This window comes from Oryza sativa, chromosome 5, assembly GCF_034140825.1.
Source record: "Oryza sativa Japonica Group chromosome 5, ASM3414082v1".
In the NCBI taxonomy this organism is placed as follows: domain Eukaryota; kingdom Viridiplantae; phylum Streptophyta; class Magnoliopsida; order Poales; family Poaceae; genus Oryza; species Oryza sativa.
In genome coordinates this window covers 7059996-7131508 of record NC_089039.1, presented here as the reverse complement: position 1 = coordinate 7131508, position 71513 = coordinate 7059996, and the positions used below count along the sequence as shown (strand labels likewise).

General features: G+C 43.2%; 4 protein-coding genes, 2 long non-coding RNA genes and 1 other non-coding gene across 13 annotated transcripts in view; 2 read left to right on the top strand and 5 right to left on the bottom strand.

Annotated features, from left to right (window-relative positions):
* Positions 1–19552: 19552 nt before the first annotated feature.
* LOC4338108 (uncharacterized) lies at positions 19553–21241 on the top strand. The gene is made up of 6 exons (XM_015783450.3): positions 19553–19809; positions 19988–20049; positions 20171–20306; positions 20406–20478; positions 20715–20780; positions 20865–21241. Exons 1-6 carry the CDS (start codon positions 19655–19657, stop codon positions 21078–21080), a joined length of 708 nt encoding a protein of 235 aa, XP_015638936.1. The 5' UTR covers positions 19553–19654; the 3' UTR covers positions 21081–21241.
* Positions 21242–22824: 1583 nt separating this feature from the next.
* On the bottom strand, positions 22825–25348 carry LOC4338107 (bidirectional sugar transporter SWEET3a). Its single transcript, NM_001420282.1, has 6 exons — positions 25196–25348; positions 25090–25126; positions 24774–24996; positions 23783–23944; positions 23362–23481; positions 22825–23289 (listed from the first exon to the last, which is right to left on the bottom strand). Exons 1-6 carry the CDS (start codon positions 25230–25232, stop codon positions 23128–23130), a joined length of 741 nt encoding a protein of 246 aa, NP_001407211.1. The 5' UTR covers positions 25233–25348; the 3' UTR covers positions 22825–23127.
* Positions 25349–42030: 16682 nt separating this feature from the next.
* Positions 42031–46151, bottom strand: LOC4338106 (uncharacterized). 4 transcript variants are annotated; one of them, XR_010741599.1, is made up of 8 exons: positions 45307–46151; positions 44742–44824; positions 44550–44637; positions 44231–44339; positions 44068–44118; positions 43528–43964; positions 43295–43426; positions 42031–42521 (listed from the first exon to the last, which is right to left on the bottom strand). It is a non-coding gene; the product is annotated as an uncharacterized lncRNA (long non-coding RNA). The 4 variants fall into 4 exon arrangements; XR_010741600.1 differs by lacking the exon at positions 44068–44118 and having other exon boundaries at positions 42165–42521; positions 43528–43692; XR_010741598.1 differs by lacking the exons at positions 43528–43964; positions 44068–44118 and having other exon boundaries at positions 42165–42521.
* Positions 46152–51795: 5644 nt separating this feature from the next.
* Positions 51796–51934, bottom strand: LOC112939160 (small nucleolar RNA Z247). The gene has a single exon (XR_003242702.1). It is a non-coding gene; the product is annotated as a small nucleolar RNA Z247 (small nucleolar RNA).
* Positions 51935–57267: 5333 nt separating this feature from the next.
* Positions 57268–58280, top strand: LOC4338105 (uncharacterized). Its single transcript, XM_015782801.3, has one exon. The coding sequence runs from the start codon at positions 57361–57363 to the stop codon at positions 57940–57942; it is 582 nt and encodes a 193-aa protein (XP_015638287.1). The 5' UTR covers positions 57268–57360; the 3' UTR covers positions 57943–58280.
* Positions 58281–59275: 995 nt separating this feature from the next.
* Positions 59276–63089, bottom strand: LOC107280862 (uncharacterized). 4 transcript variants are annotated; one of them, XR_010741741.1, is made up of 5 exons: positions 62624–63089; positions 62242–62438; positions 61291–61393; positions 59590–60851; positions 59276–59478 (listed from the first exon to the last, which is right to left on the bottom strand). It is a non-coding gene; the product is annotated as an uncharacterized lncRNA (long non-coding RNA). The 4 variants fall into 4 exon arrangements; XR_010741742.1 differs by having other exon boundaries at positions 59276–59473; XR_010741740.1 differs by lacking the exon at positions 61291–61393.
* Positions 63090–71406: 8317 nt separating this feature from the next.
* The window catches only part of LOC4338104 (abscisic acid receptor PYL5-like), a 2433-nt gene continuing 2326 nt past the window's right edge, over positions 71407–71513 (bottom strand). Inside the window, exon 3 of the mRNA NM_001420276.1 lies at positions 71407–71513. This exon is cut by the window's right edge and continues 631 nt beyond it. The gene's annotated coding sequence lies outside the window, so the exon portion shown is untranslated.

Below are 71513 nucleotides of genomic sequence, written 5' to 3'. Positions count from 1 at the left end.
TCAAGCTCCCAAAGACGCTGAGAATCACGGCGGCGAGGGCCAGTACCAACCAGGAGACCCGTGCGATGATCCTGGACACAACAAGAGTCAGAATCAAGAATTACACGACAGCCATGATCCGTAAGTTGGCCGGCTGACATGAGTTGCATGGCCAATTTGGGAACGTAAGAAACAGCAGGGACACTAAAGGAAGAAATAGAAAGAGTCCCACGACCAACAATAGCAAGAGGAGTACCATCGGCAGTATGAACAGTAGTAGGAACTAAAGGAGAACATATAGATGAAAGACTAGATCTATCATGAGTCATATGGAAGGAAGCACCAGAATCTAGAATCCATGGAATAGTACCTGAAGCAGAAGATGATCCCTCAGTAGAAGATGAAGAACCAAGAACAGCAGAACCAGACTGTGCAGAAGGTAGAGCCACAGAACCAACAGAACCTGTCGCAGCAGAAGCAGTAAGGCGACGAAGTAACATAAGAATTTCCTGTGAATCTGAACCTCCAGAACTCTTCTGAGAAGAACCACTAGTACCCTTCGAAGAATTGCCACGACGTAAATCCTTCTTCTTCCTGAAGCAAAATGACTCCACATGTCCATCTTTATCACAATAGGTGCAGTGAAGGTGACCCCTAGTAGATGGTACAACTGTGGTAGGAGGACGCGCCGATGAAGAAGAGGAAGAAACTGTAGAATGAACAGCCGGTGTCGAAGAAGCCGAAGAAGCCACAGTACGAACAGCTAACACTGAAGAAGGAAGTGGTAGAATACCCGCCTCTCGAAGACGAATCTCCTCAGAACGAATCTCCGTAAGAGCTTCCATGATAGTAACACGCGGATGCCGAGAAAGTAACTGTGCACGAGTGGACTCATACTCGGATCGGAGACGTGTGAGAAAATCGTAGATCCGACGAAGATCCATGTGAGAACGCTGACGCTGACAACACGGATAGGTATGACAAATAGTCGGTCCCAAAGAATCAAGCTGACGCCAAATAGAGGATAACTGTGTATAGAACTCATCTACCGTACTATCCCCCTGCTGCAAAGACTGCTCCTGACGCACCATAGCAAGATAAAGAGCATCACTAGTAGGAGCATAACGATCATGTAGGTGTGTCCACATGAGATGGGCTGAAGTAAGAGTAACCACCTCACCAGTAAGATGAATCTCCATACTAGCTACAAGAATAGCAGAAGCTCGAGCATCCTCATCCAACCAAGCCTTGTATAAAGCAAACTGACTCTGATAATTTTCCATGGCATCATCAAACTGCTCTTTAGCCTTTTCTCTATCGTCATCAGTAGCTTGACTTGCAAGTGAAGGCATAGTTGGAGCAATAGGGCAAGGAGGACAGGGTAGCTCACTAGATAAAACATCCCAAAGACGCTGACCACGCATATGAAGACGCATGTGCTGAGCCCAATGGCTGTAGTTGCAACCATCAAAAAGAACTGGGCAATGAGGAACAGACACAGTGCCGGATAAAGACGACATCATCAAGAAGGAAGAAGCGACGGCGAGAGAGCAAACAGAACAAGCGGCAGCAAGTTTTTTTTTCTAATGCCTCAGCCCAAAATATAGAGCCACCACGTGCGATCAGAGCACAACAGTAGCAGAGCCAGAGAAGCCTTTTTCTTTCTTTCTTTCTTTTTTTTCTTTTTCTTTTTTTTAAACCTCCCGATCCAGATCCGGATCGGGGAAACAGACGCCAAGCGACGGCGCCCTACAACCCAGGCGGAGGCGCCCGCGACGAGGGGCGACGGCGGCCGCGACGAGCGGCGACGACCGGAGGCCGGTGACGAGGGGCGGCGGCTGGAGGCCCGCGACGAGGGGCGACGGCGGCCGGAGTCCCGCCACCAGAGGCCGGCGACGAGGGGCGACGGCGGCCGGGGGCCCGCGACGAGCGACGGCGGCCGGCGATGAGAAGCGACGATAGCCGGTGATGAGGACAACCACCAACCCTCTACACTGTTCTGAAGAAATTGATGATGTTGGGGAGCAGAGATGGATGATTCTCAGCGACACCATACTAGATCAAGAGGAACATCATGGCTTCAAGATGAAGAGGCCGATAATCCTCAAATCAAATCATGGAGAAGCCGAGAGAGAAAAATCTAAGAAGATGAGAAGTCTAAACCATGCTCTGATACCATGTTATGAATACGACTTGTATACATCAGAGGGCAATAGCCCAAATATATATACAGATACAGGGAAAACCAAAAGACAGGAACATGGAAAGCCAAAAGACATAAAACAATAAATACAACCTATCTAATACACATCTAACACACGACAATGGTGGAAGGCTGACAGTGAAAGGGAGAAACATGCTAGAGGAAGAGCCTGAGGGATCAATACTTAATCACACATCCACACCGACTCGACAAATCCTTTTATCCACTCACAAATAAAACCGGCAGCAATATCACTGCTAGTTTTTATTACAAACTGGCAGTAATGCTATAAATAAAATTGATAAGTGAATGCCCTGCCGGCCATGGTGCAAGCTGTGTCCATTTCCACCAAGTATCTCCGTGATGAGGAGGTATAATATGATGAGCAGGAGGTGCTCGGGACTCAAGTGAAGGATGAGGTTCTACTACCTTATGTCCATGATCTAGTCATTATTGCAGCAATATTTTTCTGCAATAATAATACTTCAAGATATCTAGCTTTGCTCGTATGCATGTTTAATTTTCGATTGTTAATTGTTTGATGGTTCTGATGGGTTTATGATTAATTCTCTATATCGGTTTATCTGTGTGAGTGTAAGAGGACATCAGATGCGAGATTTCATCCCATATATAAAAATTAGTCTAGATCTAAATAGCTCCATGGATACATATGGCTAGCTAGCTAGCTTATGATTTTGTGCAGTGTGCCGATGTGCAGAATTAGTACTTACGAGGTACGTGCGACTGCTATTTTTGTTTGTTGATATAAGAAATTGGGATTGTATTTTTCTGATTTGGGCAAGAACTATGCTTCAGTAGTCTAATTTTGAGCATGTAACCAAGATCAAAAATTATTGTTGCCTTCAATAGAATGGAAACAGCATAATGGAAATTTCTAGAAGGTTCCATATGGATCGGGGATTGGACAAGATGATCGTCATATTCTCTCCACTACATATTGTCATGCATCAAGGATCAATGGAAGGACAATTCTTCATTTTGAGACACTTACCTAACATTCGCAAAGATAGACACTTATGATAAGCACACAAGCACCCAAAAATGGAAGACACATTTTTTTGTTTGGTGTTGAGGACCATTTTGTTCTCTCCTATACAACCTCAACCATTGTCCCAATGGTAGACATAAGCAGCGAGGGCGTCATGATAAGCTTACAGTTACTACTCTAGATGAGATCGTATTTGATCTAACAAGCAAAGGATGCCACATTTTGCAAACTCTACTACTGGTAGACTTTTTGATGGAGGTGTAACAATTTTCATCAAGTTCACTACACAATTTGGATATGATTGAGCGCTCTCTTCTCAATGATCATAGCATATGTACTCCTAGTTTGGTTTTGTTGCGCATCAAGTACAACGGAAGGCAATTCTTTAATTTTGAAACTCTTACGTAATATTCACAAACATAGGTTCTTACTTATGATATACACACAAACACCCGGGAAGTGGAAGACACTTATTTTTTGGTGCTGAGCACCATTATTTGGTCTCTCCTACTCAACCTCAATTATTGTCCAAATAGTAAATGTAAGAAGTGAGGGTGTCATGATACCTTCTAGCTACTTTCCCAGTTGGCAAGGGATGAAGATTTGTTAGGATTGCTGAGTGGTGCATCATGTGGATGAAGGTTCCTGAGTTAATCCCAAATTAAACGGTGCTAAAGATAAGCAGTTGCTTACTATAAACACATAAGCACTTACCTAATACAAACACAAACACATGCCAGGTGGAACACACATTTATTTTTGTGATGCAGAGCATCATTTTGCAGTACCATACATGTACACTTTCAGATCAACATACATACACAGTAGGATTACAGTTTGCAGTCCTACACACTTCCAAACATTCATACACAACAATTATCTAGAGCATAATACAGAGTGAAAAGTATCTGAATTTATGCCAATTATTGTGGAATTCCCAAGGTTTTGGACGGAATTGAAGTTGATATTCTCTCTAGTTCTTGAGGAGATAATGACAGATCGAGCTGCTAGATTAGACTGAATTGGAGAAGTCTTATGTGTTATACTATAATTTCCCCATTCTATATATATAGAGAGGTAATTACGCTATAACACCCAAATTCTATCTTAAAATTATTGTTTTCAACTTTTCATTTGAACATAAAATAGAAAATTAGGAGAAAGAGTATGATGGGGAAAGGAAAAATAGGAGAGAAAAGAAACGAGTGAAGCAAATATTACTTTCCATTGTTCAGTTGTAGAAGCCCTATCTAACATAATGTTCCGTACATGCCTAGAGAATGACACCATCACTCTAGGCTATATTTCAGGTAAGATTTGGTCTTTCTCTGAAATCATGGCAAAAATTATTAAACAAGCCGCACATTATGGAAAAGCACACATGAAATAAAGACTGACCTTGTGCATGTATCTTGTTGGTGATTAGGTGGTGGTCCCAGCGGCACTACTCCTCGCAAACTACAGCTTGTGCTAGTGATGAGGTGCTCAGCGGCGTGGTCCAGGCTCCTAGGTGGTGCAGGGGCTTTGAACTGGCAATGAAGTGCTTGGCAACATGCTGTAGCGCCCCTGTGCCCCTCCTTCTCCGCTCAACCCCCCCACCCCCCCACCCCCCACCCAAAAAAAAGCTTCCATTGTCGCCCACCACCCTCCCCTTCCCTTCCTCCCCCCCCCCCCCTCACCTCACCATTGCCGAGTCACCACACTCCCCTCCTTCCTCCTACCATGACCACGTTGCTGTTGTGATGGATGAGGTGGCACATGCAACATCTGGATCTGGTGGCGTTGCTCCAGATCTGATGACCCCCATATAGGATCTGATGGACCCTTTAACTGTAACTAGTTCCCCAATAGGGAAGGGGTGAAGATCTCTCGGGATGATGTCACCCGTGCTTTGCATGGTGGTTCCTGATTCAAGCTGATGATAAACTGGAGCTAACAAAGATACATACCAACTTGCACTATTTTGTTCCCTCCTTTTCAGCCTTATCTTTATCTTTATAAAACTGAATATGCTACTGAAATAGGCATTCTAACTAACGAGGAATGACTAACTAATCCTATCTCAATACCTGCACGCACACACATCTAATTTACATAAGAGTATTTCATATACTACACTAATGACAGTGTCTATACTTGCCACATTAAATGGGTGCTCTAGATAGAAGCAAGTATTATTGTCATCTTTAATAACCAACATAGATATTGTCAATGGAAGATTATCCTTCATCAGGTCTGAAGAAACATCTTCAAGAACTCAACTTTTGGAAGTTGACTAACAGGATGAGCCACAACATCTTCCCAGTACACACCTGCAATTGTATCATCCTGATCAAATACAGAACAAATTGCTTCACCATGTCTACCACTGATGCCGTCACTTGGAAATCAGATTGGGTTGATATCACCCTAAGCCCATCTTACAGAATCTTTCCTCTGAGTAACCAATATGCCTTCAAATTTGCCCTCTGTCATACCCAAGCATTGCTTGAAAATCATCTATCTAAATAGCATACCAGCTCTTTGCATCACAGTGATTGAACTAATTGACCTTTTCATCTATATATGCCCTGCTGCTACCATAAGAAACAAAAGAACCACCATGGTATATCTCATCAGTGAATTTGCCATCAGTATGAGCTGCATTGCACGTTACGGCATCCTAATTAGCAATGTTGAACCCTAGATAATGAACTACATACTTAAATCGACAAATAACTCAACCAAACAGACCATATTGAAAGAATAAAAATTTCATCAACCAAATTTACCTACGTATGAATCTAACTACAATAGGCACAAGATACATGGAGATTTCAATGTCTCTTCCAAAGGCGGTTCCCCTTCAACCCAGAACAACGTCCTCCACATGACTACCATTGGGCGAAGGCCAAGCCAGAGAATCCACTCCCTTTCCATGAGCACGGAAACCCTATCTCATCAGTGATCACCTCCTTCACACTCTCCGACGGTCACCTCTACTAAGGCAAAGAAGACGAAGTGGTGGCAGAATTGAAAATAGAGAGAAATAGAGGGGACTAGAGAAAAAAAGGCAGGGCACAGGCAGCGCCACACATGTCGCAAGAGAGCGCGTTGGCTACCGGGCTTCGAGGCTTCATCGAGCCAGCAATCGATGGGCCACGGCATCGAGGAAGTCGAAGCGACGGGTAGTATGCACAAAGTTGAGGGTGGCAGAGCTCAACATGGTTGGTGTGTGCAATCACACAAGGAAGAATTGAACACCATGCAATAGCCGATGGATGGGTCGACCTAGGAAATATGGGAATAGAATTAGAATTATACTAGGTGATTCCCCGTGTTTTGCTGCGGGAATTACTAACTAATATTTATTGTCTTTTTGTAATATTAGTTATTAACTACAAATAAAATTGGTTTATCCAACCATGTTTGGAGAGAAATAAATTTAGTACACTCGGTAAGAGATTGTAGATGAAATATTAGTTGGTCAAGATTTGCATTGTAGGAAGCGGGAGGTAGGAAAAATTGATAAAAAGTTTTTGTTTATTAGTATAAATCACAAAAGAAACTAAATTATATCCCGCACTTTGAAAATATATGGACAAATATATGTGAAGTATTACAAAATAATGGATAGATATGTTTAAGAACTGTAGAAATGATGAGAGGTATAGATATATTTGATGCTGATGGTCCTTTCATGTGATGGGCCGTATATTTTCAGGGCCCTATAGTGAGATTTATCCCCCACCCCGGTCCTATGTGACGTCTGGGCCATGACTCGATGGCACCGTAGGGCAAGCTGGCCAGCATCAGGGTTTATCGGAGGCTGCAAGCTGGCGCGTGCGCGCCAGCAGCGAGTACTCCTCCCCTCACTTAGTCTTAACTAACTATATTAGTTAATATATTTAACACTAATGATAGTAATTAGGAAAGATTTTAAAGATTTTTTTGAGATATTTTTACTAACAGATTGAAAATTTTTGAAGTTAGATTTGAAAACTTTCGATTTAAGTTTCAAATTTTAAAGTCAAATTTTAAAAACTTTCAACTCAGATTTGAAAACTTTTAACTTGAGATTTGAAAACTTTCAACTCAGATTCGAAAACTTTCAACTCGAGAATCGAGATTCGAAAACTTTCAAGTCCAAATTTGAAAAATTTGAAAACTTTCAACTCGAGATTTGAAAACTTTCAACTCGAGATTCGAAAACTTCCAGATTTAAAATTTTGAAAATTTTCAAATCGAGATTTGAAAACTTTCAACTCGAGATTTGAAAACTTTCAAGTTCAGATTTAAAAATTTTCAACTCAAAAATTAAAAACTTTCAAACTCAAAACATGCTAAACATAAAAACAAACAAGAAAAAAGTGGAAAAAGAAAAAGAAAAAAAGTTAAAACAAAAGGAAAAAAAAACCTAAGCGCTCCGCGTGCGTGCCTGCAACGCGTACGCGCTATTTAGCTTTCTCGCGGTTTATCAATGGTAGACGTAAAATCTAAAGATATTTCTTGTCTGCGGTTTTGATCTGGTATCGAGATTGTCAACCCTGCCTAGAGGTTTCCTACTTTCCTGGTCCATATGGGGAATTTGCCACCCAATACAATGTCTGTTCTTCGCCATGAATAAAAAGTTATCATTACATGTTAAAAAGTCCATTAAAAATACATAATACATAGTATATATACTTTTGTTTAATGACCGTACTAAACAAAATCTTCTATGGAACTTAACAGTTAACAATGATTATGGGGATCCGTACCCCTGCCAAGTGCCAACAGAAAGGAAAACATTGGGTATTCTCTTGCAAGCAGAAACTACGATCCCCATCCTACCTGTGTATGTGCAAGAAAGTACAACTTATGCAAATATCTGAGATATGTATACTTCAAAGATACTTGACAAAATGGTACATGCATGCATTCATGCATATCGTGTTCAACATATCTACTGATAATGTGGCGCTGAAAAAAAAAAACTATTACTGCGGGACTCGACAGTTTATTTGTTTATCTGATGAATGCACAAACTGAACTAATGGACAGACGGAAATAAACGAGTACTATGTTTGAGCATTAAATTTGTTGTCGAAAGACAACTGCATACGTCGAAAAACGTGGTTACTCAACAGTGGTTGAAAGGAAACGAAGTGTATTGAATTTTGAATTGTTTTCTTTCTTTTTTCCCCTCCCCCCATTACATGGCCCTAGGGGACTATTTATAGCCCCATTACAGGTTCTTACTATTAGGGTTTAGGTTGTACAGGGGAATTTACATGATTACCCTTACGAAAAGGACATTTACAGGGGTACATAATATTATAGGGGCTCATGGGCCCCTGATGGGCCGTCTGGCGATCGCCGGCCCTATAGCCCCTAGGCTTGTTGGGCCGGAAAGGCTTCCTCGGCCCTCGCGGGGGCGAACTTGCCATAGTGAAGTCGTCTTCCTTCGGCAGATAGTCTTCGCCTTGCACCCTTCCCTGAGACGCCTCTGGCCTGGCAAGGCACTCGTACGACTCTTCGCCTCACGCCGTTCTTGCTCCATAGCCTTCGCCACGGGTTTCGGCAGATTTGGTCGAAGGGCCTCATGCCATCCGCCAACAAGCCCCTCACGGACAAGGGTGAGATTGGAGCTTCGGCCGAGACCGTGCAAACCATGTGGTATGGTATGCGGTGCCCCCTTTCGACCGATGCTCCTGCCGAAACCTACATTATTTCTGCGAATGAAGTTTGTTACTTGTGCGGCTGGTATTATTTTGCCGCGCTTCGCCTCCTGCGATTGGTGGTTATATATTTTCTTTTCCCGGGCCGAACGGAACAGTATTGGGCTTTCCCTTCGTGGGCTTTTTACTGTGCCGCTCGGACGGTGGGAATTTACCGTTTCGCCTACCCTTGCGACACGTGGCGCTTTATTACTGGTGGGTAGGCGAACGGTCGCCCGGGTGAGCTATATATTCCCACCGCTCTTTCCTTTTCACCGCCACACTTGCCATTTTACCGCGTGCGCTCTCTTCCTCCGTTTCTTTCTTCCACAGCATCTCTTGACCCCTCAAGCGTTTCGCCCGTTCTCTTTCTTCGCCATCGCAAACGCACCGTTCGCCATGACCCCTCGCAAGCCAAACCCTGCTTCGGCAAAAGAGCCAGATCCCGGCCGAGTCAATGACGACAGCACCACCTTTTTGGGGGTTTCTCTTATGGACGACGTCGAGCTGGCGAAGCTGGTCAGCTCTGGGGCGTTGGTTGAGGGGTAGGCTTTCGCCCCAGGGAAAGCCGTGGTGCCGAAACCAATCGACAATCGGACGGTGGTGTTCGCCGTCTTTTTTGATGCAGGGCTACGGTTTCCCTGCAACGTGTTGTTGCCGGAGATCCTTCGCCTCTTCAAGGTGGAGCTTCCACAGCTGAGCCCGTCGGCGCTTGTTCGGATCGCTATTTTCGACTGGGCATGCCGGACTTCCGGGTTTGAGCCTAACGCCGAGCTTTTCGGCGCCATATTCTTCGCCACCGTGAACTCGAAGACGGTGATTACCCCAACTGGGACAAAGAAGACCGAGTTCAGGAGTGTGAACTTCAACGTTCATCCTGAGCGGTCCGATCTCTGGCCGGTGAACGCTGCCATGTCGAAGTGGGACCGCCATTGGATGGCTAGGTGGTTCTATCACTCCATCCCCTTCGAGGCTGGTTCTGACTCGGCGAAAGCCCTCCGGTGCCGGCGCAGGGCGATCGCGCCGAACCGGAAACCCAAGATCACCGTGGACGGCGCTATGGAGGCGCGGTTCGTTCTGCTGCGCAAAGTTTGCTCCCGCCTTAGCTGCCGTGACTTGGTAGAGGAATTCTGTATGCTTCGCATCTTTCCCCTCTCCCAGGCATGGCAAGTCACGGTTGATCAAGGCGAAGAGGTTGACGGTTTGCCGAACCTGATTCTTCCTGAGGGGACGAACAGTAAGACTGTTCTTTTGCTATATACTGCTGTGCTTTGTTATTTTGCTTTGTCTGACTTTTAACATGGCTACACACTTTTACTTTTGCAGTGTTGACCCTCGACCAGGCTGAAACCGAAGCCCGCAGGATGATCGGCGACGTATCGGTCGTCGAGTATAGCCAACTGCTAACACGACAAGTAGGGATGAAAACGGAGCGGATAGTTTCCGTCCGCTCCGGATAAAAACGGATACGGATACCTTTCGGATCGGATAATTCTCGGATAGTTCGGATATGGATACGAATACAGATATTTTCTACCGGATACGAATACGAATATGGTACCAGGGTTTCCGTCGGATATGGATAATAATTCGGATATCCGGTGAATAGTGTTATTCGGATATCCGCAGGACCCATGAGACATACCCCATTTATTTCTAACTCTATAACCTTCAATATACCTTTATAGATTTTAATAGTAGTTTATCTCTTAACACTAGTCCATACTATTAATATTATTTAAATTTTAAAAAATATTTATAAATTATACCTCATTTTATATAAAATGAGCTAATTATATATGTTGATATTTGTTTCTATTAGAAGTTGAGTTGGTTTTCGTGTTCCGAGAAAAAATTGTTTCCGTATTCGTGTCCGATCATATTCGATTCTTATTCGTATTCGAGATAATCCGTATTTATTTCCGTATTCGAGCTATCAGTATTCGTTTTCGTATCCGGTAAAAAAATATGAAAACGAATATGGTATGAGCATTATCCGTCCGTATCCGCTCTGTTGTCATCCCTAACGACAAGCGTCTGGGCGGGCGAACCGGGTTTATAACAGCGAGTTGCCTCCTCGGGCAAACCCCCACAAAGCGGACGACGATGCAGGGCCTTCGCGAAAGCGAATGCGCGGGCAAGTGAAGCTTGCCCCTAGGAAGCGAAGGGTCCCTGCTTCGTCGGACTCCGACGCCGACAACGAGGACGATGCCGAAGAACGCGACGGCGAGAATGAAGGAGAGGAGGAGGCCGTGGCCGATAAGGCCGCGAAAGAGGCGATCGAAGATCGCGTCGATACCCCCGGCTACACTCCTACCCCAAGTCCAGGTCACAACGAGACCGGGGTGGAGTCGAACAGCTCCCTCCTTCGACGAAAGGATTTGGAAGGGGCGAAGGCTCTAGTTGCGTTCTCCTCGGGCACGGTGGCGAAGGGAGGTCCGGTGAAGAAGATCTCCAAAAAGAAAGGACTCGTCAACATCGCCCGCATTTTCAGCGACGACGAGTCTTCTGACGAGACTCCGACTTCGCCTGCTGGCCGTAGTTTGGACCTTTCGACTGCTCCCCTTGCTCCGCTCGGCGTTGCTGGGGCAGGCAGTAGCACCGCCGCCGGGGCTTCCGCCTCCGCCGAACGGATCGTGTCGGCTACGGCGAGGGTTTTCGGGAGCCCTGTGCATGAGCCAGCTATTTCGCCACTGGTCAAGGCGAAGGGGAAGTGTGCGGCCGCCGAAGCATCTGCCTCGGAGTATTCCCTTGCAGCGCCCCACTTTGCCCCTGGTGACTTCGAGACTCGGGCAGACCTTATTCCCTTTGTGGAGGGTGTGAGCAACCTTGTCTTGCCCGCCGGCACCCCGAGCCTGTTCACCGAACTTAACAAGTTCGACGAGGGGTGTTCCACCATTAAAAGTTTGGCGGTTCGGGTATGCCTTTTCTTCCTTCTTCGTTTTCCTCCTCTTCCCTCTTTTTTTTACGTCTCACAATTAGCCTTTTGTTCTTTTCGCCCGCTCCTATCTTTCATCTAGATTCTTGCGGCTCACTGTTCGACGGAGCGAACCGTGCGGGCCCGTTTTGACGGTTTTAAGAGCCGTCTTCGGGCCAAGGATGATGAAATAAGCCGCAAGAACTTGGAGGTGGAGGCCCTGGCCCACACCCTCAAGGAGGCGAAAACTGAAGTCAAACGCCTTCAGTCCGAATTGGATAAGGGGAAAGAGGCCAGGGCCGAGGTTGATCGCCTCAAGGCCGAACTGGAGAAGGAGAAGGCCCATTCGGCGGTGCTCATCGATTACTACAACCTTACTGAGCCGAAGATGGAGGCTCTTTGCCAGAAGGCTAGCAGGGCCGAAGCGAGCGCCGCGGAGGAGTCGCAGCGGTTTTCGCGAGAGATGGCGAAGACCACCGAATCTGCGAGAATGGCTTGCCAAACGCTCCGCCTCGCCCTTACCGACATGGACGCGAAGGTGCGGGGGGTCCCTGCCGAGGATGCCTCAGCCTTCGACTTCTCCGAGTGGACCCAGCAGGCTGGCGGATCGGTTTCGGACTGCGCCACCGCGTACGGCGATTGCTGTGCGCGTGTATCGGCGGCCTTCACCTTAGGCCTTTTGCAGCAGTTCGGCTGTGAGCACGTTGCCGAGTTCCCTACCTATGCGAAGGGGGACTGGGAGATTAGTGCGCAGAACATTTTGACCGCTCTTCGCGCGTGGCGAAAACAGTTTTGGCAGAAAGACGGCCGGTCCGCTGCCAAGGCGCACCTTCTGGAGCAACTGGCGAAGGCGGAGGCGGTAGATCGGTGCGAAGAAGAGGGCGCGGTGGGCAAAGAGGTTGGAGGCGATGCCCAGGATCACCCAGAGGTGTGAGGCCCTCCACCCTTTCTTTAGAGTTTTGTAGTTTTTCTCCCTCTTTTGCGTTTGCCTAGAGAGGCGAATGATGTATATTCAGCAAGTTGCCACCAAACCTTAAAAAAGGCTTTTTTGTATATTTGGAATGTATGACACAATGTTAAATTCTTTTTTGATGATCGAAGTCTTTAGCATATTATTATTTCGCTCATTTCGCATTATGCCATACCTCCCCCTTCTTTCGCCTATTCTTACTATATAAGCTGTGTTTTGCTTTTTCTGCGCTGTCTATCAGGGGGTTCGCCAAAAGTTGTGCATTCGGCCCCCTTCCGGGAGCTGGCGAAGTCAAAACGAGAAATTTGTGGCATTGAAGGACCTGCCGAAGGTGCGATGTCCATTTCGCCCTGTTTATCGCAAAATGGAGATAAACGGTCAGAGCTATAAGGTTATCAAAGTTGCCAACTGGCTACGAGCGCACCCCGGGCGAACCTTAGAAGATTACGATCTTGTTCATTCAAGACGTTTGGAGGATATGGCTCGCTTTTGGCGAAACCATCAGAAGACTAAACGTCAGGAAACGATCTTTCAGCGTCGTTACAGTTTAGTCTGTGTTTCGCCCCCTACTCCTCTTAAGGTTGTGTATGATATTAGTAGTGATGACGAACCTAGTTCGTCTGACCATTCCTTAGAGAGGGATAATGATTACGGGGGCGAAGATGTAATTTACTTGTAGAGTGAATTGTATCGTGTTGTGAACCTTCTATTCTTCGATTATTTTTTTGAAGTTAATAAAGAACGTGCTTTATTTCCTTTTCGTTATTTTTCGCATCATCACATTTTGTGCTTTTGTTAGGTCGGAACATGCCGGCCCCTTTGCGTATATTAGCGAAATAGGTGTACTGTCTTTTCAGTTTTTCGTCGTTCGTTTTCGATCTGTAGCATTCTGTGTCGAAAGAGACGCTTTTGCTTTTATGTTGATCGAATCGTAACGTCATTCGGCTAGTTATTTTTCGAGACAAGCTGTTGCGGTTTCAACGTTCGGCGAGCGATGCTTCGGCCGATTCGTTTCTCCCCCCTGGCTTTTTTCGCTGATCAGGCGTTTGCCTTGGGGTTTTTCCACAAATTATCAATCACGCGAAAAAAAATAAAAAGAAGGCGTAGGACACAGAGATTTTATACTGGTTCGGGCCTCCATGGTGGATAATAGCCCTACATCCAGTTTTTTTTTCCTTTTTTTCTCTCTTATTTTTTTTCTTTGCCGAAAGGCTTACATAGTGCCGAAGGGCTTACATGACTGTATGTACATTTTTACAAGTTGGCGATTTGGGTGCCACCCATTCTAGGCATAGAAGCGCTTGAGAGAGGCGGCGTTCCAGGAATAGTCGAACTCCTCGCCTTCGAGTGTCGCTAGGCGAAAAGATCCCGTCCTAGACTTGTGTTTGATGAGGTACGGTCCTTCCCACTTTGATTCAAGCTTACCAACCGCTACTGGGTTCACCTTCTTCCTTAGGACAAGATAACCAGGCATCAGCTCCGTGGGTCGAACTTTTTTGTTGTAAGTTGCCGAAGTGCTTGTGGCGTACTTGTGCATGTGCTCGAGCACTTCGACCCTTACCCCTTCCAAGAGTTCGAGCGATACTTCGCGCCCCTCTTCGCCCCCAGAGAATATAACGCTTGGTGAGTTAGCCCCTAGCTCTGCTGGGGTCATTGCCTCATCGCCATAAAGAAGCATAAACGGGCTAAACTTGGTTGATCTTGTGGGGGTCGTCCGAAGGGCCCAGAGAACCGATAGCAATTCCTCTGGCCATTTGCCTTTCGCTGCCCCCTCGAGTTTTTTCTTTAGTGCTTCTAGGATCTTGCCATTTGTACGTTTGGCCGCCCCATTTGACTGCGGGTGCGCGACCGACGCGAACCTGATTTCCAGGTTAAGCCCTTCGCACATTTCTCTGAACTTATCAGAGTCAAATTGCTTGTCGTTGTTAGTAATGAACTCTTTTGGCACTCCAAAACGGCAAACAATGTTTTTCCATACAAACTTCTGTACTGCTGCCGAAGTGATTGCTCCAAGGGGTTCGGCTTCAATCCATCGAGAGAAATATTCCACAGCTACAATTGTGAATTTATACCCGTTTCGCGCCACCGGGAACGGCCCGATGATGTCCAGTCCCCATCTGGCGAAGGGCCATATTGGCGCAATGGGCTGCAGATCATACTGGGGCGCGGTTTGGCTTCGGCCATGACGCTGGCAACTTTCGCACTTCTTGATTTGCTCAACACAGACTTTCAACACAGTGGGCCAATAAACTCCTTGTCTAAATACTTTGGAGGCCACTGTTCTTGCAGCCTGGTGCGCGCCACATAGTCCCTGGTGTATTTCCTTTGCCATTTCTTCGCCTTCGGCAAAAGAGATGCAACAAAGTAAGGGTTGAAGTACCCCGGAGCGGTAAAGCTGACCCGAGACCATCTTATACTTCGTGGCTCTAAGTTGCAAACGCTTTGCTTTTGCTTCGTCTACCGGAAGCCAGCCAGTTTCAAGGTGTTTCACAAATGGGGTTCGCCAGTCATATGGGTCTTCGCCCAGTTTCTCCTGGTCGATTGCCATGACTTCCGAGCTGTCCATGGACACACTTGGAGCATGTAGGACTTCGAAAAAGATGCCAGGCGAATGTGGGCCACCACAAGCAGCGGATTTCGCCAGGGCGTCTGCTTCCTCGTTCTGGCTTCTAGGTAAGTGTTCGACCGTTATGCCAGTGAAGTATTTTTCCATGAACCGAACAGCCTCCAGATACCTCTTCATTCCTTCTTCTTTTGCTTCGAAGGAGTTGTCAACATGACCTGCTACCAACTTGGAGTCGATTCGAATTAGCAAGCGCCGGACTCCTAGTGCTTTCGCCTTTCTTAGGCCCAGGAAAACGGCTTCGTATTCTGCTGCGTTGTTGGTTGTGTCGAACTGCAGTCTTGCTGCGTACCGAATCGGCACATCATTCGGCGAAAAGAGGACTGCCGCAATACCTGCCCCCCTGTGCGACCACGAGCCATCAGAGCACATCACCCAGAATTGTTCGGCGGGCTCGGGGTCGAGGGCAAGTACCGGTGTCCATTCAGCTACGAAGTCAGCTAGCACTTGAGACTTGATAGCAGAGCGTGCAACAAAATGCAAGTCGAACGGGGATAGCTCTGCCGCCCACTTGCTGAGCCGGCCCGTGACTTCCTTGCCTCGGAGTATTTCGCCCAAGGGGTACTGTGATGGCACTATGACTTTGTGGGCCTGGAAGTAGTGCTTAAGCTGGCACGAGGCCATCACTAGGGCGTAAGCGAGCTTTTCCATTTCGATGTATCTTGTCTTCGCTCCTTGCAGTGCTTCGGAGACGAAGTAGACCGGTTTCTGTCCGAACTCTGTTTCTTGGACGAGTGCAGCACTGACTGCCACCGGCGAAGCTGCTAAGTATAATAGCAGTTCGCTTCCTGGGGGTGGGCTTATCAGGGCTGGCGGGCTTTGCAAGTATTGCTTTAGCTCGTCGAATGTTGCCTGGCACTCTGGGGTCCAATCAAACTTTCCCGCGCCCAGGAGGGTCTTGAAGAAGGGCAAACCTCTTTCGGCTGCCTTTGAGAGGAATCGACTGAGTGCCGCAATTCGGCCTGCAAGCTTTTGTACTTCATGTACGCTTGACGGAGGCTTCATTTGCTGGATGGCATCGATTTTCTCGGGATTCGCCTCGATGCCTCTTTCGGAAACAAGGAAACCCAACAACTTGCCTGCGCAAGCTGTCGAATGTCTCCTGCAGATCAATCGCATGGTCGAAAGCCTTGCGGCTTTTTACGACGATGTCGTCGACATAAGCTTCCACATTCCGCCCCAACTGCTCACCAAGGACTTTGTACACCAGTCTGGCGAAGGTTGCTCCTGCATTCCTTAAGCCGAAAGGCATCCTGAGGTGACAAAATGTGCCAAACGGAGTGATGAAGGATGCTTTGGGGATGTCAAGCGGGTTCATGTGGATCTGGTGGTAGTCGGAATATGCGTCCAGGAAACTCATGAGCTCGCATCCAGCTGTTGAATCCACGAGCTGGTCGATCCGTGGCAAGGGGAAGTCGTCTTTCGGATACGCTTTGTTTAGGTCTGAGAAATCGACACACATGCGCCATTTGCCATTTGACTTCCGCACCAACACTGGATTCACCAACCACTCCGGATGGTCAATCTCTTGGATTACCCCTGCCCTGAGCAATTTTTGTACCTCGGCTTTCGCCGCTTCTTGGCGGTCGGCAGACATCTTGCGCAACTTCTGTTTTCTTGGCTTAATGTCCAGCTTGACCGCCAGGTGATGCATGATGAGATCTGCCGGAACACCCCCCACCTCGTCAGGGCTCCAGGCGAATGTGTCGATGTTCTTCTTGAGCACCTCTAGGATACTCTCAACTTCTTCTTCGCCCATGTCGCCCCCCAGTGATACAAGCTTTGTGGGGTCGGCATCATCAATCTGCACTTTCGTTATCTTGCCGTGAGGGGTGGGCTTTGGCATGTTCTTCGGCTGTTCATGCGGTTCGGTCTCAACGCTGTGCACTGCTCTGTTGATTATGGCTAGATCGCTTTTCGAAGCGGCCGAAGACTGAAGCCCCTTGACTACTATCACCCCTGCCAGGCCGGGCATCTTGAGCTTGAGGTAATTGTGGTGGGAAATGGCTTCAAACTTGTTCAGGGTTGCACGGCCGAAGATGGCGTTGTAGTTGTACGGGATGTCGACGACGTCGAACAGTATTTGCTCTTCACGTCTGTTCTCCCCCGAGCCAAAGGCTATCAGCAAGAGTGCTTGGCCGAGTACTTGAACTGCTTCTCCGCCGAAACCGCGGAGTGATGCTGGTGCTGGGGTAAGTGCTTGGGTAGGCAACCCCATCTTGGCATATGCTTCGGCAAAGATAACTTCGGCCGAACTCCCTCCGTCGACCAGTATTCGTCGGACCTCGAAACTAGATTACGAAAGGATCTTGATGCGGGAACATAACTCCTTCTGCGTCTTCCGGCCCAAAAGAAATTAGCTGGTTTAGATATTGCGGCGCCCCTTCGCCCGCCGAAGTGATGCTGTGGACCATACGGATCTGCATCTTCTTCTGCCGCTTGGACAACTGGCTTGGCGGGTCGGCCCTTGTAATCACTTGGATTATCCTTCGCTGTGCATCTTGGCGTTGTTTGGCTGGGGGTGTTTGCTCCTGAACTGCTTCGCGGGGTGCTTCGACAGTTGTTCCCTGCTGCAGCCTTGGGTCTTACGCGTTGCCACATTGCCTAATGTTTCGGCATTGCTCCGTGGTGTGCGAAGAGCGTCCGTGAAAGGCGCAGTAGAGGTCTTTTCGGACCTTCTTGCGGGCTGGCTGCTGATGGTTGCTTGCTTGCTGGGCGTCTCATGATATATGCCTGCATATACATTTGCGTATAAAAAGACACAATGAGGTTCAGTTACAATAAAAGGCTGACCAAGATTATCTATCCACCCTGACAATTTTGTTTTGGCTAGTTTCAGAGCCTAAATATTTCGTTGTTATTATGGAGTAGTTTCATATGATAAGGAGCAATTCTGCTGAGATATATGTTTGGAGAAAATTCATACTTAGTTGCTTACCTGACTTGATGCCTGTAAGAAAGCAAGCCGAGGAGCCAATGGAGTTTCAAAGAATCAGATCGGAGGCGGTGAAACTGGCGAGAAGGGCGACGAGCGGCGGAGTGGCGCGCGACGGCGGACTGGCAGCGTTAGGGTTTGGAGAGTGATGGAGGCGGCGTGAGGAGCGAGAGGTGGAGGGGGCGGGGCGTGGGTTGGAGGCGCAGTGGAGCGAGAGGTGGGGGACCGATGGCCCGCGATGCGGTGCCGGGGGAGGGGAGCGGAGGAATTTCGCGATCGGAACAGGAAGGAAAGTGCGCGTGATTCGGGGGCGCTGCTGGGTGAGGGAAGGCGATGGGTACGCGGGAGACGTTAGATTGAGATGAGATAATCTGGACTGTTGAGTGACAAATGAAAGAATGAGTGATAAGTGATGAGTGAAACCATTTGTTGAACTATAGGGTAGATAGATAACTCTATAATATTTATGTATTCTAAACCAAAAATATAAATATTCACAGGATATTTTTAGTTGGTGGCGCACCCATTTTATAATATATGGTTGAAAATAAGACTATTTGTCCTCCCTGAACTTCATGTTGTGCCATGCCAAGGCGGCAGCCCAAACATGACCCAACTATTGGGTCGGGCCAACACGGGCCCGACACCATTCGGGCCGTGCTATGCCTAGGCCGTACCAAAGCGGCGTGCCATGGGCTAGGCCGCGGGCCATAAGGCCATCTAAAGTTCAGGAATGTGCTGCTGATTTTTTTTATTAGAGCATGTGTTAATGGGATTGTGAGTATGATGTTGCGGGTAGTGATATGTGTTTGTGTGTCTCTGCCACGTTTCGAAAAAACAACTGATATACTCCAGTATACAAAGATTGCATTTCAAGGTAGTTCTCATCTTAAACAAGATCCGATGCGTCCATCCATGATCACAAGGCTGGGAACATTCCTCCCTCGTAACACCTACACTACACGTATGAGCTGAACCCACCGCTCAGTCAGGACCAGGGTTTCCCAAACTGCTGGGGCCGGGGTTACCGCGTCCCGGCGGTAAGCACGGTTACCGCACGGTAACCGTGGTAACCGTGATAAACCGTGCAAAATTTATCAAAAATTCAAATTATTTTTTAAATTTATTTGAATTTAAAAAGGTTACCGAAGTATTTATATTACCATACCCCCGCGATAAACCGGTTACCGGCGGTAAGTCCAACCCTGGTCAGACTCAGGAGAGACTCCCGCGGGAAAGCCGAGGAGTTTCCCGCCCTGTAGCGCCCGCCGCTTCACTCCCTCCCAATCCCCCCTCCTAAACCCAGCTAGGTTTCCGCCTCTCTCACCATCTCCATCTCCATGGCCCCGAAGCGCCGCCGTGCCCGTCCGGCGGACGAGAGCTCGACGCCGCCGCCGCCGCCTCCTCCCTTGCGGACGGCGCCTTCGCATTTGCAGCCGGTGGTTGTTTTCGCCCACGGCGCCGGCGCCCCCTCTTCATCCGACTGGATGGTCCAGTGAGCTCTCACTCTCTTTATCTCTCTGTCCTGTCTTCTCTCCCCCCTTTGCGTGTGCGCGTATGGATAATCGGAATTGTGGCGACTATTTTGTTGGTAGAGGTAGCGTCTTTTTTTTTTTTTTGGTATGTGCGTGATGATGTGCGAAATTGAGGGAGTGATTTCTCATCTCTGTTAGTTGGAAGGATATGGTGAAGGATGCGCTCGATGCTATCGAAGTTGTCACCTTTGATTACCCATGTGAGTTTGTCTGATGAGCTCTAAGTGCTGATTTGTTGACCCCTCACTGTTCGCTAAACTCGTTGATGAAAATCTGTTGGGGGGAGAATTTCATGGTAGAGCAACAATTTGTTGGCTGCAGATATGTCAGGTGGGAAGCGCAGGGCTCCGCCGAAGGCGGAGAAGCTTGTTGATCATCACCTTGGTGTGGTGAAGGACGCTGTAGCGAAGCATCCAGGGCACCCACTTGTTCTGATGGGGAAGTCTATGGGTTCAAGGTGATATGTGGGAGCTTTAATCTCGTTTATTACTTTATTTCAGACTTGTTTGTGTTTTTGACATCTGTCTCAAGATTGTAGTCCTCATACATTTTTCAGGGTCAGCTGTATGGTGGCTGATTCAGATGATATTATTGTTTCTGCTGTCATATGCTTGGGTTATCCGTTAAAGGTATCCTCTGTGTTGTGTGGGGTAATATGATTGCTACAATGTATGAGGATGTAACCCACATCAAAAAATGATTTAGCCTTCGGTTTCCATTATATAATAATTTGTAGGACCTGAACCAGTTTTTCAGGAAAAGGGTTGCTGTGATTTTAAAACATGCTCCACTTGGTTATTTTCACTCTCTGTTATGGCTCTACTTAGGGATGTTTTGTTTTGCATCCTTGCTTTCTTCCTCTTAGGGAGTGAACGGGGCAGTGAGGGATGAGACACTACTGAAACTGAAGATTCCAACAATGTTTGTGCAGGTATTTCTTTCTGAACACACTTTGAAATGAAAAATAATATTCAATATTTTTTAAGCTTGGTATGCAATGCATTTTTGTTCACAGGGCAATAAAGATGGGTTATGCCCTTTGGATAAGCTTGAGGCCACTCGCAAGAAGATGAACTGCAAGAATGAACTGCATGTTATTGATGGTGGTGACCACTCCTTTAAAATCGGCAAAAAGTATCAAGAGTCTACTGGAGTGAATCAACAAGCTGCAGAAATGGAAGCTGTTAAAGCTATTGCAAAATTTGTGCAGAACTCCATAGCAGGAACCTGAACTTAGCTGTTTATGTACTATTTAGGGTGTTGCAAGAATTAGTATGTTCATGCCTTTTGGTATCACTTAGATGTAATAGAAAGCTATTTTGCTAAGATGGCAAGAATTAATATGTTCATGCACTTGGTATCATTTAGGTGTGAAAGAAAGCTATTTTGCCAGGATGCTAGTTTTGATTTGCGCATCCGCATCCAACATCTATTTGTTTTCTTGTCAAGGTATGCCATGGTTGAAATCATTATCCTGACTACTTTACATAGTTGGGCAATACTGCTTATCTGCGAGTCATGAATTTGTCTGTGGGTATCACGATTTAATTGTAGGTATAAACATAACTGTAAACACAGTGAAGTTTGTAATTATCAAGGGATTTCTCTTTGCTATCATCAGAGCAATATGAAGTACTTTGTACAAGATTTCTGTTGTTTAACATCAATCTATTTTTTAGATAACTTACACCAATCCAAATCCATGAAGATCTTTTGACATCCATTCATGGTGCTGAATTTATGTACAGAAGTTGGCAATCATGCATGTAAGTTTACCTTGCGTTCCTACATATATATTTTTTTGGAAGTTTTGTTTCATCATGCATGTAAGCTATTATGAATGTAATATTCTGTACAATGTTCAATGTCAAAAGAATTGATAAATCTGTCCTGGTGTTACATCCATAAAACTTCTTAGAATAATTCTGGAGTTACATTCATGCTGTCGTCTTTGTTTCATCCTGGTTCCATCTCCATGGTTTTGCTTAGTAGACACCCAATCATGGGTGGAGCTTCTTAGAGGCTTATCTAGGCTATAGCCCTCCCCTGATTTAACTACTACAATTAAGTCCCTTTACTTTGTGACAGGTAGCAGAAAGTAACTGTAGAATGGTCCCTACGCTGAAAATAGTTTGAACATTATCCCCCTCAAAATTTCTCTTCAAGCTCCGCCACTGCGCCCAATGTTGACGATAAATCATTTTAAATCCTTATATGCTTTGATGCAATCCTTGTGTCTATGGTAAATCATGTTTGGTAGCATGGGAGGTAGACTCTTATTCCGAGATAGAGATGCTCAACATTGGATGAGTTGAATAAAGGGCTATATTTCCTTAATTTTATTTATATATTTGAATTGTATGATGTACCTTTGAACTTCGTTACTGTGTTTGTTTTCATTTTGCTTGAGGAGTTGTTTTCTTGCTGAGGTCTAGGGTGTTTCTTCCAGTATATGGACCTTGTGTTTTGTTTTCTTTAGAATTGACCAGGAGCTGTGGCCCTCAGTGAGATGGGCAACTGGAAATAACATCCTAATAAATGTAGGCTTGTAATAGCATGCATCAAGAATCATATTTTTATAAATTGAGATTTTAACCCCAACTTAAGAAGTAGGAATGATCATGATATGAAACTATGAGCGCAGTAAACCCATTCTTTATTTTTCACATTCTACTAAATTTCATATGTCAGGTGGTAATGATCACTTAATTTGTGAATGGTCTGGTTTTGAAGCCATCTATTTTATTAATGTTTGTTGTAATATGATGAACCTTTTGAATGATAGACAAGAAAACTTGCCAATTTACTGATGTTAAACAACTCCAACTCTTCTAGGTGAATATATTAAACAAATCGTAAATTCACCTGGTGAATATGGTGTGCTATAGCTTCAGTTTTCATGAAGTTCCAATTTATGGACATGTGGGCTGCATGCCTGCACATGCATTCAAGTGATGTGGTACAATGATATATCATAACCTCCGTAGAACCTTTCAAATAATAAGCTTTTTTTTATATAGGGAGAAACAAGACAGATACATGAATGATCAGAGACAATATATTCTATGTAACCAAGCTTTGGTAAGTCATAAAACTTTTGCTAGTCATATCATAGAAGAGGGCTTACTCAATGGCAAGCCATAGAAATATAGAATCTTAAAAATCTCTAATGCATGGAAACTTTCACATAATGTGAAGCATATCGTCCTTGTGTAGCATTTATGGGTACAACAGACATTTCTTGCAAACAAAACAGATAATATAGTTCAATTTTCAGATTAAGGGTTATGCCCTTTTGTGTCCACATGACTTGTTGGAATTTTCACTACATTTGCTTGTTCAATATCGTGAAGCACCTTAGGTGCTTCCTTGCATTTGCTGTAAATGCAGTATACAACCAACTGAAGTATACCCATTATGCTGCCGATGCAGTTTGGGGTCTTCACAAGAAAAAAAGCATGTCAGTTTGATATATAGAAGTTTATTGTGGCTAAAATTGATTATGTCCTTACCGCGATAAAAGGATCCCTTCCTATGACTCCATATGCCATCCAGGTTAAACTTGTGAAGAGGGTAAACAATGACAGATAGAAAGGCATGAACTCAACACTCTTTGTCCTGATAACTTGTTTCTGCAATTATGGAAGTACATATTATATTTTTAACCATTCAAAATAAAATATGTGTAGAAGTTGTCTTGTTTTGTTTCTCTACCATATCTAATTGAATGCTTTGTTCCTCTATTATACTTTCTGATGTGAATAGCATTTCATTGAATCATCATTATATCTTGAAGCACATGTTACTTTTTAGCATTTTTCTTTTTTATTGAAGTTCAGTATGAGATCAATGTTGCAAGGTTTTATCTTGCAGGCTGATATTCTATTATCTGAATTTCATAATTCCTCAGTCAATATAAGTAACAATACTCACCATAGCTACCAGCGGAGAGCCGTACATTGATATGGAAGACACTAGACCAACACTACCAACAAATACCTTACGTATATGATGGTTGTGTATTGAAAAGCTTGAGAAAAACACAGTCATGCAAAAGACTGCTAGAATCAGAGATGCCATCAGCATGACTTGCTTCTGCAAGAGATTATCAGTCAGTGTTAACATAATCAATCAAAAAATTCACATCCTGTAAAATCTCTCTAGTAACATGCCATGTAACATCAAACTTTTATAACCACTTAGGCACAACTATGAAATAAAATCATTTCTTGTTTCTTCTGAACCGGAAATGCGAGTGTTTGTTCTGTCTTACGTGTGTCTGAGAAGAATCAGACATAATATCCTTTCTTTCAAGAGAACAAGAAGCACCGATGGACATCATATTTTTAGTGTTCTATTTTGGTATAGTGCTAAAATTTTGGGGGTGTGAGATCAGAGATTTTACTACTGGCTAGGTACTTATGATTTGGATCTTACTTAGTTTGCCTCTGGTTCTTATCAATATTAATTGATTCATGTTGTCATGACTATATAACATCTAGAACTTTCTAATCTCACAACTTTGAACCAAAACTGCATCACATGCACAAGTTCCCTAGAGGCCTTTGCACATGGTTATGTTAGAGCTAAAAAGAACAAAATCTTATATGACTGACTTTGTGCTGAATATAGTACTGCTTTTGGAGTACAAACAGATAGAAACATGGTCATTTGAGTTCAAAATTTTGGATAGATTTTTTTACTATTTTATCCAAGCAAAAGCTTGCATTCGTTCCTACTTTCTTCTGAATATGTCATAATTATACAGCTGTTGTCGTCTTACTATATTTTGTTGTATTCCTAATATAAAATATTAGTGCAAACAACTTCAAAAACTTGATAGACACAGAAGTAAATTAGTTTACCCATGGAAATCATTGAAATGCTGAAGGAACAATAGAAGAGTTCTTCAGAAATGACCTACTTTTTTTCCTCTTGGAGCAAACCATACATATATGCTGATGAATGTGCCTTCAAATAGCACCCCAAGTGAGCTGATGCTGCAGACTGTCATGTTCTCCCACCCATAGCTCACCACAGGAAAACCATACCAACTGTATGTGAGGCAGCTGAACAAAGCTAAGATATATGGTATGCACGAGAATTCTTCTACACTGGCCTTCTTTATCACTCTTTTAAATGTCAATCTAGGAAACATAGTAAAAACAAGTGTCAAGCAATGCATTATATACTGCGCAAACATAGTATAGCTTATGATGTATAGACATGTAGTTGGGTACATTGGTGCTGAGTAGAGGAGCATGCAAGCTACAGATCCTGCAGGAGAAAGAGTATGGTGTTATGAACATAAAGAAATTAATCGAAGTAGCTTGTGGGTGCAAATACCTATAATTCCCACAATAAAACGTATATCAGGAAACATTCTTTTGTGCTGATTGATGAAGCTATTTTGTTGCCCCTGGAACTAGATTTTTGGATAGTTCATTGTTTACAATATGGGCAGGCTATTTATAATGTGCAATGGCTGTTTAATGTGGGAATGTCGAGATATTGCTCAAACCACTAAGGTAGAATATCTGTTTTTTTTTGTTGCTATGAGATTTAACACAGTTTTTTTGCAAACATGGAGTAATGCTGGTATTCTCTTTCATGTTATTACCAGCATCTAACTATTTTATTGCACCTATGTACCTATGATAATAATATAAGTTTCATGTTAATTTTGAATCTGGTCCGTCACTGGAGTAGGAACTAGCGAACTAGCCAATCAGTATCTATTGTACTTGCAACATAGTTAGATGTGAATATGGTACTCAACTTCTAGATTTTAATTGACTACGAAGATACGGAACAGCAGGGTTGGAAATTTCGGTCATTTCGGTCCCCTCCGAAACGATATTAATTTGGCTGAAATTTTTGAATTTTTCAATTTTTTCATGAATTTGGGTAATATTTGTTCAAATTCAACTAAATTTTGTTCAAAATTTCAGAAATTTTGGACCGAAATTTCGGGATTTCGGAGACCCCCGATCAAAAGCCCTAAACCGATATAGTGAACCCTGCGGAACAGCATTAGCAAAAATATTAGCTTAGAATCGTTGCTCTTGGATGGCACTTCTGATGCACGATGAAAAGCAAACATGAAAACAATCAATTGCTTTGCTCTTTTATCCATTTTTCCTTCAGTAAGTTAAGCTCATAATTTTGAAAAGCAGCCATTAATATGATGCTCCATTACTCCGTCATATAGAACAGTTCCGTTATTCCAATGAAAGAACTGATGCTGTTGCTTGCCACTCTTCAAGAATAACGTGTCTTTTTCTGGTGACATTAGTGAACATCACTAAAACGAGTAAGCTTCACTAAGGTTTTGCTTCCAGCTTTTGAGAAGATGCTCATGATTAGAGAGATGAAAGATTCAAGTATGAACCCTTTTTAGACCTGTAAATAGTTTTACAGGTCATGAAGCCAAGAACTTTGAGTTTTTCATAATGTTTTTGACTCTTGAAGAATTAGAGTGCAGTGCATTTACTGAAGTAGCAATTGTGGTTCTTTATGATTCATCCATATCTGGTAAAGAACAATTGTTTTTTTCCTTGAAGATCTGATGCTGTCATGGCTACAATTGTAACCTCATATATGAACTTTTCTGATGAAAAAGCAGTCTATGTATATATTTTTTAACATGTGGTCATTCTGATGCGGCTAGTTAGCTCTATTCTCTCTAAATTAAGTTGGTTCTATTGAGTTGACGTTACTAATTTTCTTCTGAATCTTCTAAAGCACTATTAACAAACTTTTCTGTTATAGGTACATGTCCCCTCCTTCAATCTGAGTGCTGCCCCTCCTCCAATTGTTCAGTTCGACCTCACCACAATCCTGTGAGTTATTTGTCATCTACTGGCAGCGCATTTCTTAGCAAACACATGGTGACCAACCCTCTCAGGTTCTTTTGTTCTGGTACCAAAATAGATGGGATGTCTGATTCTGCGTGGGGCTACTGAATTCACCTGTCCAGAACTTTTGCCTGAGATGGAACATGGCCTCGTTTGCTCCAATATTGTGTGGAGGAATAAGTTAATGTGGCCATGTTTCTCCTGTTAATTTGGGAATAAGTCCTTTGGTTGATATTAACTGCAAAGACAACATGACAACCCACAGAATAAAGCTTGTAGAATCAACTAACAAAGTTTGTCTGCCATCAAATATTGTTGGCTATTTTTTTTGTTCATTGGTGCAAACATACCCTAATCATTTATTTGGTCAGCATTTATTTGACTTATTACAACTTCATGCATATGAGTCATACCATGCAATGTGCACTTCAAGAGATTTGAATTACGGATATGGCAAAAGAAAGTAGTATTTGGAAGTTTAAACACCTATGATGCACTTATATTGCAATCATTACTTCCACTGAGTATAAACTTACGGTTAAACTTGGATGTCTAAGCTATTTACCTTTCCACAGTATGCATTGAAGCAGGAGAGGCAATCTGCAGGCAACCACTACATATAGTAAGGGATACAGGCAAGTTCCATCTTAATTTTTAATCCCTCTTTTGCAACTTATAAGGATCTGAAACTTTTTTGTCTTATTGGTGTCCTTTTTATACAATTAAGAATGCTGTGAATTATGACCACTCCTTTTGTGTTCCATTAGTGCAGCCTTTCTGGCACCAATCGTGCTGAAACTATTTAGCACTCTCATATCTTTAGTTTTACAGCCCATCATTCCATAAACTACATTAGTTGTCTGGTGGAAAGCTAGATTAACTGTATACAAGCATGACTGATTAGCTTTAGAGGCGCTAGTTTTGGTAAAATATTTGAGACAATCTACCATGCTTGCTTGAATGTGTTGCTTTCAACACCATTAGGAAACCATATGACTGGTTAAGTTAAAAACCTGGTCAACTCTAGGGAATAACTTGCCAACAGACAACTGATCCTGGTGAAGGATCCACGTGGCTGCCTGGGAGTCCGTTAATCTAAAAAAGAAATTCCTTTTGTTGGCTGGCTCAATGGAACATTGTCGTCCCATGATATGATGGTGATCACCATGATCAACTAATTAATGATGTGAAACCACCGAAGGAAACTATGAAGTGAATTAGAGCAATGAGCAATCTCGATGCGTAGTGTCATAGGCAGTGTCTAGATGAGAGAGCACATTAAATATTAATTTAAACCTAACCTCCCCAATACATAGTTTCTTCATGTTTTTTTTCTATAAAAATAGATATAACAAACATTTGTGTAGGGGTCACCGCATTTCTATAGGAGGCCATGACAAGAAAACTACTAGCATGTCATTGTGCAGTTTTCTTGAGTCGTCATATTTTACTCTCATTAGCTCAGGCGCCACATCAAATTTTTAGCTTATGTGGCAGCATAATTAAATCTATGGAAACTATCCTACCTAGAGCACTGGAGCACTAGGACTGCCCTTATAGATTACTCGTTTAGGATTCACCCTTCTTTTAAAAACAAATGTTAAGAGATGGCCGAATTCATTAATTAATATACAAAGTTTCAAGTTAAAGTTATATTTTTCGCTCATTACTAAGTCCGGTTAGTGCTGGAGTAGATATACTTAGTTTTGTTGTTATGTTAGTTGATTTACATTGCAGTTCGTGGAAGCTTTGTCCGTGATCGAAATTGTTGCTTCTGTACGGTAGCCGTGATCAAGAGGAATATGACATTATCTTACAGAGCATCAGTGATCTATAAATTTCCAGGACAAACTGATCTAGCACAGAATGAAGCAGCAGAGAAACCAAAAATGAGATATTTGGAGCCTCCACCCGGAGCGGACCACCAGAGAGATGGCGGAGTCGGCGAAAGATGGAGGTCGCGGTGGACATCACCACCATTAATGGGAAGGTCGATGTCTCAGGCTTGCGGTTGCAGCTGAGAAACCTCACAGAGTTTTCAGCTGTGACCACATTTGATTGATTGAAGTGCTAAGGACTAAGGTAACGTGATTTCTGCAATAACGCTTTGGAATTTTGGGTCGCTGCCGAGGTTCTTCAAACCCGAATACTCTGTTCACAGTTCTGAGATTATATTTCTTTTTCCTAGTATATATTGCGGTTGTGATATTCTTCTCTCGATGTTTGCAAAAAAAAAACAGAGAAGGAAAATAAATAACTTTCTTCTTCTGATGTTATAGCTGCACGCTATTTGTTTGAATGAAATAGCTGAGTGGACAGCTACGTGACATGGTCCGTATGTGCATAAGTTTCATAAATATTTGAAACCTCTTCCAAGGTTATATAGTCATATGGAATTCTTTTTTAATATAAAGCAACTATATTGTTGTTGGACCATTCATTGTGTTGGCGGATGGCATTGTGTTGACGGATGGCATGAGGCCCTTCGACCAAATCTGCCGAAACCCGTGGCGAAGGCTATGGAGCAAGAACGGCGTGAGGCGAAGAGTCGTACGAGTGTCTTGCCAGGCCAGAGGCGTCTCAGGCGAAGGGTGCAAGGCGAAGACTATCTGCCGAAGGAAGACGACTTCGCCATGGCAAGTTCGCCCCCGCGAGGGCCGAGGAAGCCTTTCCGGCCCAACAAGCTTAGGGGCTATAGGGCTAGCGATCGCCAGACGGCCCATCAGGGGCCCATGAGCCCCTATAACATTATGTACCCCTGTAAATGTCCCTTTCGTAAGGGTAATCATGTAAATTCCCCTGTACAACCTAAACCCTAATAGTAAAAACCTGTAATGGGGCTATTAATAGTCTCCTAGGGCCATGTAATGGGGGGAGGGGAAAAAAAGAAAGAAAACAATTCAAAATTCAATACACTTCGTTTCCTTCCAACCACTGTTGAGTAACCACGTCTTTCGACGTATGCAGTTGTCATTTCGACAACAGCTGGCGCCGACCGTGGGGACCTCCGAGCGAAACCACTGAGAGCGAATGCTACCGAAGAGGGTCGTGAAGGAGAAGGTTGCCAGGCGAAAGGAAAGCGACGCCGGACCGGACATGGCCGCCGAGGAAGGAGCAGAGCCTTCGGCGCCCGTGGCCGAAGATGGAGGAGGACAAGCGCCATCACAACCGCCTTCGGCCCCTGCAACCTTTGTGCAAGAGCCGAACGCGGCCGACGTGGCGAAGGCGGCTGCGGCGGCAAGGGCACTCCAGACCAGGGCGGAGATCCTTTCGACAGGCCAACTGGTGGTGCCCCAAGCCGCTCCATCGCAGCCGGCAGCGGCCCCAACTGCGCTCGCCGTTGTGCAGGCCCAGGTCAGCCCTGACCCCGAAACACAAGCCGAAGCCGACATGGAAGCCATGCGATAGAACATGACATGGCTCCAAGACATGCTTCGCCAAATGCAAGAACAACAACAAGCATACGAGGCGGCAAGGCGGGCCAAGGCCACGTCGGCTCCAATCCTTCAGTATTCGGCAGGTTATGTCCCACCTCAAGTCCATCCGCAAGTGACGACCCAGCCCTTTCCGCCACAAGCCACACAGGCGCCGGTGTACTTCGCCGGGCAGCAATCGGCCGCAGCAGTGCATCCGGCCCCTCACGTGCAACAGCAAGCTCAACCAGTCGCTGCCCAAGTACACCATCAACCACCTGGCCAAGCGCCACAAACAGTGGCGGAAGGGGCTTCGGCTCTGCAGGCGCAACTTCAAGCTTTCCTTCAGCAACTCAACCAACCCCACTGCATTTCAAGTACAATCCCATCGGCCCACCCGGAGGGGAATACAAGTCAAGGTGCGCCTAATTGGTTGCCACCGATTCAGCCGGGCCTGGGAGTTTCGCCGTGGAATCAAGGACCGCAGCTCGACTTCGTCAACGCTGCTCAGGCGCCAACCGTTCGGCAGCAAGCTCCAACTCCAGGCTTCGGAACAAACCAAGCACCAATCCAAGCTGCCATGACGTGGTCGCAGCCAATTTTTGACCCATCCATGGCGGCTCAGCAAGTACCTCCAGTTGGAGCCGGGCAGTCGAATGCCACGGCCCAACCTCACGCACAAGCTGCGATTTTGCCCTTCGCCACACCGTACCCGCAGCAAGGTGCGGTAAACAGGGCGGGAGGCGAAAAGGGGCTACCGCTGAGTGGGGGAATCAAGACTCGTCCAATCCCACCCCAGTTCAAGTTCCCACCCGTCCTGCGCTATTCAGGCGAAGTTGACCCGAAGGAGTTCCTCTCCATCTACGAGTCAGCGATCAAAGCGGCTCATGGTGACGAAAATACCAAGGCAAAGGTAATACATCTCGCTCTAGACGGCATCGCCCGTTCTTGGTATTTCAATTTACCAGCCAATAGCATTTACTCATGGGAGCAATTGCGCGATGTTTTTGTCCTTAACTTTCGAGGCACCTATGAGGAGCCGAAGACGCAGCAACACCTTCTCGGCATTCGCCAAAGGCCGGGGGAGTCGATAAGGGAGTACATGCATCGCTTCTCGCAAGCCCGGTGCCAAGTTCAAGACATAACCGAGGCGTCGGTTATAAACGCCGCTTCGGCCGGTCTGCTCGAGGGCGAACTCACAAGAAAAATCGCCAACAAGGAGCCACAGACGCTCGAGCACCTACTTCGCATCATTGACGGGTTCGCAAGAGGCGAGGAGGATTCCAAGCGACGACAAGCTATACAAGCTGAGTACGACAAAGCCTCCGTCGCCGCTGCTCAAGCTCAAGCAAAAGTTCAAGTTACCGAACCACCTCCCCTCTCTGTTCGCCAGCCTCAGCCGGCGATCCAAGGACAGCCGCCAAGGCAAGGCCAAGCTCCCATGACTTGGAGAAAGTTCAGAATAGACCGGGCGGGCAAGGCTGTGATAGCTGTCGAAGAAGTGCAAGCTCTCCGCAAGGAGTTCGTCCTATTCTTTCGTGATGATTTGTTTTTTTAAAAAAAAAATCTTAAGGTTCATGATTGGGTAGGGTTAGCCCCTTTTAGTTCAACAAGTTCAGATTCTCAGCAACGGCACAGTGTTTTTAGGAACAAACTCCCAAATCTAGCACAATATGATGTTTTCAAACAGCAGGAAACCAGTAAGTGCAGAAAAAGTATATGCATCTCTGGACGAAACGGACACTACGATGGTTTTAAACATATACCATGTGATGTTGCAAACCACTGAAATCCCAGACTGACCTTGAACACTCAAGAATGACATCACCACCTCTTCCTCCATTACCACCTGCATATTTCACATAAGGAGGATCTGTTCTGGCTCCATTGTTTAAGAATCATGAAAAAGAAAATCCTGACTGACTGCCGAATTGGACCAAATAGCATGAATTAAAGCCATGACAGCATCCCTCTAAATCAGGTAACTATTCTCTCCCTAATCAATTTCCTACAAAATACTTTACACCTCATAGATCGATACTGTTTATTTCAATCTGTCATGATGTATGCCTACACTTATCTCCACTCACCCTACTTTATATGGCGCCAAGCTTTTTCATGTTCCCAGGAGTTTGTATGGCACCAAACTGTTCACCTGAGCAAATGGTCCAATAATGAATATATGATATGATTTTTTTGCTTTGTCATGGTACGTTGCTAACCTTCTGGTGCAGTTTTCTCATTAAGATATTTTGTGCAGTGAAGAAATGCATGTTTGTGTTGTAAGATGCTTTTAAATTTATTTTACAAATGGAATGTATGAACTACGAACAAGTCAATAATAGTGTACTGTTAAGTATTGATTATATTTTTTATTTTAAAAGTTCAGCGTGTTAAATGAGGTTTCAAAGATGCTATGAAATTTATTGTGTTATATGAAATATGTTGCCGCAACAATCCTAAGATATCAATATGCGTGTCATCTAGGTGCACTTGGCTGATAAGCTGTTGGAGTTGTCCATATCCTCCAGGAAAATGTGTTGATGGGTTATGCGGGGTCTGGTACATTTAGACATGCGGAAGTTCTGATAGTAAATGTATGGAGAGATTTAAGATTTATCAGATGTATTTGTATGCAAATTGTGGATAAAGAATTGTCAGATATTCCCTTTTGGAGAAGAAATGAGACAGTTCAGGTTATAATGTTATAATATCGGTGCATATACCTTTTGTGCAAACATTCAAATAATTTACCGTTTGTGCATATGCATAAGATGCAATTAATTAGTCCATCTAAATTTACTACTCCCTTATACAAAAATTAAAAGTTATATGATTTTTGAATTATTTTGTATTGGTGGCGTGCGTTTGACCATAATTTTATATTTTTCAACAAGTTCATAAAATACTATAAATTTAAGAATATGGAATTATTGTTTTAAGGCTAAATATGTGTTGATCCTTTAGCATTCACATAAGAACATATACTTCATATCTTTGCTTGGATATTTGTATTTTTAGACATATATTTTGATTTGTATTATCAAAAACAGCCGTAGCGTTAGCACGAGCAGATTACTAGTTTGGAATTAGTTTGATTTCTTAGATATATATGAGATAGAGTAAAAATTAACTAAGCGACAATAATCGGTAGCTTTTGTGATAACTTAGATAAATGAAAACTTGCAAAAAAATCTAAGCTCAAAATAACATCTCAAAAGAGACTTGGCTTTGACGCATAATGGGCCAACAAGTAAAAACATATTAATGTGCTAGAATACAGAATGTTTTATTCGGTCAATTATGTAAATGTTTCACATGCCGTACTATTAATTAGCAAGTCTTCCATATAATTAACATTTCTTGGAGAAGGCAAGAGCCAACTCTTCGGGAAAATAAACGTGCTAGTTGGCATGCTCTCTGTATGGCTTCTATAATTGCTAAGGGTAATTAATGCTAATATTTTGCTAGACTTTATAGGAATTAGCTCAATTTTTCATTGAATTCCTGTGAAGATCGTGCACTTTTAAGATATTCACAATGGAAGCACATATGTTTCATGATTCACGATAATCTTATTGTACCCATGGTAGATTTTGTATGTCAGCTCTCTACCTCTTCTATTTAAGTCTTCTTATTTTATTAATGAGTAAATTGCGCCAGCGGTACAAAAATTTGGCAGGTGGGTGTGATTTAGTGTAAAAACCTTGTAAAATAAGCAAACTGGTACATAAACTTAACAATCATGTGCATTTTGATAAAAACACGGTTACATACCTATGGTTCATCGTATTTTATTGGTTGTATTTGTAAACATGACTGCTAGATTAATTGTTGGCAATGAGTATGTTTTACAGTGCTCATCACCGAATTTGTATGATCAGATGGATCGCTTGGAAATTTTGTTAGTTGGCATGCACTTAGTTTTGATAATCATTATTTTTCTAATTTTAAATAATAGGTTATTTTAGTATTTATAACCAAGCAAATGCAATACATCTAAAACCTTATTCGGAACTCAAGATGACCTAACTGGCTGCTTTTTCTTTATATAGCTGAAAAAGTATGGTGTGGAAGAGAGATATTTTAACCAAAATGCACGTACTAACCAAGTTGTTACATCTATATAATCATTTTTCAAATTCTTGCACTAGATCGTACCCACTTACTAAGTTTGTGTACTGTAGACGCAATTTACTTTTTATTAATTAATATTCCTCAATTTTTTACCTTACTAACCATAGATAAGAAAATTAATTACATAGGCACCTATGAGCCCACTTCACGATATAATTTACTCCCTCCATCTCTAAATAACCGCTCATTTTGGTTTAAAATTTGTCCCAAATTAACTACTCCCTTTGTCCCAAAATATAACAACTTCTAGCCTCTAGAATTTATCCCAAAATATAACAGTTTCTACACCAACATTCTCTTTTCAACCAATCACAACCCTCCACCATTCAAATTTTCCACCTACCTCCACTTTTTATCCAATCACAACCCTTCTCTATTTAATTCTACATATTTTTTTAATAACATTGTCGAACTCTAAAAATGCTTATATTCTCGGACGGATGGAATTACTCTTAGGGTGTATTTGAGTGAAGAGAAGAATGATAAGATACATAAAATGAGATAAATTATTAGCATATGATTAATAAGTACTAATTATTTTAAACCTGAAAAATAGATTAATATGTTTTTAAGATATTTTTTCTATAAAATTTCTTTTAGAGTAAATTTTATTTTGGACCATCTTTATTGCTTATGTTTCGCTTTTGATCACCTTTTAGCCAATGTTTTTATTTTAGACTGGGTAATCTTGCCTGTGTTACTCTCTTCTCATGCATATGAATGACCTCGAGTACCCCTGTTCTTATTCGTCAATAATCAGTTATATGTAGACCATTTATATGATATATGACAATTTAGATGTAGATGGATAAAACAACTGACGGTGTTACAAAATGCTACTCCAGTATAAAGGTAAAATAACCCGATCAAAAGTGTAAAAAAATAGTTAAAGGGTGATGCAAAGCGAAACAACGCCGATAAAAAGTGGCCCAAAGTGATTTACTCTTCTTTTCATTTACGAAAAAAAACACACGGTTTATCATTTTGCTTATCGTATGAACCATACATAAGAAAATTAATTATATAGACACCATGTAGGCCCACTTTGCATTCTACAGCCCCATCGTTTTGCTTATTCGTTGAATAAACGAAATGGCATATTTGCAAACGAAAAGTGATATGCAAATAAAACTTTCATATACGTGTTCTTACCGATCTAAAATAAACTTCGATGAAAAACCATCAAAATTAGCTTTAAATTTAAGGTTGAAAATTCAAATTTTGGCTGATAATCATAAGCTAATTTACTCCATCCGTTCCAAAAAAAGTTGATATTATGGGTTTAAAATTTATCCCAAAATCACCACCACTTAGGCTGCATTCGTTACCTCCCTTTCCCAACCTCCCTTTCTCGTTTTCCGCGCGCACGCTTTTTAATCTGCTAAACGGTGCGTTTTTTGCAAAAAAAAAAATTCTATACGAAAGTTGCTTAAAAAATTATATTAATCCATTTTTTTAAAAAAATTAGCAAATACTTAATTAATCATGCAATAATAGGTGCTTCGTTTTGCGTGCGAACCCCTCCTCCCTAACACAGCCTTAGGCTGAGTTAGTTTCCAAGTTTTCCCTACTCACCTCTATCTTTTTCCGTGTGTACGCTTGTCAAACTGCTAAATGATATATTTTTTGCAAAAAATTTCTATACGAAAGTTGTTTTTAAAAAATCATATTAATCATTTTTTCAAAAAAAAATGCATTAATACTTAATTAATCATGTGCTAATGAGTTACTCCGTTTTGGGTGAGCGAGGGATTAGGCGGAACACGGCCTTAGAGTGTGTTTGAGTAAATGAGAAAAAATAACAATGGTAAGATACAGAAAATTAAGTCATTACCATATGATTAATGAGTATTAACTATTTTAAACCTGAAAAATGAATTAATATGATTTTTAAGTAAAAAATATATAGATTTTTCTTTTGAAAAAACATGTCATTTATCAATTCGGGTAACATGCATGCAGAAAACAAGATTTATTTCCACTTTCTCACACCATCGAACACAAATTAAGGTCCTTATTGGTTGTCAATATTCTCTAATAAGTAAAAAAAAACTTATTTAGAAATAAAAATTAATCTATAGCTAAAACATTTATATATATGTATTGCTAGCGACTTAAAATTCAATACTGAAATAGAAATTACATTGAAAATATTTTTAAAATCAACTTTAAAATTCAGTTTGAAAATTTAAATTTTAGTTTTAACTTATTAGGGCAACCGATAGGATTTAGTTCCCAAAAACTTTTCACAAAAATATCCAATCGAATCTTTGGACATATGTATGGAGTACTAAATATAGATAAGAGTAAATTGCACCCACGGTATAACAACTTGGCAGGTGAGTGCGATATAGTGAAAGAACTTGAGAATTGAGCGTCCGAGTGCAACAACTTGACAAGTAGGTGCGTTCTAGTACAAGAACTTGACAATTTGTATTTTTGTGCATCAACTTGGCTAGGCATATGCTAGGTGAGTTTTTTTTTTCCCGATGTTGTGCATCAACTTGGCTAGGCATATGCTAGGTGAGTTTTTTTTTCCCGATGTCAATAATGCCACTACATAGTAATCCTACGGATATTACCTTAGATATTAAATTTAATCTTTAATAATTATATTGCACATACAATTTACATTCAATTACCTTAAGATTTTTTTCGTTTTCTTTACCTTCTCAAATATCAACCGAAATAATAATTTTTACATCCAGTTTAATTGACTTCAAGTTATTAATTATTATAATAAAAATATAAATATGCTTATACAAATCCACACTAGTATATTGTCAAAATAATTACTTAAATTGAATCTATATAGAAAATGCTCCAAATAATTAAGTTGTCGCATAATTTCTTAGTTTATTGTATTAAAATCGTACCTACCTTGCAAGTTGTTACATTTATACGATCACTTATAAAGTTCTTATACTAAATTACACATATTTGCCAAGTTGTTGCCACTAGAATGCTCATTTCTCAAGTTCTTGCACCAAATTACACCCACCTGCCAAGTTGATGCACCGTGGGTGCAATTTACTCTATAGATAAAAAGAAAAATTAATTGCACAGTTTGCATGTAAATCGTAAAACGAATCTTTTGAGTCTAATTAATTAGCCATAAAAGTACTACAGTAACCCATATGTGCTAATGACGGCTTAATTAGGCTCAAAAGATTCGTCTCGTGGTTTCTAGACGAGTTATGAAATTAGTTTTTTTCATCCGTGTCAAAAAAAACCCCTTCTAACATCCGGTTAAACGTCTGACGTAACATAAAAAAAAATTATTTCACCAACTAAACAGATCCTAAGTCACATAGGGGGCATTTGATACGCATTTTTTTTTGTTTAGGTAGTACTCCCTCCTTCCCTAAATATTTGACGCCGTTGACTTTTTTAAACATGTTTAACCGTTCATCTTATTAAAAACTTCTGTGAAATCTGTAAAGCTATATGTATACATAAAAGTATTTTTAACAATAAATTAAATGATAGGAAAATAATTAATAATTACTTAAATTTTTTGAATAAGACAAACGGTCAAATATTTTTAAAAAAGTCAACGGCGTCAAACATTTTGGGATGGAGGGAGTACTCTACTAGTATTTCTCTATGTTTTAGTGCAGCCTTACAGCGAACAGTTAGAAATAAAAAAAAAGAACAAAAAAGCAGACGAGAATAGTAGTAGTACTACTAGCGCGTAGGAAAGGAAAGTGCAGCTTTCCCGCGAGCCCATGACCACTCGTTTCCCAGTTCCCACATCCACTTCCACGCGAGCGCGGAGAGCAGTGTGAGCAGTGCGCAGCGAAGATGGCTATAGAGTAGAGACCGCGACCATTTAGGAGCGCGTGCGCGGCGGACACAGGGGCCGGTGGGAGCGACCTCCGGCGGCGCAGGATGGAGGCGAGGATGGCATCGAGGGCAAGGCCCAAATCCCACCGACGAGCAAACCCCCGCTGCTCGACTGCTCCATCCGTCGCTCAGCCTCAACATCCAGATCGTCGAGCTCAGTTTTCTCTCTCCCCCGTCCCTCTCTCTCGCCTCACCTTAGCAGCGCATATCTAATCGGAGCAGGCCGCATAGATGCAGGCGCCAGCGGCGTGGATCGAGGCAGGGCGGCCGCACGGTGAGTACGAGGTTTTTTGTTGCGATTTTTTTCTCCAATAATCCGGACTCTTCCAGATAAGGTCACACGTTTTGTAAAAAACCCCTCTTGAAAATTGCAATTTACATTTAGATCCGCCAGATGATTTTTGACCGTCGATGTACCATCTAACGGCTGTGGGAGGGGTGCGAAACGTGGCGCATTCTTCAGCCGAGAATGCCGATGGAGCTCAACACGCGATGCCACGTGGCCCAATGGGATGCTTGGGATCGGACCCTGAAATCGATTTATAAGATATGGCACGGCCCCAAAAAGAGTAAGGAAAAATAGACTTATTGTAGCTATGTATAAGACGCGGTTCAAAGATGAGGGACACAAAATAGACTTATTGTTATCCCACCCAAAGAGGAGGGAGGTGAAATAGACTTATCTCAAAGAAGCACAAGCTGCCGACCTGCCGTGCCTTCGGGCCGGCCCGGCACAACCCGACTTGGGCGGCAAGGGGGCTGCATGTAAATTTTCGCCATCCTCGGTGGCCAGCTGTAAAGCGAGGGCCAACGACCATCTGCCACGTCGGATAAATCGTCCACTAGACTCCCAGAGGGCAATGGGGACTAGATTTGTAAATTTTTCAAATAGAAAATTATTTTTGTAAATATTTTAATAGATATGAAAAAGTCCAAATACCCCCCTAAACTTTAGATAGAAGTCCGTCTAGAACCCTAAACTTTAAAACCGGACATCCAACCCCCTAAACATTACAAAACCGTTCAAATTACCCCCTACGGTGGTTTTGGATGGTGTTTTTGCATATTTTAAAAGTTTAAATGAACAGCTTTAAATAACTAATATAACATATTTGCATATCATCAGTTGTAAGTCATTAATTTATACTTATACAGGGATATTGTCGACGGGGATACCCGTAGACCGGATATAGATGATAGTGGGGTCCATTGATACGAGGATCTACGTAATACGACATCAAGCAAACAGAATACAAGGATTATACTGGTTCAGGCACCTTGGAAGGTAATAGCCCTAATCCAGTTGGTATGGGATTATATGATAGAAACCACAGATTACAAAGGGAATAGCAGAACTCGATGATACTGACGAGAGCGTAGTTGAGTTGGTTCAACTAGATCTCTTGGCGACTTGGCTCCTGCACGCTCCGGCTCCGTAGGCTGTGAGGTGTATGTGTTGGCAGCAATATTCGATGCCTTAGGTCCTGTCCAGGGGGTCCCTTATATACCGCGGGTCAGTTGATCTCCAAGTAGGACTCGAAGATATCGAACCCCTCACGATATGGTAAAGACCCAGTCTCGTCCGAGTAGGACTCCTCCCATCCGTATATTTTGTTTCTATCACGTGATAGATTTCCTCATCGTATATGGAAACTATCCGTATACGCGCGGGTATGCCATATCGATACCCACCGTACATCCAAGGATAGAGAGTATACCTTATCCATAACCCTGACAGATATCATACTATTATTATGTTGGTACTTGTTTGTAAGTGAGAGCTAACAACTAGTAAAAGAAAGATTTAAGTGAAGATTTTAATACATATGTCCAATGTGTATGTTACGTGATCAAACTCATCCAATTTATATACAAATTAGATAAAAACCACTGTACAAAACCACCTTAGGGGGTAATACGTACGGTTTTACAAAGTTTAGGGAGTTGGGTGTCCGGTTTTAAAATTCAGGGTGCTAGACAGATTTATATCTAAAGTTTAGAGGGTATTTAGACTTTTTCCTAATAAATAAAAATAAAAAATTCTACGAAATACGAATCAGCAGCAAGCGGCAACGGTGAAAACAAATCGTAAGTACTAGCCCAGCATGGGATTGGCCCTTCCAACATTTCATCTTCCTAGGCTCTTGGGTCTGTTAATTATTTCCTCAGTTTCAGGTTATAAAATAGGATTGTCCATATTCATATACTTTCTCCGTTTCATAATGTAAGTTGTTCTAACATTTTCTGTATTTATATTTATGTCAATGAATTTAGATAGATATATATGTCTATATTCATTAACATCAATATGGATATGGGAAATGCTAGAATGACTTACATTGTAAAACGGAGGAAGTATGTGTTAATGAATCTAGACATATATGTGTCTAGATATATGTCTAGATTTATTAACATCTATATAAATTTAGGCAATACTAAAATATCTTATAACCTAAAACGGAGGTAGTGGTTGCTAATTAAGTATACACAATTAGTACTAAGTGTAGATTTTGGGGTCCTAATTTTTGGGGGCCCTGAGCATGTGCACATGTTGCACCGGCCTATGCATGGGCCTGTATAGTACAGTAGTAGATCTCGGGAACTTTTTAAGTATTTTTGACAAACGAAATATGTGGAATCTAATTTAGTGCGTTCATATGAAATCTTCTAGTCATTACGAACTGAAAAAAAAGTTAAAAATGTGAGTGAAAGTAAGCAGGCAAGTTCTAAACAACAGTGGTCAAAACATAGGCCTACTAATGGGCTTGGATGTCTGGCCCAGGATGTTGGGCCCAGCCAGCCCAAGTATGCAAAATATGACTAGTTCACTTTAGATCAGATTCAGGCCATGATAGTATACTTTCTATACAGGTGGTATCCACTGACTTCTAAAACTCAACATGTAACATAATGTAAGTATACCACATCATTACCCACTAGCAATTATTATCTAGAATATTTTAGATCTCATGAAAACATGACATATCATATCATTTGTAATTTTATTGTATTTTTAGAACTCAGCATGCAAGCAATATCAATTCACTATCTTCACATCATTTTCACATTATTTAAACATATACGTCTATCATTTTAATAATGTATACCATACATTCATCCATATATCCCATAGCAAAACGCGGGGTATCAAGTAGTTTTCTTATTAGAACAAGTTTAATAGTATAGCCAACTATTGGCTTCAAATCATCTATAGTCAATTTAATAGCCAATTTATATAATAGTTACCTATAAATATATACTACATAATTAATGTCTAGTCTCACTTATCATACACACATGTATCTTGAAGTCTGTGCTGCAGTTGGCTACAAATCTATAGCCCGCTGCTCTTATCTCTCATCTTTTATCTCCTTAAAATATATTTATAGCTAGCTTATAGTCTACTATTGTACCTGCTCCCATTGATTGAAGTCCACACAACTACTTTTTTATTACTTGATAAATCCACACACACATCATACTCCATAAATGCAAGTACACTCCCTTTAACATATTTCGGAGGAGGCATGCATCGTTGTATCCATAAATCTCACTTAATTTATAATGCAAGTGTATCGGCGTGCAAAATTTGTAGGCACCATAGTTTAAGTTTTGATGGGTAAATTCATGCATACACAACTCCCTCACAACACCCTCTAGTACTTCCCCTACATGTTCTGTATTTTGGTGTGTAGTGTTCTTCTCCTACGGCCTATTGGTGCTTTGGTGCTGGAAATGGTGATGCCTAGCAGGAAATCTGGACAATTTGTTTAACTAGTCAGCACCCCACGCGTTGTGCCGGGGAAAAAGGAGATCTAAATTTAATTCACATCCAAGTATTTCAAATTGGCATATGGTAAGGTCTATTTGAATTATGTAAATTGAGAAAGAAAAACGGACACCAAATATTAAGCATGGCACATGAAAATTCGTAGGCAACAGTAATGTTTCATGAAACCGGAAGGTACACCAGTTCTTCAATTCTACACTTATGCAACATTCTAACTAATGTTTCTCAAATGCTATACCACAAAGAAAGATTGAAGCAAGAGTAGGTCCACCTACTTAAACCATAGCCCATATATATAGCCCATATATATAGCTGCATACGTGCGATTGAGTTTGAAATAATGAAACTACAACTGTTTTTCCTTCTATTACTGTCAGGTCGGCAAAAGGGAAATAACATGGCTAATGAAAAGTAGTGTTTTCTGAAAAGGATAGTTTCCAATGGAATCTGTACAAATATTATTATGCAAAGGATTGTTTTCTGGAAGTAAAGAAACCGGTCAGGACACATGTAAATAGATGCATCAAGACACGATACGTCTTAGAAAGGTTTGTCTATTAGCTCTTGAATAAAAAGTGAAGAATGTGTTTGATAGAAATGATTTTGCAGGCGGATTGTTCTTCATGTACCTGTGGAAAACAGAACTGGTTAGACATGTCAAAAATGCCACAAAAATTAGCTTACAACAGAACATGGGAACAACCATTTTTTTTATGGACACTGGCATTTGACCATTACAATTTGTGGAGCAAATCAACACATGAAAAATCTCTATGATCAAATAAATTCATATGAAATATACATGAAACCAAGAATGCAGGTTGTAAGGTGAACAAATGCACATGTGCCCAAGAATACAGTATAACACCGCCACAAAAATTTTCCCTATATCAGAAAGCCTAAAGGTACACTGCAACAGTAAAGAGAGAATAACTCTAGGCATTATGTTGATACACATTCGGGTCCAGCTGAATCATCTAGGCAAATAAAAAGAATACACAGCTCATTGTTATCAGTTGTAAAATCTAGGCCTAACTTTTATATAAGCAAAAGCAAAAAAAGAAAATTAAAGGCAAGTAAAATCGATGGATAGTTTTAATTACTCGAGGCCACAACCAAGTTCACTGAGCTAACCAACAACAAATACTTGTAGATACTATGTATGTACATACATATGTTATCATATATAGGACATGAGCGTCCAGCCAATTTAGCTTCTAGATATTTCAAAGAGTTCTCTTTTTTTATACGATATTTCAAAGAGTTCTAGACAGCTGATGCTGAACCATGATTAGGGTCATGCATCTTGCTTGTAAGATTATTGCAACGAAAATGAAAGCTTCTGAATAATTCCGAAATCTGCAAGTACTTAACGAAATGATATAATAACAAAGCTGTGTACCTTTGTTTGGTTTTAGTATAATTGGCGGGGTTGTTCACAGAGTCAGTGGACAAAAAAAATATATAGCAGAACACAGCTGCTTATCCAAATGAGATTTTGATGACTGGAAAATAGCTTCTGAGCAATACAATGCTGCAGCGCAAAAGAACAGACCACTCTTCAATAAATTTACCTTGTAAACAATGAATGCAAATCATGGATTGTAGAGTAAAGGATGGTGAAAAAAGGCATACCAAACCAAGCATTGTCATGGGTCGAAGCAAATGTTAGATGTGATAGGAGGGATTAATTTTTTTTCAGCAGAGAATAACCAAGCTGGAGATGGCTGCATATCCAGCAGCATGCCATTGGAGGAGCGCAGATGGCTGGACAGCCACACACCTAAATCAAGCTTAGACCTAATCCATGACGGAGATGATGGGGGAGATCACAGAGTAGAACCATATCTAGAGACATTGGTTAGTGGAGCTGACTCTGTCATGCACATTGGCCATCACACTTGCTCTATTCCATACCCAAACCCTAACCGCAGATCGCAACCCTAACCACAGTGGCAACTCATATTGTGTATGTTTTACAATTAATCTATACAGATTGGCCATTAGCAAAAACAAATAGAAATTAAGGTTTACTGTTCCATGACCCAGAACTGACGATTTTATAGCCAATCCTGGAGATATGAGAGTTCAGTATTTTCGCAAACTTGCCATTAATTAGCATCAATCTATTTTATAGCCACCAATAATAAAAGGAAAATAGATCCACGGTTTAACCTTGATGAAGAGCATGCCATATACAGTAATGAAGAGCATGCATATCCCACACTATTACAAATAACAACATGTAATTTGAACAGAATGAAATAGTCTGTAATTTCCTAAAGCATGCTAAGTAATATAGCATCAGCATATAACAGCATGAGAAAGTTGAAATTACCCGGACTAGTGGTCATAGAAGCATCAGTGAAAGTGGCATCACATATTCATTTATGTTAGCTAAGGTCCAATGTTTGCCTCACATTGTGGTATCTGCCATGTGCCCATGCCTGAAAACGAAAATGGATGAATGTAGTCAGTGAGATGCTGCTAAATACAAATATTGCCTCATGCAAAAAAATATATGCTATAGTTTAACCGAATACTAATTTATATGATAAAAAATAGAGTAGGGAAGGTCATTTATCAAAACAACTAAATAATGATCATGCATAGGAATATAACGACTAAACAACAAATAAGACATCCCAAGGAACTACCCAAAAAACTGAAATAATATCAGGCAATAACAGTTAACAGGTAGAGAAACCCTGAAGAGCAATTGCCAACCAGCTGGAAGCCTTGAACCTGAAATATGAAGGGCATAGGAATTAGCAAACGAAGCCACTCAAAGAAGCAAGAACACTATTAGAAACCTATAAAGGTGAAGAAGATGTAACAATGTAAAATACCTTTCATGGCTTTGATAATAATAACTGCATGCAGCACCCACCAAAAGTATGGTCCAACATTGTTAATATTATGATAGGATACTCTGCATTCAGATCAATTGGAGAACACATCTCAATAACATATGGATTTAGAATATAATAAATTAACATGTCAATATAAATAATTTTGATGTTGAACTCATAGAGTATCCTATAAGAAACTTTGATGTTGAACTCATAGAGTATCCTATGAATATAAATAGGTTGTTTCCCTATTTTTAGCTGCATAAGCAACTGATAGAGAGGATTTTGACATTAAACTCATAAATCCTTCCCTAAGAAATGTGCCATCACTTGCCATATAATTTTGCTTGTCTGATGCACCCTGCATACATTCTATGATCATATATAGACATAAAAGGCTAATGAATTACCTTCAGTCACTTACTCATTGTACTTTGAGATACAGGCCGATCAATGCAACAAACATTTGCTCAATCAAGTTAATTAACATGTAAAGCAAGGCAGAATGGGTATGTATATCCAAGTGGTGTATATGTATTTGCAGGAAAAGGTAGTAACGTACATATGTGATCCTTTCGTTTGTGCTTCCAAGAATCAGTGAATGTGGGCGACGAAGCGGCGCAAGGGAGAGATGTGGAAGAATCAGTGAATCGATGTTACCGATCGATGGGACCTCTACTGCACTGTAGAGGGGGCGCGGGCTGGCTGTCGTCGAGCCGTTCCTGCAGTCGAGCCGCCGCCGCCGCCTTCGAGCTGCTGCTCCCGCAGTCGAGCCGCTGCCGCAGCCTTCGATCTGCTGCTGCCGCCTTCAAGCCGCCACCGCCGCCACCGCCTCCCAAGGCCAGATCCGGCGACCTTAAGGCCGGATCTGGCGAGGAGGGGCACGGAGCGGCCGTCGTCAAGCCGCCGCCGGTGCCGTCGAGCTGCAGATGGGGAGGGAGAGCGGCGGAGCTGGGGAGGAACAGAGCGGTGAAGGCGGAGCTTCGGGAGCCGGCAGCCAGCGAGGGGGGGCAGCGCGGAGGAAGGCCCGCCACGCATTGTCGTCGCCGCCCTCCACTCGGGCCTCCGCGGCGCCCAGCGCCGTCGCCTCCGTTTGACCCACCTCTGGCGCCGCCGCCGTTTGGGCTGCCTCGTCACCCGGCGTCGTCGCCTCCGCTCAAACCGCCTTCGGCGCCACTGTCGCTCGAGCCGGGCGGCCCCCACCGTTTGCACCACCCCGTCGCCCGACGCTGTCGCCTCCGCTCGACCTGCCTCTAGCGCCGCCGCCTCCGCGGCGGCGCAAAATAGTCCTGACCCCCTCCGGATTAGTTCGCTCCAACAGCCGTGCCTCGGTGAGTTCGCCGTCCGGCCATCATCCCCTCAGTTGGCGACGGCTCCGTGGAGCAACCGAAGAGGAGCAGCGGCTGCACAAAAGGGGATCGGGAGAGGGGCTTTTAACTATTTGCCACTCTTACGGATGTTGCTTAATGATTTGCCACTAGGCCCACATGTCATAGACACATGAGGGCCCACATGTCATTGACAGGGTGTGGCAAATCGTTAATTGCCATGTCACAAGAGTGGCAAATAGTTAAATTTCCCATCGGGAGAGGGCAAAGGAAGGAGGAGTCCATGGAGAAGAAACCACACGGCAGGGCAGAACTGGTAGAGGGAGATAGAGGGACTGGATCCTGTCACGTGGCAGATCGGACGGACTAAGAAACCTGCATTTGCTGTTGATTGTAAAACAGAAAAAGGGCAAATGTTGTAGGGAAAAACATTAGGTTTTACTTCCTCTATTTCACAATGTAAGTCATTCTAGTATTTCCCACGTATATATGTCTAGATTCATTAACACCAATATAAATGTGGTAAATGATAGAATGACTTACATTGTGAAATGGGGGGAATATATGATTAGTTAATTGAGTTATAGTTTTGGTTGAGCTAGAAGTAAAAAACGGAACAAAAGTTTTCCAATACAATATCCTCCATTTCAATTTGCAGAGGATATATGGCTGTGAGCCCCTGACTCGTTTTCTTCGGACACCTAAAATCCGAAAGCTGACATTTTTTTTTCGGTTGTCTTCATTTGCTATGCTACACATCAAGCTTGAATACAGTGATCCTTGTTTTTGTTGCTGTACAGAGCACAGTTAACATCACAAGATGCCTACGTTCCAATCATCCAATGTCACACAGCAGCGCATATCAGGCCAAAAGAAAAAAAGAATCGCTAAAATACAAGAGCTGGTAGCTGTTGTGGTAGAAGTAGAAGTGTATAACTCTATCAAACACAGTAAAAGAGTAGAACTTCAGTGTTGAATATGCTAGGTTATTATATAGGCCTCATGACATGTACACTGACAATTAATAGTTGTCCATAGAACTGTCAACTAGATCAATATGCCAATATGAACGAGAGAGGAGAGAAAAGATGAGGCGAGAGAAACATCAATGTTAAGTTCAACAACGATTGTTAGCATAGGATAAAAGAGAAAATTGCTACTCTCTCCGTTTCATATTATAAGACTTTCTAGCATTGCCATATTCATATAGATATCATTAACATATATATGAATGTGGGCAATGCTAGAAAGTCTTATAATATGAAATAGAGGAAGTATTATATAAGGCTAAGAAAACGAATGAAGGGTATGTAGTAGCGAATTTCTCTAGATGACGTGTACTGCTAAAGGCTGCAGAAAGGAAGGAATGATAAACAAAATATTTTGGTGGATTAAAGGTTAGATCATTAATTTATTTTTTTCCTTGAATACACAGTAAAAATGGGCATCATTTCATTAAAGACGGTAAAAATCCAAATGAAAAAAATGAAAATAAAAAACATACCAAAACAAACAAGAGATACAAGAGATAGGGCTACCAAGAAGCCCAGTGACTAAGGGCCTATTTAGTTGGTGCCCTAGAAGCTGTGCTTGAGAAATTTAGGTGCCTGAGAAACATCGGAGAAGTGCATGTGCTTTGCCTGGTCAGGCAACCTGAGATTTTGCTTGTTTGGTTTGGCACACTTGCCTGAGAGAAAGAAAAAGTGATTGGGCTTAGATTATTTATGTTAATTATGTGTTCATGGGAAGAAACAAAAATCGACCAAACTCTATGCGCATCTTAGCTCTGAGAAATTAATAGCATACACACAAAGAAGTGAAAAAGAAATAGGATGCTAAGAAAGAGATCCCCAATGTGAGTTGAAGCGATACCCTTCCTCCATGTTCGCATACGTGTTAATATAGGCGCAGGAATCACCCCTGGCGTGGTGTTTACAAGTGAGAGAATCACGCATTATCTCAAGATAATAGCGCGTGTAGTTACAACAAGAACAGAAACAGAAAAACTATCTTATCTATATCTTCTATCCTTATCTATCTATCTCAACAGAAGACTTAACAGAAACCACATTATCTAACACTCCCCCTCAATCTCAAGTTTCCCAAATTGAGATTGTTACAAAACAACTGTAGTTGCCGAACAGGAAGAGGCTTAGTGAAACCATCTGCCACTTGATCCTTTGACGACACAAATCGAATCTCCAGTTGCTTCTGTGCTACTTGCTCTCGAACAAAATGATAATCCACTTCTATATGCATTGTTCTAGCATAAAACACAGGGTTAACAGACAAATAGGTTGTGCCAATATTGTCACACCATAATTGAGATGATCTGGGATGTGGAATTCCAAGTTCTTCCAACAACTTGCGCACCCACATTATTTCAGCTATTGCATTTGCCAAAGCCTTATATTCCGCCTCAGTACTAGATCTAGACACTGTAGCCTGCTTTCTAGCACTCCATGACACAAGATTAGTACCTAGAAACACAGCAAAGCCTCCAATAGATCTTCTGTCATCTAGACACCCAGCCCAATCAGCATCAGAGAAAGCACTTACAATGCTAGAGAAAGACCTGTCAATCCTAAGTCCAAGTCCTAATGTTCCTTGAACATACCTTAGTATTCTCTTCACTGCAGCCCAGTGTATATCAGTGGGATTCTGAAGAAACTGATAGACTTTGTTAACAGAGAAAGATATATCTGGTCTTGTGAGAGTTAAATACTGTAAAGCACCAACAATACTACGATATTGTGTTGCATCATGTACTCCTAAGGTCACACCTTCACTTGCTAACAGTTTTTCAGCTATGGACATAGGAGTACTTGCTAACAGTTTGCAATTCCTCATACCAACTCACTTAAGGATATCACCAGCATACCTTTCCTGACTCAACAACAGACCACCTCCTAGTTTCTTAACTTCAATTCCAAGAAAATAGTGTAGATCACCAAGATCTTTGAGAGCAAACTCTTTTTCAAGACCTTTTAACAATGTTGTGACTGCTGAGGTGCTAGAGCTTGCAACAATAATGTCATCAACATACACAAGTAAGAATATTGTGACTCCTTTCTTATTAAAGAAGAAAAGAGAGGTATCTGCCTTGGAAGGTGTAAAACCAAGTTCTTGCAATTTCTTACTTAAGAGAGAGTACCAAGCTCTTGGAGCCTGTTTGAGACCATATAAAGCTTTGTCTAACTTACAGAGATGATGTGGTAGTCCTGCCTCTTCATACCCTGGTGGCTGTCTCATATACACATCTTCTTCAAGATAGCCATGTAGAAAAGCATTCTGAACATCAAGTTGGCGAAGACTCCATCCTTGTGACAGCTAGAGACAAAACAAGTCTAATAGTTGCAGCCTTTACTACAGGACTAAAGGTATCCTCATAGTTAATTCCATATCGCTGCTTAAACTAGCCTAGCCTTATATCTGTCTATAGTTCCATCCGCTTTCCTCTTAATTTTATACACCCACTTACAATCTATAATATTTGTCCCTCTTTTAGGTGGAACTAGATGCCAAGTCTTATTATTTACAAGTGCCTCATACTCTTTATCCATTGCCAACTTCCAATTTTTATTACGTAGTGCATCTTGCAAACTATCTGGTTCCCTAGTATCTGTCAGACATGCATACCTTATAGTCCCATCGGCGTATTTCTTCGGCTTGCGGGTCCCGTGTCTTGATCTTGTGACTCGACCAGGAGCAGGAGCTTGCGTTGTGGAGCTGATTTCCTCGTTGCTCAGCACAGATGATCCGGACTGGTGTGCAGAGGAATCTTGTGCATGCACGGGACTGTGCACAGCAGGCTGCACGATGGGCGACGCACCCACTGAGCCTGTGTCTTGCTCGTCTTCGGACTCAGCACCACCTGACGGCGCCTGCATGCTTGCGTCGGGATCAGCACCGGTGTGGTGTCCGCCGGAACCTTGCATGGAGCCGTGGTCGTCCGATTGCACGAAAACATGATCATCTGCCGCCGTTCCTGCATCATTTTCATCGCTGTTTTCTCCGTTGTTTTCAGTATTTTGTCCTGCAGCATGCTCAGTATCCTGATTAGTGTGATTAGTGTGGTTAGGATCATCAATCATAGGTTGATCATGTACTATATTGCCCCCTGGATCAAGCAATGATGATGGTGGAAGCAAATGTGGTGGCAGCAAGAGAACTTCTGAACGGAGACAGGCGCCCGCATTGGAGTGGAGTTTAGCAAAGGGAAAAGATGACTCATCAAACACAACATCCCTTGAGATATAAACTCGCCCGGCAGATATGTCTAGGCATTTAAAACCTTTGTGGAGAGTACTATAGCCTAGGAAGACACACTGTTGGGAGCAGAAAGCTAGCTTGCGAGCATTGTACGGCCGGAGGTTAGGCCAGCAGGCGCAGCCAAAAGTACGAACAAGAGAGTAATCCGGAGGGAGATTGATTACTTTTAACGGGGTTCTATTAATGAGATAAACAGCAGTGGTGAAAGCTTCATCCCAAAACTTGAGAGGCATGGACGCATGGGCTAGCAGGGAAAGGCCAACTTCAAACAATATGGCGGTGTTTGCGCTCGGCAGAACCGTTTTGTTGATGCGCATAGGGGCAGGAGACATGGTGCTCAATGCCAATGCGCTGGAAGAAGGTATTTAAGTGCTGGTATTCCCCTCCCCAATCGGTTTGCATGGCCTTAATTTTCCTGTTGAGGAGGTGTTCAACAAGGTTCTGGAAATCGCGAAATCGCTCAAAAACTTCAGATTTGTGCTTGAGTAAGTAAATCCATGTAAACTTACTAAAGTCATCGAGGAAGCTAACATAATAAACTTTATTGCCAACTGAACTTGGTGCAGGGCCCCATACATCGGAAAAAATAAGTTGCAAAGGTTTGGAGGACACACTAAAAGACTTGGAATAGGGTAATTGATGATTCTTGCCTCTCTGGCAAGCATCACACACAGACTCCTGACTAGAATCCCTAGTTACCGGTAGATTATTCTTGCTAATGACTCGATCAACAATAGGAAGAGATGGATGCCCTAAACGACTATGCCACCGGGACAACGATGGTTTGACAACACCATAGGCCTGCTTATGTGATGCGCTGGACAACTTGTCAGTTGGCAGAGGGTAGAGGCCGCACTCACACTTGCCTCGAAGAAGCGGCGTCCTCGTGACCTGATCCTTAACCAAGAAGAAATATGGGTGAAGCTCTATGAAAGCTCTATTATCTCTAGTAAAGCAATGAGCGGATATGAGACTTTTATATGCACTTGGCACATGAAGGATATTTTTGAGAAATAGGTCACGTTTTGGGGTGCGAATAGTAGAATGACCAACATAATTGATGTCCATACCTGTTCCACTAGCCGTGTGGACTTGCTCATTGCTGGTGTACTTGTCCTTCACCGCCAGCTTTTCCATCTCGCCGGTGATGTGGTCGGTGGCGCTGCTGTCGACGTACCAGTTGGTGTCAACGCTGTAGGAGCTTGATGCAGCAACGTTGGCGTTCTTCTCTTCTCCAGTGAAGGAGTGATCGAAGCATTTCCAGCACTTGATGACGGTGTGGCCGATCTTGCCGCACAGCTGGCATGTCGGCCTTGGCTTGCCGTCGCCGCGTCCACGTCCAAAGCCGCCACGTCCAGGGTTTCCGCCTTGACCCCGGCCACCGCCGCGCCCTCCTCGCGACACAGAATTGGCCAAGGCAGATGAAGAGCCTTGAAGAAGTTCTAGCCGACTTTCAAAGCCAACTAGCAGTGCATAGGCCTCGCTCATGGTGATGGAGTCGGCTCGGCCAGCGATGGAAGACACCACCGAGTTGTAGTCGAAGTCAAGGCCGGCGAAGATGTAAGACACAAGCTCCTCATCATCAAGAGGCTTCCTTGCAGAGGACATGTCATCTGCTAACGATTTCATCTTACCAACATATTCCGCAATAGTGCGTGTTCCCTTCTTGGTGGACGAGAGCGCCATTCGGATGTTGATGATCCTAGCGCGGGACTGCGACGCAAAGAGGTTTTCAATTGCCTCCCACACCTCCGTCGCCTTTGTGAAGGTAGCAACTTGAGTCAGCACCTCACGGGACAGAGACGATAGCAAGTAGCTCAGAACTTGCTGCTCCTGAGCCCTCCACAGCGGGAGAGCAGGATTTGCCACCTTCTTGGTGGTCTTTCCATCATCCTTGGTGATGGTGATGGTTGCATCTGGCGCTTTCGTGCTCCCATCTAGGGAGCCTGCCATCTGCGCGCCGCACAAAGCCGCAAGGATCTGCGCCTTCTAGAGAACGAAATTGCTCTTCGTGAGTTTCTCAGAAACAGCCTGTCCATTAAGGACAGATGCAACGGTGGAAGAGGATGATGCCATCTAATCTAAAGATTGGTGGAGGAAGGATTCGGGTGGAGGGAGAAGGCTCTGATACCATGTGAGTTGAAGTGATACCCTTCCTCCAGGTTCATGTACGTGTTAATATAGGCGCAGGAATCACCCCTGGCATGGTGTTTACAAGTGAGAGAATCACGCATTATCTCAAGATAATAGCGTGTGTAGTTACAACAAGAACAGAAACAGAAAAACTATCTTATCTATATCTTCTATCCTTATCTATCTATCTCAACAGAAGACTTAACAGAAACCACATTATCTAACACCCAAATCCAATAACTCGCAAATTAAACTTTCAATTCCCAGTCGCATGCAAATCAAATCAATTAACGAAACAAATGGAGGCAGCCATCTTGGTAAGACGGTAGATCCAGCTAGATAGATGACAGGGGCTGCTTCATGCGAGAAGGTGAGAGATCGCACTATACCGCACGCCAGCTTCCGTTGGACCTGGCGATGGCTCCGCACGACGGGCGACGGCCGGAGGCGGGGGCTTCGCGCGACGGCGGCCGGCGGCAGGGGCTTTGCGCGACGGCAGCCAGGACAGGGGCTTCCCGCGACGGCGGCTGACGGCGGGGGCTTCGCGCGACTGCAGCTGGCGGCGGGGGGCTTTGCGCGACGGTGGCCAGGACAAGAGCTTCTCGCGACGGCGGTCGACGGCGGGGGCTTCGCGCGACGGTGGCCAGGAGAGGGGCTTCCCGCGATAGCGGCCGATGGCAACGATACCGATGGCGGTGGCTTTGGCTTCGTGCAGCGCTAGCTGAGCATGGGACTTCGCAAGAGATTAGGCTGGTAATCCTCGAGTGATGCTACGCCTCGAGCTCAGGTGACCAAAATGGGTCGCCTGACTCAGGCTAATGACATGCCAGGTTTCATCAGGCCAGGCAAGTGGAAAAGGGGCTGAGGGTGGCAACCAAACAGAGGGTAAAATAACTCAGGCTTGTCTCAGGTCAAGCAAGTTTTCCTCAGGGTAGCAACCAAACAGGCCCTAACTCCAGAAGGTGTGTTTAGCCCATGCATACAGCACACTGCACACCACAAGGCATCATCTCTAACTGCCCTTAAAACTTGATTTATATCAGGGACAAAAAAAATGAAAAGGATGTCGCGTTGTAGTTACTACTAAAAAAACAATTTTCCTGGACAAGGAGCTCCCATTTTCGCACACAGACCGTTTTTGCGTGCATACGCAAAAATCAGACTCCTATTTTCACGTGCGGACCCTTAAGAGGCCCGCACGCGAAAATCGATTTTCGCGTGAGGCCCGCCTACAAGTGGTGGCCTCGAGCGACGATGACGACAAAGAGGTGGCCGGGAGTGGTGCCGCCGGCCCCGCGCGCACACCGGCCAGATCCGCATCGCCCCGACCGATGACAACTGGGAGGCAATGTTGGCCGGGAGCGGCGCTGCCGGCCCTGCGCGCAAGCGTGCTGGCCGGATCCACGCCGCCCCTACCGATGACGACGAGAAGGCAACGGCGGCTGGGAGCGGAGCGGCTGGCTCCGCACGCACGCGTGCCGGCCGGATCCGCGCCGCCGCCGCTGGATTCTAGGGTTTCCTTTTTTGAATTTTTATTTTTTTTCTAGAATTTTATTTTTCCTTGTGGGCGACATAACATGACCGCATGCGAAAATCCAATTATCCCGTGCGGTCCACTTAACCCGACCGTACAGGAATATAGATTTTTTCGTGCGGTTGGGCCGTCCACACGTGAAAATATTTATTTTCGTAGACACCTGGGTGCAGACAGGCAAGACCTCCGCACGGAAAAACCCTTTTTGACTGAATGGAAAAATCGATTTCGTAGTAGTGAGTGCTTCCAATGCTCCTAGTCCTAGGCAACTAGGATGACCAAAGAATTAGCCTTTCTTAGTTCTCACAGTTGCCAGGGGATAATCTTTAGATGGCGTGTATTGCTTAAGAGCCAATACCAGACTCAACTACTGTACTTTTGCTAAGAAAATCTCCACTCTTTATAATTTAAGCTAGCCAACCGTTTAATATTAGTAGTTATTCTAGAAAATGCATGGTCCTTGTCTCAAATGTGCAAAGTATAACTTGGTTCTTGGTTTAGTCATAATTACCTTCATAAATCACAAGTGTCATCAGCCGTTACTGTTTACCGTCCGACAATGGTAACACAGCTTGACACCTCTGCTCTGGTCTCAGAGCCATTCAAAGTACATTTATGTAGTGCCTGCTATATATAATCTCCATCTCAAATATTCCCTCCTTTTTTAGTTTTCACGTTGGTTAGCTCAAATTGAACTAACCAACATAAAAAATTTGGAAACGGAGGTAGTACATCAGATGGGTACCCCCCCTCTGCTCCCATAATCATGCCAAATGCAATTACAAATGTCCAGTATCTGTTAATGATGAAATTTGATAAATCATGCATCGGATTTGGAGTTAAGGCCGAAGCGGATTTGGGAGGAAATCGATAACGGAAACAGGGTATGAATCGGCTTCGGAACCGCATCGGCTACAGTGTGCATCGGCAGTTACCGAATCGGACAAGACAAGCCGATGTAGCTGATTCCGGCAAGATGATATTGGAATCATTGTCGGATTGAGTTGACGTGCTTCATGATGATTGCCACGTAAGGATCGAGTCCGAAGAAGGCAGTTGTATCTATTAATTAGGAATAGTATGTTAGTTTCCTTTTATCTTTAGGAAAGTGTGTTTAGTGTCCTATAAGGACTTTATCTTTTCCTTTTATCTTTAGGAAGGTTTCTTTCTTGTCCGACAAGGACTTGTATCAACCCATGGGTATAAATATGTACACCCGGGGTCTATGTAATCTATCTCCACGATCAATACAATTCGGCGCATCGCCACCCTTTTTATTTCTACTTTTGTTTTTACGTTCCGGCGGAACTTGGCACCCGACGCGGGGCTGCATCGTCTTCGATCTCCGGCGAAGGGATAAGTCCAATGTTCCGCCGGCCCAGGCAATTATATCGTTTACGTCGGCATGTTCAAGGCTGCATCAGTACATTCGACCTCTTGGATTGATCTGGTTTGGATGATATACTTGTCTACCTATTTATCATATATCTCTGTTAATCTAGTCTTAGCATATCAATTTAGCTCTATCGGCTGCTTCTCGTTTTAGGGTTTCTGCAGGCATCGGCTAAATCGCGTTGCTAGATTAGATTAGCTTAGACATCTACCACCCTGAAAACTCAGTCAACGACTTGATTGTCTAGATATTATGTTTCTTTTCATACTTAGTGCTGCATCAGTTAAGTTTGATCTACTAAGTCGTGCTTAGAACCATAATCTCTAGCCTGCTTCTTGATTGCCAATAAGGGTTTCATCGGGGTTTCAGCTGGTGAGTTATCTGGACGTTGCATCGGCTCATAAGGATTGCATATACATATAAGTTGGATTTAGCCGATGACAACAAAGGCTTCAGTGTTTAATCTAATCTTGTGGATTTCATGACATCAGACCTCCAGCCGATGTGTGTTTTGACCTTCGAATCGATGCTTATTTATCATATCATTATTTGCTGATTGGTTTATACTGGATTATATTGTTATTTTATTACATCGTCGTCAGCCAATTGCCTTTATATCATTATCTACATTGGACATATAGCCGATTGCTTAAACCCTATCGCTATCGGCTGGTATCGGCATCGGCTATTATCGGCATCGGCTGGAACTACTCCATCGGCTTGTCAGCCGATCGGCTATTTCGATCTACTATTTGCATATCTTGTCAGTTGCAGGATCAAACTGACTGGTACGCTCGAATCTCGTCAATATTTGGATCTGCACAGGAGCTAAGCAGATCTCCCAGGACGGTGTGTTCGATTTTTTTTCGTCAACAGTATCACACAGTTATTAGCAACTTGTTGATTGATCTTTGTTGTTAGTCGTGAACAATCACCGAAACAACATCTCGTGATGAACAGCATAAACAATTTCAGAATCCAGTAATGCATGCATTTAGTTTGACAAAAGTTTACTTGCCGCGCTAGTGCAAAATGGAGGCATATGCCACACACTTTGCAACAACGTTTGTTGCAGTTCGTTGGCTCAGCGCACTGAGGCACTACCTAAGCAAAAAAAATAAGCACGACATAATATATGTACCGGCAGATCGACTCAGCTTCCATTAGAGAAAGTCACACACCTCGAATTAAGATAATTTTTGAAATAGCACGCCTGGGAGAAGAAGGTAAATAATAATAATAATATGCTACAATGATATTAGATCACTGATGAAGATGGCAGCATACACGTCTTGGACATGGAGAGGCTCGATTAAATTACATTGCATTATGGGGAAGCACCGGTGGAGTGGTGATGGAGTCGTGGGTACATGATTAATTTCAGAGTTCAAATCCTGGTGTCTACGAATATTATGTACACGTAAATGAACTGTCAATCGAAATTTAGCGAGATTATGGATGTACCGTTGGTTTCCGTCTTTTTAAACATGTGAGAGGGGATGCATTCGCAAGCTGTATAAGTGTGGTGTTGCCTGTGTAATACTCCCTCCGTTTCAAAATGTTTGACACCGTTGACTTTTTAGTCGTGTTTGACCATTCGTCTTATTCAAAAATTTAAGTAATTATTTATTCTTTTCATCTCATTTGATTCATTGTTAAATATACTTTCATGTACACATATAGTTTTACATATTTTACAATTTTTTTTTGAATAAGACGAATGGTCAAATATGTGCTAAAAGTCAACGGCGTCAAACATTTTGAAACGGAGGGAGTATTGATCAATGTGTGTGCGTCCCCCTTCTAGTAAAGAAATATATTGCATTATGTAAACAGATATAGGCCAGGCCACCCACTATAAATACCTTGCTCTCCCAACATTGTTCTCACAGCTCATTACACATAGCCCGCTCGGTCATCGGAGCGAGAAAGCTCGCCGGCGACCTCACCGTGCACATGGCGCGCGCCGCCATTTGCCTAGCCGTCTTCTTCCTCCTCGCCGTCATTTCATCCGCTGCCTCAGATGACCCGTTGACAACCGTGCAGCAGCCAATTAGCCAGGTAAGCCATGGCGCCACCATGGAGGAAAAGAGAAGTTCGCCGGTGAAGCAAGACGAAGGCGAGGAGAAGGCAGCCAGCAAGGCCGTCCAAGCCGGTGATCGGCGAGACGGCGAGCTTGACGTCGGTAGAGGATCAGGCCAAGATGCTGAGCATCACCGAGGTATAGAGATCAAGAAATTAGATAATGATGACGATGATGGCAGTGATTGGGACTCTGTTGATGACTCCGATTCGGACCACGATTCAGACTCTGATCATGATCATGACTCGGACTCAGATCATGATTCGGACTTTGATCGCGGCTCAGATTCGGATCATGATTCTGACTCTAACCATGACATCGATGGTGATGACAACGACGACGATGACGACGATAATAATGACGACGAACACAAAACAAACAAGACAATGAGTAAGAAGAAGAAGCGCTCAGCTTCTGGTGGGAGAAGGGTAGGTCCAGGTGGTAACAAGAGCTAATTAAGAAAGAAAGGAAATGCTATGGGGGTGTTTGGGAGAGAGGGGCTACATAGGGACTTATATTTTTGTGAGAGGGACTAAAGTTTAGCCCCACTTTAATCCCTCCAACCAAACACCACCTATATATTGCAATAATGGTGTGTGAGCTTGGTGCAACGTGCTTCCTCCACAAATCGATGGATGGCGCGTTCTTATCTTTATTTAACTTGTATAATTATGAGTGTGCTTAGGGCATCCACAATAGTTATCTATATGCTCTCTACAAGAGATTCATGTCAGCATATCTTCCTACTTGGAAGATATTAAATGAAGAGAGAGAGAGCAAAACTATCTACTAACTTGGAGATAGTCTATAGATAAAACGAGGCAATAGATCGATACCCATGTAGACATACTATTAAGGAGGTTTACTATTAATATAGTCTATTGCTGAGATGTACATATGTTATAGAGAGCAACTTACTTTACCATTGCGGGTGCTCTTAGTGCTTACTGATCGATACATCTCCTCTAAAAAAACTAAGCACGAACAATGTAAGCCCGTGTGTATTTGTTTGTCTATCATACAAGCTGGAAGATTTAAATATTTCTTACTAATATACTAGGCAGAAGCGAATGGTACTCGGTTTGAAATCTCAAATTTAGTATTCCCATGATTTGATAATTTCGTACGAAATCTAGAGTCTCAACAATACTTATGTTATGATCTAATAATTCTGAAATTTGGAGCTAATAAATTCCAGATTGTCAACTATAACTTTTATTATTATTACTAGTTATCGTGCACGTACAATGCACGTAAAAATCAATATGAATTAAATCGGGCAAATTGCTTAAATTAAACTTGCCAAACTGCAAGGGAGAACATCTATACTTTTATATAGTTGGTACTCACTAACAATTATTAGAAGCTAAAACTCAACATGCAAGTATGCCACATCATCACCCACTAGCAATTACTATTTTAGATCATTTAAAATTCCATGCAAGCATGCCACATCTTCACTCACTAGCAATTACTATTCTAGCCTATTAAAATCTCATACAAGTATGACACATCATCTATAATATTATATTATAGAGATCAACAAGTATATGTCAAATCATCTTCCTCACATTATTTTCTTAACATTTCAACTTTCATCATTTTGACAATATTTAACATATACTCATCCATGAATCCCGCAGCAAAACGCGGAGTATCACCTAGATTTTATTATTTTAAAAACCATAATGATGGTAGTAATAAGATTGTCTAGAGCTACGGAATAATTTTGAAAATTGAATTTCATGTAGTTTGCATAGTACATTACTGTTGGGTAGTACAATTAGATTTTATACGTAGATCAAATTTAAATTCTTGGATTCATTATGGCACACAATTTTGTTCTTCTTAGTACAATTCTGATGTACATCAAATGCTCAATATTTTTGTTTGAGAGTACTACAATTGAATACATATGCACCGCTACATGCTTCGATCAGGAACACGCACAATAGAGATTACTTGACAATTTCCCGTAAATAAGAACTTCGCTGGTCAGAAACCGATTGAAAGAAGAAGAATAAACATAACATAGTATAATTAATAAATAACATAGTATAATTAAATTGAAGTAAAATTTTGTCTTATGTTTTCTGAATTACCTATTCTCGATGTGGATACCCAATCTACCACGGGAGCACATGGAGAAGCAGGCAATTGTGCCGGTAAATGTTGGCATAGATAAACAAAAAATCATGAGGCAATAAAAAAAATCCCATATGCTGTATTTGGTGGTTCCTTTCCAAGAGGTGTAAATAATTGATCTACACAAATAATTGATCTAGAAAAGAATAATTGTTATAAATACATATAAACAAAAACTAAGAACATAAAAACTGCTCCACCTTCTGTAGCAAAAAAAAAAGTGATACATATATTCTGTACCACGATATCCTAAAGGAAGGTGCTCAATTTAGCTTGTGAGCCTCATCTTTATTGCAGGCACCATCTCCACACAAAAAGTTTGCACCAATCAGTTGGCATCTCCCTAATGCTCATAATCAATGTTTTATTTAAGAGAAATTTCATCTTAGTTTTTTTTATCAATATATATGGAGAACTTGGTACTGAAGTATACCGAAGTGAGATTAATACTATTTTTTAAGATGATGGTGCTTGATAGCGATAGCCGTGCTCATCTACGATGTTCAAGGCCACCGACAAATCAAGATTTAAGAAGACCATAATATTCTGAATCTTAACAAGTTAATGGCAGAATAAGAGAGCAAAATTTCCAAGGAGATAAAGATATTTCACATCCAAATAGAATCTGTATTAACAAATAATGCACATCTCATATTCCTTCTTGCATTGCCATGAAAAAAGAGCAAATAAAAACTGATTTTTGCACTCAAGTAAGATAGGGAAAAAAATGGCAATTGGTAGTTAATACCTGATCATTCTTTTGTGAAACTATTTTAAATTAGAAGCTCTTTATGCATGGAGCAAATCAGCAATCAAACATCGCACTATATCCATCACAAAAAAAAATGATCATACATGGCAACTTCATAAAAAAAATATAGATTTCAGTAAAAAAAAACATGACTCAAATTTGGCACTAAAATATTTATTATTTGAGGATCTAGAAAAGGAGGACATCACCTTAACCTACAGTCTGTTCAGGTGCTCGTTGATCAGATAAGTGGCTATGGCTCACTCCTCACCACTGCATAGTACCCTAGGCCACCAGATGCTTAGTCTGTGAGTGCTACGCAGCAGCAAGCAAACAATACCACAGTCTGCTCATCAGCTTGCCCATTCGCCCATATTCATTGTTGCTTTGTGTTTCCCACTACTTGTACAGCTAAAAAAGGTGTCACAATCAGGCAGAAGCTATAAAGGGAGGTCAAATTGAGACAACCTGCATACATAAAGCCAACATACTTACATTTTTTCAGACAACCTGCTTTTATAAATGACCAATATTTGATGTAAATTTAACATAACACTTGGTTTCAAAATACAAGCTATCAAGAATCAGGTTAATCATATCATACTGAAGCATGCAAAATCATAACTAAATCTAGCCTTTTCCTCAAACTTCCCTCCGGCCCTCAAATGAAAGGTGTCTGATCATTGGCTGACTACTTTAAGGCTTCAAAACAAACCAGAATGTAAAAGCATCCCTCCTTCCATGCTTCATCTGTATATTCTTAGCTTGAAAAAAAATATGCTTAGTGAGTTCACAAAAGGAACACCACTATACTCAAGCAATAATTTTAGGAGAACATATTGAGATGACATATTCGGCAGGTGAAATTTTGATACTAAATAAGCACAAGTTCCAGGCGACCTCTTACATTTTGAGCTCACAGCATGCGGCAAAAATTGAGCCAGCTGTACTTCTTTGAATGTTCCGAAAAATAACTCCATATTTGAAATGTTGTGAATCTATTGAACAAACTGCAAACAAACTCCATAAATGGCACTTCTCAGTGAAGACAAGTGTTTGTGATAAACATAAATGGTACTTTGTGTTGCCATTGAAAAATATGTAAAACTGCTGGTTATGCATTCAGTCTTCTTGATATTACCAGTCCATACCAGCATAAAAACACTGATAGAGAAGGTTAAAGTCCTAGTAATCTGTTGTTGTAGAAATTGACTGCTTCAACTACAAAAATATATTCTCTTCATTTTTTTTAAAAAAAGCTATGCAGTATAGAATGAACACCCAATCACCCATCAGTTATCAGTTCTTAATTAGTAACTGACCACAAATTCTTTTCACTGACAAGAAACTTATTAGAAAAAATAATTCAAGTTCCAATAGAGAGTAATACTATTTTTTTCTTCTTCAAGCCCTACACCAATTCAAATTTGTTGACCTACTTGACCTTAGTATAATCCACTGCTTGCTGAGCTATGCGCGTCTTTAAATCCTGGATTCAAGTAATTGATGGAAATTCAACCCTGTAGTTATGGAAATTAACAGAAATTTGCAGTTGGAAATTTTCAAGCAGCAATCCAATTCAAGTCTTGTTCAGAAATCTGAAGCATAAATGCTAGCAATCTTTTTGCTGGTAGATAGGAGCTTGAGGAAAAGATTGCCCTCTAGCAAGCTAGCTACAAGATGGAAATTCCCTGGTGTAGAGTAGTTTTGAGATTGCCTATGGTTGGCGTGCTAAATGCCAGTACAAGTGCAAAAATCATCTTGCCTGAGATATGTACAGGCGTACAGCCATGTAGCAGACCACAACACACCGACCTTTCAAAATGGAACATGGGTACTGAAGATTGACAAAACACACCTCAGACAGAAGTGAATTCATAGTATGTGTTCCATCGCCCACCTAGCTCTTGTGTTGCCCCTAAGCAGACTGTTGAGATCACGTAGATAGAAAATATCCAAACTGAATTCCAGTAAGCCGTATAACCGTAGCATCTTCAGTATCTCAGAATATATCAACGAAAGCATTATATCTGATCCCAACCGGCATATCAAAACCTGACCACCATACAAATCAATACAAATTTAGACGAACCATATGCAAGCAAGTATGCAACATGAACAAGATTGAGTAAAGCTACTGAGTGAAGATGTATGGCTCTTCCAGCTGACAATCCTCATGAATCGAAAGTCCTAAAGTATTACATCATCACCGTACAGAGAATAAGTGATTGTGGATGTACCTTGTGGATGAGAATCAAGGAAGACCTCAGGATGGCGGGCAGAAGGTAGGCGTCGGCGAGGAAGCCGGTGAAGAAGTCGTGGAATGAAAGCACGGAAAGGCATTCCACTTCCACCTAGGCGCTGTGGGGGGCAGTCCCGGACGGGTGCGGTGGAAGGGGAACCACCTCGGCGCCGGTGATTCCAGACTGCGGTGGAGTGCGGCGGCGGCAGGAAAGGATCTCGCCATCGGGGGCAGTCGCGGCGGTCCGGTGGACGGGGGAACCACAACCTCGCCGTCGGGGACAGGCTGCGGTAGGTGGAGTGCGGCGGCGGCGAGGAAGGACCTCGCCGTCGGGGGCGGCTGGGGACGACCTCGGCTCCGGTGCGGCAGCAGTTGAGTGAGGCGGCGGCAACAGTACACGCGAGGAAGAGGAGCGAGGAGGGCGTAATCTTCGCCCGGTGGACAGGGTGAAATTGCGCGGAGGCGTGGTCTTCGCGCGGTGGAGAGGGTGAAATCGCGGTGGACGGTAGGATTAGCGATCAAGGTGATGTGGATGTAGATGGACGATGGTGATTATACCAGATTGATTTGGGTAGTAGGATTGTAGGGGGACAACTTCTCCTTTTCCTTTTTATATTAGTACAGATATAGATATAGATTATGTAGTATAATTTAAATTTAAAATTGATATATACCAAATTGTAGTCAGTTTGGAGTATAAGTGTACTATTAACTTGGTTTAATAAATCTGATATTTCAAATTAATAAATTTTAAAAATATTATGTTGTACTTCATCCGGACCCTTAATTAGGTTTTTTATTCTAAAATTAATAAATGTCGTCTTATGCTTATGTTTGGGATCTCAATTATAGTATTTTTATGACATAATAAATGTAAAATAGCCCAAGAAATCCAAATTAAGTAGAGTTGATAGTTGACGAGATAAAGTTTTGGAAAAAGTACGAATTACCCCCCGAACTATCGAGGTCGACTGAATTACACCCCCGAACTTGAAAACCAGATATTCTACACCCTCAACTATTAAAACTGGACAAATAACACCTCCGACTCAATCCGGAGTGGTTTTGGGTCCACGTGGCAGTCTAGTCAGCATTTTTTTAAAAAAATAATCAGTGGGTCCCACCTGTCAGTTCCTACCGCTCTCTATCCCAATCTCTCCCTCTCTCTCTCTTCTCACCAGCACGGCTGCGGCTGCACGAGGGCGGGAGCAGGCGGCGCCACCCACGACGCTGCGCGCTCAACTACACATCCACCATGATCGCCGCCGTGGCGAGGAGCAAGAGCTACGGCTGCTCGGAGAGCAAGGCCTAGTCCATGTACAACCTCAACTACCCGTCCTTCGCCGTGGCCACGGGTGGAGGATTTGGTGGCGCTGCTGGCGTTCAAGATGGCGGTGACCGATGACCCGTCGGGGGGACGCTGTCGTCGTGGTCGGACGCCGACGCCGACCCGTGCCGGTGGGCCGGTGTGACGTGCGTCAACACGTCGTTGTCGAGGCGGCTGGCGGGCGGTGGGTGGGGACAGAGGCCGAGGCTGGCTGCGGGTGGCGGACGGCGGATCAGCAAATGGCAACAAATATCAGGGCAGGTCGCAGTTGCATTCGCGCGGTCGCGCCGCGGTGACCGACGGAAAGGCGCGCGGCGCGGATGTGGCAGTAGACCGCCAGCAGTTGGAATGGAGCGGCTGGAGCGCTGGTGGTGAACGGCCAGACGGGATGACCTGTGGGCGGTGCTAAGCGTGGAGACGTCACGATGCGAGGAGCCGAGGTCCTCGCCGCCCGCCGCGGCCCGTCCTCGCGCCGCCGCCCGTCGTCAGGCCACGGCTTGTCGGCGTCGCCATCGCCAGAAGAACCTGTCCGGGTACGTGCGCCGACCGTGCTCGGCTTGCTCGCGCTCGTCCGCCACCTCAACCTGCACAGCAACCTGCGCAGGCGAGCTCTGCCTCCCGCTGCCGGCCGCCCGCTTCGCCTCCGTCTCAGCTGCCCACCGCCCTCCGCCGCCGGCAGCGCCGCCTGCTTCCGGCTCTCACCAGCACGGTGGGGTGAGAAGAGAGAGAGAGGGAGAGATTGGGATAGAGTAGAGAGAGATAGAGAGTGGTGAGAACTGAGAGGTGGGGCCCACTGATTATTTTTTTAAAAAAATACTGACTAGACTGCCACGTGGACTCAAAACCACTCCGGATTGAATCGGGGGGTTATTTGTCCGATTTCAATAGTTGAAGGTGTAGCATTTCTGGTTTTCGAGTTCGGGGGTGTAATTCGGTCGACCTCGATAGTTCAGGGGGGTAATTCGTACTTTTTCCTAAAGTTTTACATGTCGTTTAACTTAAATCATGTCTTAAAAGTGAGATATTTATGATCGGAGTTAATCCACTCTTGCTTGTAGTAGGAAACTCAACAGAGTACATAAAATAGTCCCAAGAAATGCTTCGTGTTGGTAACTTGTATACAATGTCAAATAAAAGTTGACATATTGTTTCAAAGAAAAAATAAAGTTGACCTGTTGGGGCACATGCAGCACCTGCAAGGCTCGACCTTTCAATACACGTGCTCAGAGAGACCAATACCAGGATCAAAATCTTTGGACCTTATTCATTTTTTTATCAAAAACTGCTCACTTATGGCCGAAAGTTTACCCTACACAACTATTATGGTTATCTTAAAATACAACCAAATTCTTAAAACTGTTCATTCTATCGTCGACCGTTCATTTATTTCCTCTTCCAAACCAAACTAATGAGGAAAATATTACAACTATTATGGTAATCTTAAAATACACCCAAATTCTTAAAACAATTCATTCTATCCTCGACCGTTCATTTATTTCCTCTTCCAAACCAAACTAATGAGGAAAATATTTTTTATAAAAAAATTTGTTGGCTCAACATGTCATCCACTCATCCTCTTTCCCTCTCTCTCCCTATCGCTCTCTTATATCTTCTTGTGCATCTTGTAAGTTAGAGCGCAAGTTCCTACGTCGACCGGAGCTCTTATCCAGTCTTCTGCCGGCGTCGCTTAGTCCATATTTGCTAGTGTTTATACGTAGCTTGAATCTCCTCATACTACCGTTGTTGCTCAGAGCCCTTGTCCATCCACGCCGCTCCTTGCCTCCCATATTCACAGCCATCCAAGCCCACCTATACGCCATCCAAAGCTCTTTTCCCCTGCATGTGACACTTAGAGGCGATTGGCTAGAGCTTCTCTACTCAGATGCTGGCTAAGCTGGTAGGTCCACTGAGAACATGACATGTCCTAAAGTCTGGATCTAGTTGGCTACAAGCCTACAAAGGCTTGTCTCCACCTCCGCTTTCATCAAGCACCACAACAATCCTTGGTGGGCTCGGGACTACCCCCGATTTTGCCCAGGATACCCCACCCTCCGAAAAAAAAGCCCATAAACCTTGGTTCTCATTCAAGCCAAAAAAAACAAGCCCACAAAGAGAGAAGGGAAAAAGCGCTAGGTCTGATCTTTTGGGAGTCGAGGCATCCGACACACCACGACGCCATCTCGACTCCTTTGGTCCTCGCCGTCTTTGCTACGCGCTTGCGTCGTCGCTTCCTCGCCGCGCCGCCGTCGAGCCGCCGCCACCACTTCCCTAACTCGATCTACAGAGGCCGAATGGCAGAGTGCTAGAGGCACCGCTCCCCACGCCACGCTGCCCAGGTGTGGGCTGCCTGCGCCGGGGCTCCTCACATGGCGCCGCCACCGGCCGCCAGCGTCAGGAGCCGGGAGCCCAGGACCCCTGGCGGCCTGGCCCTAGTTGATCCCCTGCCTCGATGCTTTCCTTCTGTCTACCCCTTAGAGTCCCGTGCTTAGGTGAGTAAATCAGTGTACTCTGATTTGTGAATCGGTGAATCTGTGAATGTTATTTTTATGAGTAAATTTTACAAAACTACATGTTTTGTGGTCCAAGTTGCAGAAAACCACATATACTTTGACACTTAGCGCTTAAGTACATATATTTTAGTAGTGTAGTTTCAGAAAATCACACTATCAATGAATTGATTCACCCGTGATATGGCGTGGCTGTTCCACTTATGACGAGGACGTGGCATCTTATTACCAGCCATCACACGAAATTAATAGGATGCCATATTCTCATCCTAGGTGTAACAACTACGTCATCTCACATGTGAATCCATTTATTGATAGTGTGGTTTTGTGAAACTACACTACCAAAATATATATACTTAAGTGCCAAATGTTAAAATATAGGTGGTTTTCTGCAACTTAAACCATAAAACATGTAGTTTTGCGAAATTTACTCTATTTTTATTGGTGAATCAGTGAATGTGAATGTGTTGCTATTTGGTACTATTGTAGTTGTAGGATTTGTAAACATGAGGTTGATATGGAATTGCTCGTTTGTATGTTAGCCTTAATCTAGTGATGACCACGCAGAGAAACAATATACTCCTATGATTTATTGAATCATTGATTCGTCACATGTATCAAGTGAGATATCTTTTCCGAAGTTAGTGAAGAAGACATGAGAATAACAACTTTTATAGCTAAGATAGTGGCACTGTGATTTTCTATATGTGCCCAATATCTTTTATATTTGAACGTGTGAACTTGCTTGTTAAGTTAGTCAAATATTGACTATATTAGACAATATTGTTACATTCCTATCACTTTTTCATTAAATTTGTACTCGTATATGGGATTTAGGACTTCATTAAATTTGTACTCGTATATGGGATTTACGACATTTGAAAATTTAGCTATATGTGATGTGTATTTGTGAGTAGGACTACCCAATGAAAAATTCCTGGCCACGCCACTGCTTGGATGTCGGCTTGATGGTGGTGAAAAGTTCAGAGAGAGCCACTGTAACGCTTAGGGCTGGAATTGTATTGGGCCTAATTTATTTAGTTATCACCTAGGGTTCAAAAACAATATTGTTTTTGGGTTCAACTTATTTACTTATCACAGCTACATATGCTTTTAACTCTCTTGTGTTTTCATCATCATTTTACATAAAAAGTTTAATGGAGTTAATAATAGTAACTAGGTAGGCCACCTTATAAACTAGTGCTGCTCTAGTTGGCTGCCGGCTGAGAGAGGTGGGACTAAGAGCATCTCCAACATCGTCTCCAAGTTAAATTTTAGCAAAAAAAATCTCACTCCAACAGTCTCTCTACTTGAATGGCTAAGCTAAATGGATGGCCAAACTTCACCTCCCACTAGTCAAACTTGGCCAGCCAAACTGACTGGCAAATTGTGGGCACCACGCCTTTCCCCAATGTTGATTTCCGCCACCACGACCTCCCGCGCCGATTTCCGTCGCCACGAGATCCGCTTGCGGCCGTGCTGAGGGAAAAACCAGGGAAGAGGATGTGGTGGCATGGCGGCACGACGGCGAGCGTCGCCGCAGCCTCCCACTTGTCGCCGCCGGCATCCAGCGCTGATTTCTGTCGCCTTGCCGCCGTGCCCTCTTGAGCGCCGAAGAGAGAGAAGAAGGGATGAGGGGCAGCGGCGTGAAGGAAGCGGCGGCGCCAGTGAGATGGGAGACGAGGTGGTAGAGGGGCCAGCGAGGGAGGGCTTCGTCGTGGCCTCCCGCTCGCAGCCTGGTATCGTGCACCGAGAGAGAAAGAACATACGGGTAACTCGGAGGAGGTGTTGTCATCCGTTGCCGACGCTGCCGTCGTCTGCCGTCGTCTGCCGCCGAGACCGCCGCCTCGTTGTTGTTCGCCGTCGCTCGCTTGCTCCCACCGGCCTCCGCCGCCCGCACCGCTCCCACCGGCGCCGCCTCCATCCTCGCGCCACTCCCGTCGTCCTCCGCCACCCGCGCCGCTCCCACCACCGCCGCTTCGATCCCCGCGCTTTCTCCTGCCGGCGCCGCCTCCATCCCGCACCGAAATGTAGAGAAGAGGGAAGAATAGGAGACTGATGTATGGGTCCCACTATTAAATTGGAGAAGTGTAATGGAGATGCTGTCAGAGTGAAACGTAAATTTGGTTCTCTAAATTTTTGGCAAGTAGCCCAATAGGATATTTGGAGAGTCAAAAATAGCCACTCTGTTGGAGATGCTCTAGACCATCTTGCCGCTGCTGCTGCTTCTCCGTAGCTAGCTTAGCTTTGGCCCAACTGCTATTGCTCGCTGCAAGGATGCAAGGCCCATGGTCTGCTAGCTGCACTAGCACTACTGCTTGCTTGCAAGGCCCAACTCCTTTCTTTTCTAGTAGTATTTTTTTTCCTCTAATTATTATTGGGCGTTACAACTTACAAGTACAGTCCACATACCGCCTCTGCTTTCAAGGAGTGCCTCCCACATCCACCGAGCATGGTCAACTCCTTGAGTTCCTCTCTTCCCTGAATCCTGAGTGTCATATTCTCTTTGGGCTCTTTCTCACCATGAGCTCGGTCGCCAACTTATCCATACACTGCGTCTGCCGAGATCCGCCTTTGCTGCCATCGCTGCTTCCACGGCTTGCTTCATCAATAGAGGCAAAAAGAAGATGCATAGTTGGCTCGACAGTAGGCGATTACAACCTGTCGATAAATTCTTCTTTACTTTTTTGCTGACTGGATGTTGAAAGTCAAGGTGACTTTTGCAAGGAGGTAGAATGAACAATTTTAAAAGTTGAGAAGGGTAAAATGGACTTATCCTTAATTTAAACCATGTTGAGCGGTGTCAATGAAGTCATACTCCTTTGGTTCCACCACGGTGCTTTTAGTTTTCCTGTGAATACCATGATTATATATGCAGCTATTATATTACATATATCACGTATTTTCGTAGTATAATCTAATTCCTCCGTTTTAATATCTTATTTGGTGAAAGATATATCCAAATTTGATTTTATCCTCAACAAACTTTTACACGCAACAGAAAAAAAAAAACACTTTGTGATGAGACAGGTCCAAAGATTCCATGTCCCATTTTCAACCCGCCATCTCTACCTCCCTTGACACATGCCATATCAGGAAGGACCCTCCGCCGGCGCCGGCCAATGGCGGCCTCCCACCTCGCTCCCGGGCGATGGCGCCCCACCGATCCAAAGATCCAACAAAATGGCCACCGGATAAGCTCGCGACACCGCCGCGGCCAATGGCGCCACGGCACACGTACGCACGTCCGACCGATGCGAATGTTGCGACGACGACGACGGCGATGACAATCCCCTCTCCGAGATGGTCGCGTAACATCGATCGATCTCCTCTTCTCTTTTGCAAAAAAGGTGAGGAAGACTGTACGTGCGGATGGTTGATGCAGACCGGTCCATATGCATGTTCTGTGTAGTATTGTAGTGCAGTGGTTTTGTTTGGCCAAAGAGTATGCAGAGATGGAGTATTCTCGTAACACGATAATAGCTATAGCTGCGTGCGAGGTCGATGCATATTGGTCTGCTACTTGTCCTCTGCGATGGATATGGAGCGAGGAGTTTAGTGGGGTTTGTTCAGTTTGTAGCTAAAATTATTGTTTTTTTTTTACATGTTTTAGTGTACATAAAATTTGGTTGAGTTAGATGTGTTTAGTTCGATGTCTTCTTCTTAAATTTTAGTAGTGTTTTTATGAGAGAACTTTTAGAACTCCCAAAATTTGGATTTCCACAAATCAATTTGTACACCTTACTAAACTTTTATGGGCATTTTGGATTGGTACCAACTACCAAGTCATGCTCTACAAATTAATTTGTTAGTAGCTTCAATTCTACTCTTGAGGGGTTTTGATCGAAGCCAAATCCTTGCGATATTTCTTGCCATCAGTTCGAGCCTTTCTGGCTTTGGTATGGATGAGTTATCCTCTGATATACTCCACTACTCTCTAAAATAGGTCAATGACATGTGGACCCATGTCTCAAGCACAAGCTAAGACTGCACTACATTAGTTTCCCATGGGTACCACGGCCATGGAATTATCCACGCACATGTTTGCTCCTTTCGATAAGTAGTGTGTGTACAGGAAAGTAGGAGTACTCGCTAAAATACTTGCACGCGGTGGGTGTCTTGTAATCGGAAAATATCCTGATGTCCATAATTATCTTGCACACACAGACAGACAACCTCTTCAGTCAAACACTCAAACATGTGCGAGGACGGCGTACTCCCCGCAGCGCACTAACGTAGTCTCAAGATGACTCTCACAAGTGATGCCACTCATTCTGTCCACCAGCATAAACGGCAAAACAAGCGATATCATCCTTACCATCTTAGGGAACAAAAACGACCAATCGTTAGTTAGTCATCGCTGCAGTGAACAAACAGATAAAGAGGGGAAAAAAAAAGATGCAAACTTGTATAAACCAAAACACATTTTTCTCTGAAAACCGCCATACTTTGGTGGTAGGAGCAAGTCACCGTCAGAGTCTCCCTCTCAGCCAAACAAAGCTACAAACAAGAACAGACGCGAGCAAAGCTTGTGCATTGTTTGGTCCAGCATCGACTTTTCTCGAGAAGCCATCTCAGGAGCTTCTGGCCCTGAAAGTGACCGCCTTTGCTTTGTCTCAAACAATGCTTGGAAAGCTACTTGTAACGAGAGGATTAGAATGGGGGTAGACTTGGATTAATGATAATAATAAGTGACCTGAAAACTGACAGCACCCAAAGAGGGCATGGATTGCAAAAGCATGCGAGGATGGACTTGCCTCCTTCAGCCTTGATGATTTTTGGTTGTCATTCAAAGGGTTGGCAACCTAACTTCACACAGGAAAACCCAGATATTTTCTCAACGATTCTGTTCTCTGTTGCAACATGAGAATTCAGAAACTCCTTTTAAGGCTGACTTTAATCTTGGACTTCTAGGTATCTTGTTTGTCTTTGAACTCATGGTCATGTGCAGGAATATTATACTGGTTCAATAAGCATATTCTTTGACTATGAAAGGATTTCATAGTGCAAAGGAGAACTCCTTTCATATGTATATATTACAGCACAATCCAAGA

What these genes read in the sequence shown, in the direction of transcription:
- LOC4338108 (XM_015783450.3), top strand. Translation starts at nt 19,655, where the DNA reads ATGGCCCCGAAGCGCCGCCGTGCCCGTCCGGCGGACGAGAGCTCGACG. An exon ending in GCTTGGGTTATCCGTTAAAG is followed by an intron (nt 20,479 to 20,714) that starts GTATCCTCTGTG and finishes TCTTCCTCTTAG; the next exon opens with GGAGTGAACGGGGCAGTGAG. An exon ending in TTCCAACAATGTTTGTGCAG is followed by an intron (nt 20,781 to 20,864) that starts GTATTTCTTTCT and finishes TTTTGTTCACAG; the next exon opens with GGCAATAAAGATGGGTTATG.
- LOC4338107 (NM_001420282.1), bottom strand. Translation starts at nt 25,232, where the DNA reads ATGTTTCCTGATATACGTTTTATTGTGGGAATTATAG. An exon ending in TTGCTCCAAGAGGAAAAAAA is followed by an intron (nt 23,945 to 24,773) that starts GTAGGTCATTTC and finishes AATCTCTTGCAG; the next exon opens with AAGCAAGTCATGCTGATGGC. An exon ending in GAAGGGATCCTTTTATCGCG is followed by an intron (nt 23,290 to 23,361) that starts GTAAGGACATAA and finishes TTTCTTGTGAAG; the next exon opens with ACCCCAAACTGCATCGGCAG.
- LOC4338105 (XM_015782801.3), top strand. Translation starts at nt 57,361, where the DNA reads ATGGCGCGCGCCGCCATTTGCCTAGCCGTCTTCTTCCTCCTCGCCGTC.